At 47.7% G+C, this 71,200-nt stretch overlaps 1 protein-coding gene and 1 long non-coding RNA gene across 2 annotated transcripts; one reads left to right on the top strand and one right to left on the bottom strand.

The window, feature by feature from the left end:
* Window positions 1-19,998: 19,998 nt before the first annotated feature.
* TBX3 (T-box transcription factor 3) lies at window positions 19,999-36,819 on the bottom strand. Its single transcript, XM_082202892.1, has 7 exons — window positions 35,465-36,819; window positions 33,488-33,755; window positions 31,937-32,083; window positions 28,486-28,562; window positions 26,570-26,727; window positions 23,586-24,295; window positions 19,999-21,406 (listed from the first exon to the last, which is right to left on the bottom strand). The coding sequence occupies exons 1-7, from the start codon at window positions 35,857-35,859 to the stop codon at window positions 20,969-20,971; spliced, it is 2,193 nt and encodes a 730-aa protein (XP_082059018.1). The 5' UTR covers window positions 35,860-36,819; the 3' UTR covers window positions 19,999-20,968.
* A 631-nt stretch (window positions 36,820-37,450) lies between these two features.
* Window positions 37,451-59,493, top strand: LOC309520949. The gene is made up of 2 exons (XR_014214483.1): window positions 37,451-38,136; window positions 56,334-59,493. It is a non-coding gene; the product is annotated as an uncharacterized lncRNA (long non-coding RNA).
* The last annotated feature ends 11,707 nt before the right edge of the window (window positions 59,494-71,200 follow it).

Raw genomic sequence — 71,200 nt, 5'->3', positions numbered from 1 at the left:
CACCTTGGTTCCCAAACATTTTAGAAGTTGGACAGACTTCTGGAACAGATTCCGTTCAACTTCTGAGGTACAACTGTATTTTATTATTAGGCTGTCTGTCAATATGCTTTTTATAATGTTTTTATCATGGATGTTCTGTCGTGTGCTTTTAATGCTGTACACCACCACGGAATCTTTGGATAAAGGGTGGTATATCGAATAGAATAGATAGAATAAATAGAATTATAGAATAGAATAAATAATAAATAATTATATAATAGTAAATAATTATATTTATTAGCACATCCCCTTAAAGGGGGGGGGGTAGATTGATTCTGTTCTGTCCAATCCTCCACAAAGATCTATGCTGGCTGTCCATCATCACAGTTGATGGGAGTCACCCAAGCAGAAATTGCTGATATGCCTTCATGTTTTCTGACACTTCTTAGAGTGTTTTCCCCTTTCTAGCTGGAGAAAGAAAGCAAAGCAAAACTTCGAGCAGTCTGGACTCCAGATTTCACATTCAGAAATGTGAGGAATTGGCTCCAGTTCTTATCCCCCTAACTTCAGAGCCACTGTCAATTCCGATCAGAACCCAACAGCCAGCGAATAGCCAGTGGCGAGTCTGATACAGCTCGGGCTAATCTCTTGACTTCCGGACAAATTGTTGGCCATCTCGGCTTTGCGAATCCTCCCGGAGCGCTCTCCAAATGAGCCACTCAAAAGTTTTCTCTGCTTGGCGGAGTCACCTTCCCCTCCCACCGCTATGTAGAGTTCTCTCCCCCCCTCCCCCCAAAAAAGAATTAACAGGCAACGCTGAGGGTTTTAACTCTTTCATCTATCTTGCAGGAGCTTCTAAAGCCCTTTGGAATTACCTCCACACACACAAAAGGGAGAGAAAAGAGGGGAAAGCTACAGAGTGATCTTTCCGAAGGCTGGGAAGGAGGCCTCACACTCTGAAAAGCAATGGACTTTCCTCTTGCGCCTTCGCTCACCAAACAATTCCCAGTTCTTAATGAGAGAGCATGTCCCCGTGCACACAGGACAATGGGACTTGATGGGGAATAATCAGCGGCAGTTGGGGAAAGTAGGACAACTGTTTCCTTTTCTAGCTTGACCAGGCATATTTCTGACTAGGGATAGAGTAGAAAGGCAGTCTGGTTTACCTTTAAAGGTGACCCAAGCTTAATTTGCACTTTCTGAAACAGTACACAAGCTGAAACCCAGCGGTCCTTGGAAATCTGTACTTTTCTGATTTTTGCAAAGGCGTTCTCCAGCCATACGCATACTAGGATAAAGTGTGCATAAAAACACAGATGGTCATGAATATAACCTGCAATACAGTGGTACCTCGGGTTAAGTACTTAATTCGTTCCAAAGGTCCGTACTTAACCTGAAGCTGTTCTTAACCTGAAGCACCACTTTAGCTAATGGGGCCTCCTGCTGCCGCCGTGCCGCCGGAACACAATTTCTGTTCTCATCCTGAAGCAAAGTTCTTAACCCAAGGTACTATTTCTGGGTTAGAGGAGTCTGCAACCTGAAGCGTATGTAACCCGAGGTACCACTGTACTGCATTATATTAGGGGGGGTTGCATTGCAAACATGTCTTTGTTAATACACATTGCATACAAAGATATTTTGTTGCTTGAATTGATCTCCCACTCTTCCTCTTTGCTGAGTTGGAGTAGCATTGGAGACAATTCTAAGATGTATGGCACAGAATCCTTTTCAAGGTTGCAGAGGATGCTGAGGTTCAGCTGTGTGAGAAGACGGTCTCTGGAGGACTGGCCAAGAGGGAATGCAGCCCTTAAGCCAAAAGAAAAAGGAAAACTCCAACCCCTCCCTTTAGGATTATTGTTTCCTAAAATGCCAGTGTGTGCAGAACAGGGATGTCAGAGAACAGAAATCAGCCCAGTGAATTAAATTGTTATTTGTCCACACGGTTGTTCTTCTTGTTGTTTTCAAATCGGCAAACAATATGTAATTAACTGCATTCTTACATTGCTTTGACATTTGCTTTACTTTAGAATGGGTGTAAGTCACACTAAACAGCAGAGTGCATGATAAATGACCTAGTATTTATGGAAACCAAACTGCAGCAGAACGGAAACGGAGCTGATTGTGATGAATACAGGTTGGAAGGGAAATTACTGGCTTCTTGCATCCTTAATGCACACACAGTTGATTTATAATCAATTAATCAACTAAAACTCAGCTATCGAATCAATGCAAGGCAGCACTAGACATCATACGGTCTGGTTTCTCTTTGCTCTCTTCCTGTCTTCTTCTCTTTGTCTCTCATCTTTCTTTCAATTGTGAATGTGCCTTGTCTTTTTTGCATTTTCTATGGAGAAATAAGGGACGCAGGTGGCACTGTGGGTTAAACCACAGAGCCTAGGACTTGCCGATCAGAAGGTTGGCGGTTCAAATCCCTGCGAAGGGGTGAGCTCTTGTTGCTCAGTCCCTGCTCCTGCCAACCTAGCAGTTTGAAAGCATGTCAAAGTGCAAGTAGATAAATAGGTACCACTCTGGCAGGAAGGTAAACGGTGTTTCCATGCACTGTTCTGGTTCACCAGAAGCTGCTTAGTCATGCTGGCCCCATGACCCGGAAGCTGTACACCGGCTCCCTCGGCCAGTAAAGCGAGATGAGTGCCGCAACCCCATAGCTGGTTACGACTGGACCTAATGGTCAGGGGTCCCTTTACCTTTACCTATTGAGAAATAATCATCACAAAAAGATGATTTACACCCTAAAGACCTTCTATTTAGGCCGAACAACAGATCCCCCACTCATTACTAGCATTTTGCTCAGAGTCCACACATCGCCCTTTGCAGTCTGATACAAGGACATCAACTTTCCCAAAGCACACACAGTATGTAATATATTTTGTAGGGGAAATCACATTCCCTTGTTTTATAGCTATGGAGCACACTTCCAAAACTTGAGAGATCAGAGTCTGCTTGTGCTTAGGAGATTGCTGTTCCATTCACATGTTTTTGGACGCTGAAAACAGGTTCTGAGCCAAATATAAGTCTCCTACCACCAACGTTTACATGTGTGATGTGGGGAAGACTCAAGATTTGCCCACACTGGAAGAGTGGCAAACGCAATTGATGGACTACATGGAATTGGCCGAGATGACTGCCAGAATCCGAGATTTGGGAGAAGAAACAATTGAGGAGGACTGCAAAAAATTTAAGGATTATTTGCAAAAATTTTATAAATTATATGAACTATAAAAATTCGCATGATTTGGAATGGTTAGCTCCAGCAACGAGAGTGGATTTTATATGAAATTAGATAATATCAATGAAAGGATTAAATATTTAAATGTTTAAAATGATATTATGTTGGTTTGTAAAGTAATTGGATAATAAGTAATTTAAATTTAAAACGTAATATATGAAAGTACAAAAGAAACACATGAAACAAGGTTATAATTTGCTGATAATTTTTATTGTTGGGAATGCATTGTGTGGGAGATTTGGGGAAGTCCGATAGAAGACTGAAATAAGCTTGGAAATAATTCTTTTTTTCTTCTTTTTTCCCTTTTTTTCTTGCTGTTCTTGTTTCTTTGTATATCTGACTGGTTATCTTTATCTGGAAAAAATGCAATAAAAATTTTATTAAAAAAAAAAATACATGTGTGATGTGGAAAGGGAATCCACAGGTGCCCCTGTGCTTATTTACCGGTAATTTCCATCTGCAGCATTTACACTCCATAACCACCAGATGGCAATAAAAGAACAGTTTACATGCGGCAATAAATCTTAGCCGTGAACTGGCGCCTCTTGCTTAGTTGCCTTCCAGTTCTTCATCTTCGTCCAGATAACGCTGATTTATTTCCTCTTCAAATAGCGCAGAGATATCTGTGAACCTTGCTTTCTGAGGGCTAGGGGGCGACTCTGAGACACACAATCAGATTTATGGGAGGAGAATTCTGGGACAGTGTCCCCCAAGTGTGTCTCAGGGACACTTGCATCCTTGGTCCAGATGGAAAAGGCACTCACTTCGTCGAACCAACTCAGCTCAAAATGTGCTGCCCTCAGACGTGCAATCTAAAAAGGCACATCACAAAAGGAAAAAGGGATGGGGAGGGCAGAGTAAAACAACCAAACTATATATGATCATATGACAAAGGACAACTTACCGAGGTGTGCAAGTAAGGCATTATATTTCAGCCCAGTATACCCGAAGGAGCGTCTCCACCCCCCATCGTTCAGCCCAGACACTGAGGTCCATCTCCGAGGACCTTCTGGTGGTTCCCTCCCTGTGAGAAGTGAGGTTACAGGGAACCAGGCAGAAGGCCTTTTCGGCAGTGGCGCCCGCCCTGTGGAACGCCCTCCCATCAGATGTCAAGGAAAGAAACAACTATCTGACTTTTAGAAGACATCTGAAGGCAACTTTGTTTAGGGAAGTTTTTAATGTTTGATGTTTTAGCGTGTTTTTAATATTCTGTTGGGAGTCGCCCAGAGTGGCTGGGGAAACCCAGCCAGATGGGCTGGTATAAATTATTATTATTATTATTATTATTATTATTATTATTATTATTATTATTATTAATTATTAATAATTATTATTATTATACTTTATAAACTCACCAGCTTATAAAGGTTGAAAACTGAACATCTCCTGCTTTCTTGGCAGGTCCATACAGGCAACCACCTTGCCAAGTGGTTGTACACACACACACACACACAGAGAGAGAGAGAGAGAGAAAGAGAGAGAGAGAGAGAGAGAAGGAAGGAATGATAAGTTGCCCTTTGGTACTGTAAACTGGTTGATTTCATTCACCCGGAAAGCAGGATAAAGACCAAGGGCTTGGAGCCAAAGCTTAATCCCAAAGGAAAACAATTAAGTCTGTTGGGAAAGAAGGAGGAGATAATAGCCCTGTGGAAGAGAGAGCTCAGGACCGGTTGGAGAGCCCTTCAACGGGAAGAATTGGAGGCAAAAGCTTGGAGGCTCTTGAAAACATTGGCAGGAAAACCTTTGAGATGGAAATCATGCGCTAGAACGAAATATATTAAGAGGGGTAAACACAAGCCCAGAAGGAGAGACGAGAGAAAAAGGGTGCTGATGAAGGTCCTAATCCTGCACACACTTATCTGAGAGTAACTCTCACTGGACTCAATGGACTTGCTTGTGTAAATGATGTAGCATCCTTGGGCGGGGGGAGACCTCTGGATAATTATCTCTATGGGGAAATTAAAGTTTACAGGAATAACACAGTAAGCTGCAGATTATTGAAAGAATTAATGATGTTGGGGCTTAAGATAATAATAAAAATGTGTTTTAAAACTGCTAATAAAAAGGAGTAATAAAAATAAACATCAGGAAAGGAGGGGTGGAAAGTCAAGAAAAAGGTAGGTAGGTAGGTAGGTAACAACTGTATATGATTAATAAGAATAAGAATAATACCCTGCCCATCTGACTGGGTTTCCACAGCCACTCTGGGCAGCTTCCAGCAAACTATAAAAGCAGAATAAAATGTCAAACATTAAAAACTTCCCTTCAGATGTCTTCTGAAAAGTTGTGTACAGTGGTACCTCGGGTTACATATGCTTCAGGTTACATACACTTCAGGTTACAGACTCTGCTAACCCAGAAATAGTGCTTCAGGTTAAGAACTTTGCTTCAGGATGAGAACAGAAATCATGCTCCGGCAGCGCAGCGGCAGCGGGAGGCCCCATTAGCTAAAGTGGTGCTTCAGGTTAAGATCAGCTTCACGTTAAGAACAGAACTCCGGAACGAATGAAGTACTTAACCCAAGGTACCACGGTAGTTCTTTTATCTCCTTGACATATGATGGGAGGGTGTTCCACAGGGTGGGTACCACTGCCTAGAAGGCCCTCTGCCTGGCTCCCTGCGACTTCAGTGTTATGAAATATATATCCACATATCTCTCACATAGTTAGGCAAGAGTGGTGGAAGGACCACATGACAGCCTTCTAGGGGCCAGATGCTGATGGACAGAGTCCGAGGCAGAAAATCTAGCAGAGAGACTGATGCAGATTTTAGCAAGCTCAATTCTACCCATGCTCCTCTCTCTCAGGGCAAGCAAGAGTTATTAGAGTTCATGGAATGAAGAAAAAACCACACTCAAGGATAGAGTGAACCAGGAGTGGTGAGGGCTGTGCCTTAGGAAGGGGGTGTGGACTCAGGAACATCCCAAGGGCTGGATGGAGAGGCCTGGTGGGCTGCATTTGTCCTGCAGGCCTGCAGTCACACACACACACCCCACCCACATAGTAAGGAAGTACTCTGGTTCCCGTATCTTATGCTTGCTTACCCATGGAACTTCTGCAATAGAACTTTAGTGTCCGACTCTTCATGACTCCATGGACCAGAACACGCCAGGCACTCCTGTCTCCCACTGCCTCCCGCAGCTTGGTCAAACTCATGTTCGTAGCTTCGAGAACACTGTCCAACCTTCTCGTCCTCTGTCGTCCCCTTCTCCTTGTGCCCTCCATCTTTCCCAACATCAGCATCTTTTCCAGGGAGTCTTCTCTTCTCATGAGGTGGCCGCTCCCAGACAAGATTGTTCTAGAAGGGCCCATGATTTGAATTAGTACAAGTCTGCTTTCTATGTGTCCTGTCACTAAGCCAGCAATGAAAATAATTGTGAATAGCAAAGCGGGAACATCTAGGTCTCCACCTCCACCTGCAAAATCCTAGGCAGAAAGATGTGCCTAGATGCCAGGCAGGCGGGAGTGCGTTCCCCTGGGGGCCAGGGCAAATAATTGAATTGCCACTGTTTGTAATGATGTTGCTTTCTGACCTCGCTGTTTTGTAACACACACACACACACACACACACACACACACAAACAAACCCAAAAAAATCTTATTCCATTAGTCACTAAAATAACATAAATGCTCCTGCGATGGACAAAACAGAGTATTTTTTTTTATTATATTGCAGTGTAATTTATATTGGCCATTGCCTTCATCAGCTGCTCTGATGAACATGAAAGGGTGCTGTTTCTATGGCGGCAATTCTAGAGCTTTGAGGACGGGATGCTCAAAAGGGCTTCATTTGCTGAGGCTCAGCCACACTAGGACTGTCCTCCAGGTTGAGGCTGTGCATTGTCCATGTGTCCAGAAGTTCTCCCTCTTTTGCTAATCCTGCTGGTGGGTCTGACAGGCTGTTGTTCTGAGAATTGAAATGTTTAGCAACGGGTTGCTCCACTTTTTTGGGGGGGTGCAAATGTTCTGTTTTCTAGAAGGTGCACTTAGGTTAGTTGTAGTTTAACGAAACAGCCACTGTGCCTTCTGTTGCCTTGGACATTTTACCTCCCCCCCCCCCGCCAAAAGAAAAGTGAAAGAAGAAGAAGAAGAAGAAGAAGAAGAAGAAGAAGAAGAAGAAGAAGAAGAAGAAGAAGAAGAAGAAGAAGAAGAAGAAAGATAGATAGATAATAGAGTGATTTGAAGTAGATCGGCATGGTTTTCTGACTTCGTTTAAACGATTGCAACAACAAAACGGCCCCATGTGGGTTAGTATCTCGGAAATTAGGAAAACTAGAATGAGGCAGTGGGTTGTGATGCTGCCCTTGTTTGGAAGGACTGTGTATTCAAAACAAATTCAGGATTATTTAATTCTGTCTGTCTGGCAACGAGTTCTGATGAATGGATCGCGGGGTCCAAATAAATACACAAATAAAGTAGATCCCTCCAGCCGTGAAATCCGCCCATCCCTTATGGAAGAGTCTTAACGAGGTTACTCTTTGGGAAATACTCCTTGGATCTTTCGCAGAGTATTTGGGGGCGGTGGGAGGGGACCCTCTCCGGCCTCTTTCTGCGCACCTCCGCTCGGTCTGAATTTTAGCGGCGCTTTAGTTGAGAGCTTGCTTCTACCAAGTCTTAAGAGCTGGACATCGGAGCCGTTTTCAACCATCCGCTTTGACTTCAGAGGCGCAGAGCAAAACTCTCGGAACTAGAAGAAAATTAGCCCTTGTGCAAAACACACAAACAAACCTGCCATTGTTTTATTTTTAAACTTAGCTGTCTTTATTCCTGCACTTTGGGGCGGGGGGGATTATTTTGCGAAAGGGAATAAAAATGGACCCAGCTTGTAGAGAGAGGTTGGAAAGCATTTTCTCGACTCCCACTCCAAACCTATTTGAATTTGGCGGGGATGTGATTAAGAAATGGAAGGGAATCGGTGCGACTCATAGCCGGAGGCAGCAATGCTTCTGAATAGCAGTTGCTGGAAACCCGACAGGAGCGGAGAGTTGCTCTTCCTTGTTTGGGAAGTTGGGGGTGGGGACGGAGGTACCGGGGATTGAACCTAGGACCTTCTGGGTGGAAAGGAGATGTTATATGGTCTGAGCTATATGGTCCTCTACCAGAATAAGGGATTTAGTCAAAGAGATGCGGTTGGCACTCTCCTCTACCGCCCCAGTGGTTCCCTTTGAACGCCCTGGAAAATCATTACGCACACACACAAAATAGACTCACAGAACTGTGGAATTGGAAGGGACCTCCAGGATCATCTAGTCCACACACACCCTTGCAATGCAGGAATCACAACATCATAATTCCCTGCAGATGGCCATCCAACCACAGTTAAAAAGGGGTGGGGGAACCTCCAATCTGTCTCCGATGCTAAACTCATTTCTTTGGAAATATCTGTCTGTTCTCGGATTAGATGTGTTTTAAATCCAAGAGGTAACCCCCAAAACCAGGACAATTCGGATGGAGGGGGCTTTGGTTTGATTATGGACTGCGTTCAATAGGATTTGAACGCAAAGGATTGCAGCCGGACGCTGTGCGCGTTTATTCCGAAGCCGCAGGGGTTTCCTTAGACAGGGCCAGCCCATTGCTCCACCCAGCTTCAGTATTTTTGCCACGGTCAGTGGCTGTCCAGGCTTTTCAGAGAGGAGATTTCCCCAGCCCTTCCTGGATTTGTCGCCCGGGGATCGAACCTGCGATCTTCTGCGCACAAAGCGGATGCTCTGTCGCGGAGCTACGGCGCCCTTGCAGAACCTTACCAAAGAACCGCCCCAAGCAAACGTGTTTTAAGATTGCGGTCTGATCCGAGGCAAGTTTGCTAGGAAACAAGCAAGTCCCGGGGCGGTTTACTAACACTTCCTTCTGGCTTAGCGTGTTGCTAAGGCACACATGTGCACAGTGCAAGCCTCTGAGACGTCTACTCCACAGTAAGCCTCACTGAATTCGGTAGGGCCTACTCCCGCGTAAGTGGTTATAGGACTGCCACCTTAGCCTGCAATCTGCTATAGCGGGGAATGGGCATAGCTGTCAACGTTTCCCTTTTCTTGCGAGGAATCCTATTCGGAATATGGGAATTTCCTTTAAAAAAAGGAAAAACGTTGACAGCTATGGGAATGGGGCGGGGGGGGGACAACTGAATTTATTGAGACTGACTTCTGCGTAAAGAGAGAGGGAATTAGGCTGCGTAAGGTGGAAATAGCGATTTCTGCCTTTATCCCTCAGTGAGGTCCAAAATTCCTACCACCTGCGATCCTACTGATACCTGCCATTCAATAATGCAAAACACAACACAGTCTTCTGAGTAGCGCGTTTAGGACCCTAAGTTTATTCTAGTATCTTAATTTCCGAGTGGAATCGGGCAGACTGGTTGTCGGACCTGCTTTTAAACCACGCTTTTATTTTATTTACGTTATGATGGAAAATCGCTTTTATTTCATTTTTCCGCTCCGGCAATCCAAGTATAAATAATAAATCATCATCATATCATAGCAATAGCAATAGTATTCGAGGAGTGGGTGGTATATGACAGTGGATGGTATTCAACCTGAGTTCAGAGCAGACCCATGGAAATCAGCGCACATTGTCTAAGTAGGTCTACGGTGAGTAAAGCTTAGCTGACTACTGCCCAATAAATTTATTGCAATACTACACTCATTCCCGTCTGAATGAATCAACTCGGGTTCGGAAATAGTTGTGCAAACTCTCGTTTACATTCTGCCTGCTATACCAGAGCAAACCTCTGCAACACGAAGCTAGACTTCCATTCCTTACGTTACAAGCAGATAGATGCTCCTCTCTGGGAAACCCGCGAGCAGGACCTGAGCGCCGCAGCAGCACTCTTCCCCTCGTGCCATTTCCATCAATCTGGCATTCAAAAGCCTTCGTCTGCCCTGGCATTTACCCCAGTCCATTGCACTTCTTCTGTGGCAAGGCACCTCCATCCCATAGACTGCTTCTAAGCATCAACAGAGCGCCTTACGTCCTATGGATACCGAGAGATCGCGACCAAAGCGCGTAAGAGCGCGTATGATAGACGTTTTTGTTGTTTAGTCGTTTAGTCGTGTCCGACTCTTCGTGACCCCATGGACCAGAGCGCGCCAGGCACTCCTGTCTTCCACCGCCTCCCGCAGTTTGGTCAGGCTCATGTTTGTAGCTTCGAGAACACTGTCCAACCATCTTGTCCTCTGTCGCCCCCTTCTCCTTGTGCCCTCCATCTTTCCCAACATCAAGGTCTTTTCCAGGGAATCTTCTCTTCTCATGAGGTGGCCAAAGTATTGAAGCCTCAGCTTCAGGATCTGTCCTTCCAGTGAGCACTCAGGGCTGATTTCCTTAAGAATGGAGAGGTTTGATCTTCTTGCAGTCCATGGGACTCTCAAGAGTCTCCTCCAGCACCATAATTCAAAAGCATCAATTCTTCGGCGATCAGCCTTCTTGATGGTCCAGCTCTCACTTCGATACATAGAAGTTTACGGATATGGAATATTGCCTGGAATGGAGAAAGCGGATAGACATACGTCCCCCCACCCTAACACTAGAACTGGGGTGGCACCCGAAGAAGAATAATGTTGGAAGGTTTAGGACGGGTAAAAGGAAGTCCCACATCGCAGTTAAACTATGGAACTCACTCCCACAAGAGGCCACCAACTTGGAAAGCTTTAAAAGAGGATTAGACAAGTTCACAGAGGCATAGGAGCCAACTCCTGGGGGCCCAAAGGTCTTCACCCTCCCCAATAAAATATTTGAGCGGGCTGCCCCCCCCCCAGTTGATGGCCGTTGCCATTCCAATGGTGTGTGGGACCCGTGTCAAGTGATCGATTCTGCAGGGCGGGGCTTACCTCCCCACCCCAGTATTTTATTCAAGTTGGCACCGCTGCACAGGTATCCAGTAGACGGCTGCCGATGGCTGCTAACAAACACATCCTCGCTGTGTTCTGCCTCCACAGTTGGACCGGACCGCCCAGAAGCACATGCTGGGACGATGCGGATTCTGAGATAAACGTGGTGCTCCTATTCATAGCTGTCAACTTTTCCCTTTTCTTGCGAGCAATCCTATTAGGAATAAGGGGATTTCCCTTAAAAAAAGTGAAACGTTGGCAGCTATGCTCCCATCGTGGGTGAGTTTGATCGGGTGTGTGTGCCTTCCAGATGGTAAGGAGGGCTTCACTTTCGGTTTTACACTTCCGGTGGAGATGCATGGTACGTTGAGTGGGATGATGAGATCATCTTTGGCCGTCATCTGCCGAATGTTACAGCACCGCCGGCCACATGCCACAAAGTTGGATGTGAACACGCCCAGATCCTTGTCTTAAATTGACTGGGCAACGTGCATTGCTGACACATGGAGCTGCCTTTTACTGGGTCAGGCAACTGAGCCAGTGCGGTTGTACTGGTTGTTACAGTGTCGGATTAGGGCCTGGGGGTGCAGAGTTCGAATCCCGACTCTACTACAAAGCTTCTTGATCCAGTCGCACACTTTTCTGCCTAACCTGCTCACAAGGTTGTTGTTGTTGTGGGGATTAAAATAGGTAAGGAGGGGGTGGAATAATGCAAGCCACCTTGAGCTTACAAATGTGGGGTATGTTGTTGTTGTTTAGTCGTTTAGTCGTGTCCGACTCTTCGTGACCCCATGGACCAGAGCACGCCAGGCACTTCTGTCTTCCACTGCCTCCCGCAGTTTGGTCAGACTCATGTTTGTAGCTTCGAGAACACTGTCCAACCATCTCGTCCTCTGTCGTCTCCTTCTCCTTGTGCCCTCCATCTTTCCCAACATCAGGGTCTTTTCCAGGGAGTCTTCTCTTCTCATGAGGTGGGCAAAGTATTGGAGCCTCAGCTTCAGGATCTGTCCTTCCAGTGAGCACTCAGGGCTGATTTCCTTAAGAATGGAGAGGTTTGATCTTCTTGCAGTCCATGGGACTCTCAGGAGTCTCCTCTAGCACCATAATTCAAAAGCATCAATTCTTCGGCGATCAGCCTTCTTTATGTGGGGTATAAATACAGTCAATTAATTTAGCTCAATATTGCCGGCACTGACTGGCAGCAGCTCTCTAGGTTTTCAGGCAGAGGTCTCACCCAGCCCTGCTTGGAGATGCCTTTGGGGGTTGAAGCAAAGACCTTCCGCGTGCAAAGCAGATGCTCTACCCCTGAGCTACAGCCCTTTGCTTAAGAGCAGCGGTAAAATGCTAGTCCTCATGGCTCCAAATAAAGGGCTGAATTAAGTAGGAACATAAGAGGCTGTCATTTATCAGTCAGAACACTGGTCCATCTCGCTCAGTATTGAGACATTCTCGGCAGTAGCTCTTTCGGATTTCAGGCAAGGGTCTCTCGCAGCCCTGCTTGAGAACGCCTGGGATCGATCCTGCAACTCTCTGCTTGCCAAGTAAGTGGCGCGACCCTTCGCCAATTTTTAGGACAACTCCTATATCCAGAAACAGCAAAGTCCAAAAAGAACAGCACCACCACCGAAGAAAAAATGACCCTCAGAAAATCCCTAGCCGCATAAAACTACTAGTTGTGTAATCAGCATAGGATAGTTAAAACAACATTTTGGGGGTTCAAGAGGAGGGAAGGCAAGCAGGTATAGGGGATGGTGTACATTTCACTAGGAAGTTGAGAAGCAGAAACAGCGAGACTCCGGCCTAGAGTGGCAGCAGCCGTGGGGGGCATTAAGGAGCCCTTGCCTGGCGGAATGATCAGCTGTTTTCACCCACCTGGTGCCCCTGTGTAAGTTTTGGACTACAACTCCCATCGGCCCCGGGGCGTCGTAGTCCAGAACCCTCTGAAAGACAGCCGATGGAGAAGACTGGGATAATGCAAACGCTTCCCCGGAACTTGCTGGCTTTATAAGCAGTGCGTTCAAGGGGCTGTAAGGTGATCACGGAAGAGAGAGACCTGTGCTTGCCAACAGAGTGTGCCCCCTTCTCCGAAGGTAGGTCCTCATGTAGCCAGAGTGACACCATTCACGCCCAAGGGGAAGGTTATTTGCCCCCAAAGTTCGCAGAAATACAATAATACTGTAGCGGGTGCGGGAAATCCCGAGAAGAGGACATATAATGAAGACTGAGCAGTGAGCCTAGAATGCTGAAGGACTGGGAGGCTGGCGGAGTGGAGAAGAAAACTAGGGTAGCGTGTGGATTGGAGTAACGTGGAAAGGGCAAGGCAAACAGGCTGACACCATCAACATTTTGCTGCAGATCCCGCTTATCATTTTTGGTAGCCCTACTCCATCGTGACTCCCGTTGGGCCTGACTAACTTAAGTCTATTATCTTCAGTAGGTCTACTCTGAGTAGAATTTAGACGCAACCCGTAAATTATTTCAGTTCCTGCGCTCTCTTCCTTCTTCAAATTAGGTGTGCGTGGAGGGGGGTTGTTCATTTGTTTTAAAATGTTCTATTCGTTTAAATTTTTACAAGTCCGCACAGAAATCAGTGACAAATTCCTTGCCCACTATAAACCACGTTAAGCAAGGTGCGGCTGTCTTATGAGTCAGCTCGGCTAGCAGGACTGAGCTGTCAATTCTGTCTCAAGGGAGGGGGGAAGGAGGAGGTGAGGAAGTCTTGATAAGTTTTAAAGATGAAAACATTTATTATGGTATTTAAAAATAAATATAAAACACGATCCAGAGAACCCACTTCCTTAGATGTTTCTCACCAGTTGGGTCCACAGAATCTTTGTGCCAGAATCAGCTCAGGGTGCCTTTAAGGCGCCACAAGCCTCCTCTTTGAAATTAAGACTGCGATGGAACAAAAGTGAAAGGGGAAAGGCGGTAGCTCAGTGGCAGAGTATTTGCCTTGCACGCAGGCGGCCACAGATTCAATCCCCGGCGTCTCCAGGTAGAGCTGGGAGAAATCCCCTGCCTGAAACCCTGGAGAGGAGCTGCAAATCGGTGTTGACAATGCTGAGCAGATGGACCAATCGTCTGACTCGGTATAAGGCGATTTCCTATGTTCTTGTGAAAGGGGGAGGAGAGACTATCTTTGTCCTTGTTCGTTCCCCGCTTCCGCCGATAGGTGGCGCTCCGTCCCTACAGAACGTCCGGGCCCGGCGCCTCTGTTGCTGCCTTGCCTCGGCTTGCAGAGCCATAAAATCTCTGGAGATATCAGCCGAGGCGCCAGGTGAGCAATAGACAGGATAATCCACAGCGATTGCTCGCTGTTTATCTCCCACAACAAGCGCCACAAGAGTTACTCATTAACGCTGCTCTATATATTGTATACGGACAGAGTTCTGGCCTTAACGTTGCCCATCTTTTTCCTTTCTTTCCAAAAGCATTAAACTCGACCAGCCATCTCCCAGAGAGCCCCGAGGCTGCTTTCACAGAGTTTGCACGAAGTATACGGTATTTGTGTGTTTCTGTGGAAGGAGGAAGTCCTTCGCAAATAAAATATGCAGGCCACAAACGCTGATAGCAATTCCCGCATCTAATTTTCTCTCTTCCGGGGCAGGCTGTGAAACCCTTTGCTCCCCCAAATCACAGACCTCAAATCCCTCCATATTATTTGCACGCGTAAGTGTGTGTGTGTTATAAATCCATGGCCAGCTTTGGGGCTCAGTTTCGTCTGAGGTTTTAGGCCTTCCGCAAAGCCCGAGGCATCGCTAGGAATTCACTGTGCAATTCCATCCCCTCCTGTCTGAGAGATGGCACAGCCTTACGATTTCAGTTTCAGCTCAGCGATGTACTAGGCAGGAGGCTAAATCTTACTGAGGCAGCGAAAACGTGCCTGGGCTGTACCTGTATTTATATACTCACTTACTTCATTCCCCACTTTTTTTCCATGTGGCGTTAAATAACTCTACCCCCTCCCACAACATCTCTGTGAGGTAGATTAGGCTGAAAAGACAATGATTGGCCAAAGGTTCCCCAGTATGGGTCTAGCCAGGATTTATTTTAGGGAGTAGCAGGCTTTATGTTTTGGGGAGGGGGCAGAACCGACACAATTGGACAGTTAAGTGTTTTTATTTATGTACTTGATTGGGGGGCAGCTGCCCCCCTGGCTACGCCCATGGTGCATGCACACGAAAGCTCATACCAATAACTAACTTAGTTGGTCTCTGGAATATTCCTGGAAGGAATATTTTTATTTTGTTTTGTTTCGACAACTGCAGACCAACACGGCTACCTACCTGTAACTAGAACTACGGTCCTCAGTGAGCTTCATGGCTGAGCGGAGATTCGATCACACTGATCCTCAGTCCTAGTCCAAATGACTAGCCACTAGACCAGACTGCTCTGCTTTAGTTCTCAGGGAAGAACTACCCTGTAGTAGAACCCTCCCCCACTTCTCCCTGCCTTATACGAAGAGATTTGACAATAATTATAACGATAATCGGTTGTTTTGTTTTTATACGGGGAAAGCAGACATTAGGTTTCACCTGAACGCTGACGCTGGTTCTGACCCATCAGGAGAGCTTGGTCTGGAAGCCAACCTTTTGATGATGTACCTCGCTGATATACCTTCCAGACCTACCTGCCATGTTAATGTGTTGCCACAAAAATATAGCAAAGCCTGTGCGCACTTACTGCAGAGGAAGGCTACTTAAACACTGACTTCTGAGTAGGATTTTGTTGGAAGGTCTTGTCTTGTGGCCTCTTTTTTTCAATTTCTGTAAATATCTGGTGTCTAAGGTGCCGCAAGACTCGTTTCCTTTTTCTCCTCTAAAAAAAAAGTTGTGTTTCTGAGATTACACACACGCAAATAATCAGGCAGTTTTAAAGATGCAGCGACCTGCAGTCTGACCTCAGAATCAGTGGGCTTTACTTCCGAGTAAATATTCGTAGGTGGCATATGCCATCACGTTGCAACGCGATTGCTTAATTTCAGGGAGAATCGCAGCACCTTCCGTTTTAAAGATCTCGGTTGTTTTCACGTTCTTTGCTTATGCTTTTGCCTTTGAAAAAAGAAAGAAAGAAATTGATTTACAGCGCCATCGTGTACATGTCTGCTCAGAAGTAACCTTCGTGTTTCATGGGAAGTACACTTCCAGGTAAGTATGCAAAGAATAACAGCTTTATTGTGTTACTGTATATGGTAGGATCGCAAATCCCCCTGAAAGCTGGCACGGGTCCATAGGTCCAGCATCAACTTGGAAAACAGAAATTCTGTTGATACCAAAGTGGTATGGAGGCAGCCACCTTCTGCGGGCTTCTGCGAAAGATCTCGTTTTTTGGCGAGCCCCTATTTCACATGCCCCTCACAGAAGTGAGTTTTAGTTCGCAGGGGGCCAAGAATCCCAGGCACGTGCTGTACCCATTTATCGGCAAGAACCGCCTCGATTTGCGGCCGAGTTCTTTCGAGAACGCAGTGGCGTGAGGGTGTTTTGCAACTTTCCCCGTGTTTTTCCCGGGAGGAGGTGGAAGAACTTGCTTTTCGAGGCCAGAGATTTACGACCAGAGACAGTTTGGATGACCACGGCGTGCCTCTCGGAGTTTTCTCGTCCCCTTCCTAAATCAAGGAATTGAAGACTCGCTTAGTCAATAGCAGTCATAGGAACCCAGGAGAGGGGTAGCTACATACCAGCTCGGCTCCTGGCGGTTTCGCAGTCTTCAAATAAATGAAATAGATGTCAAGAGAGCTGATGGACGTGGAGAGAGGGATGGTTGTGCCTTCGCCAAGGGGGGCGACTGGTCTCATGGAATCCATTCTGGTTTGATCTCCGACCCTTCTTCACGCGGAGCAGACGGATCCAAGATTTCGCAAGCTGCCTATATTCCACTAGATCTATCGCCATTTGCCCATCATTTAAAGAACGCCCAGCAATCTGACGCTAGTCCCCCTTTGAACAGAATTTGGGGGTGCTTTAGATACGCACCCTAATGCACTTCTCCCGTGTCTGAGACTGAAGCTCTGCTGCGCGTTTGTGTGTGTGTGTGTGTGTGTGTGTGTGTGTGTGTGTAGAAGGAATAGAATCAGCATCAGAAACGTGTGTGTGTCTACAGCTCCTCTAAAACAGGTTTATTCAAAAGTAACTCTGGCTATTTTGCGTGAGAGGGTGAAGTTGCGTTTTGTTCCATTTATTGAGGTCTTTGTCAATTTCTCGCCAAAGAAGGCTGTAGCTGCGGAGGTTTAGTTTGTTGAGGTTTCTGGATATTAAAAACATTATTAAAAAAAGAGTAACTGGCTGTTCTCAACGGGATTGCTACTACCTCGGAAGCGAGTTGAGGACTGCAGCCTTCAGATGAGAATGAAACTGGATTCGTAAACTGAGTGCGCCTATCCATGCATGTTTACTTGGAAGTAAGCGCGCAGACAAGGCGACCTTACAAACCATACCCCTCACGCATCTGAGAAAGCGGTGTGTTGTCCCCAGTAGCTTTTGCCACAGGAAATCTGGTCTTCAAAGTGCCGCAAGGCTGTTCTGTCGTTTGTTGCTCACTGTATACACCTCTAGACATCTTATGTATGTTTGCTTGATAGCTAATCCCCCCTCTGTTCCGTTGGGGCTGATTCCCAGGTAATTGTGCATTGGGTTACAGCTTTCGACGATCTCCATTCGCCATCTTCTTCAGGGAATTAATCCCAACAGCGAAGGATAGGGGCACAGATCCCCCAGGAGTTAAAAAGAAACAAATATTTGCCTAGCCGAGGCTCTCCCGTCGAGATCCAGTCGCTTACATGCTCCCTCCCTGAAACTCCCGAAGGGACCGAGGATGTGATCAAAAAGCGAGGTGCATAAACTTCGAACTTTATATTATTATTAGTTAGGGACAACGATCAATACCTCTCCACACACACTCCACTCTTCTAAACTCCAGAGCCAAAAAATCAAGTGCTATAAATGATTTGGGGAGGAAACACATCCATTCGGAGACTGGGGGGCTGTGGGGCTGAGAGCGAGAGGGCCGTTAATGCAGATCCTGCTGTATATATTCAACTTTCACCAACCGGGCTGGTGTTTATCTCCAAGTGACACAATTCCGAGAGGGCTGGGGAAAGGATGGGGGAGTGGAGGCGATGTAACAGGATAGAGAGTGGAAGTGAACTTTTATAATATTTACAGCTGGCTCACGTTGAAACGCACGGGCGACGGCGTGGAGAGACTCTCCGGGCTCGTCTTAAAAACAACAATTTATCAAGGCGGGCTGCTGAGGGGCTGGCGAGCTCACAGAGCGGCGGTCTTGAGCGGTCTTATCTGCCCGTCCATTCACAAGCTGACCTTCAAAGGCTTCGCGAGGGTCGCTTAGAACTAAATCAGCGACTGAACCACGACTTCGCTGCTCCCATTGGCGGCTCTTTGGCGTTCTATAAACATTGCCCCAAATCATAAATACAGGCGATTTTGATACCCGGGGAAAAAGTTTGAAGTTTTGTTGATTCCCCGCCCTTCCCTCCTAGACTCCCATTTATTTATTTATTTTGATAAACTTATTTTTCCCCATTTTAACGGTGTTTCTCCCTTTCTCTCACACACCCCAGCTCTTCTCTATTTATTCTACAAGACTTTTAGACCAAACAATTAAACAAAAGGAGGCACTTGGCTTTTCGATCCCAACTATCTTTATTTTCCAACGCGGGGATGAAGAGACTCATATCATCCTCTGCAGTTTCCAAGGTTCAGCCGCACATAAGGGTCTACTCTGAAATAAGGCCCATTGAACTCAATGGGACTTACTCCCGGGCAAGTATGTAAAATAGGATTGCAGCCCTACGATCGGAATATAGGAGTAGGCTGGACGTCAGGTTCTTTTGAAGAAAACTTGCACCTCTCAAGTAAGAGTATTTACAATCTTAACTCGGAAGTAATTCACCTTTCAAATTATTATTAATTTTAAAAGTGTCCTTCAAACTTTTTTTTTTTAAGCGAGAAAGACACTCTCCTCGGGATATATATATATATATATATATATATATATATATATATATATTTGCTTTCGTAGATTTTCGTAGATTTTCGTAGATATATATAATTTCCACAGTAAAGGGGTGGAGGGTGGGAATCCTACAGAGCTTCCATTCTCGGACTTTTGCCATTCTGAGTCAAGAAATGCCCTGAAAGAAATCGCTAAGTTATTTATAAACCAAACCAAAGACTCCCCAGGCATATAACCGGAGGCCTAAGGATTTCAGCAACAACAACAAAATTGATATTCTAGTGATTTTAAGAGGCTTTGCTTCCTTATAGAAGGGAGGGGGGAGTTACTGGGGAGGAAATCCTTAAGAACTTTTCTATATATATTCGTTTGCCTAGCTCTTCGAACCAGACTTTGTAGCCATAGCATGGCAATGCGGACTCCCTCGAAGCAAAGGCAACATTTAGCACGAGAAAAATAAAAACTCGTTTGGAATAGATCTCGTACTGAGGAAGAGAGGGAGGAATCGATCGAGATATTTGCTTTTTAAATTGGGCAAGAATTCCAGTTCTCCCGCTATCTCTTTTTACGAACCCGCTTCAGAAGTGCTTTGTTGATTAATTAACGTACTTATTCAACCATTTCTACTGACGGTGCTTCCAGTTTTAGAAGGAAGCGAGAGCCCAGCAGTCCCACTACTGTACAATCTTTCCTTCCCCTCCCTCTCCCGGTGGATCCAGCCCTAAAATTTATTTTATTTTTGCCGTTTGCATTCTATCCCCGGTAAATAAATAACCAAAATTATGTCCCCGGTGACATAATGAATCCAGATAAAATATGACAAATGTAAACATTATATATATATTTCGCTGAGGGACTCCTGCTATCTTAATACGTTTTAAATTCTCTTCAAGGGATTTTATTTTATTTTAAATGAAAGCAACTGGAGAGAAAAAGAAAACGATAAAAGAAGACAGCGTCAGGCCTTATTTACAGACATATGTACAATATCAATAAATTAATTTTTTTAATTTCGAGTACTCATATGCCACTTATTTACAAGTTATCCATCAATTACATAAATACTTTATCCATAGTGTCCACTTCTTTCTTCCTTTCTTTTTTCTTCCTTATTATGTTTATAAACCTTGTTATTGCATATACAGTAAAGGGGGGGGAGAGCGAGTGGGGAACCGCTTCAAGGAAATTACGGCCCTTTAAAAAAATTCTCATCTTTCCAACTACATTTTAAATTGTTCCTAAGGGAAGAAGTGGAGAATAAACGTGGGGGAGGGTTAAAAAAAAAAAAGTCCCTTGGAACTTAAGCAAGCATTTTTTTTTAATTAAAAAAACTCCAAAATAATGAGGCTTAGAATGGAACATGCAAACAGAGCCTTACAGAGGCTGACAGACGTCACTCGAGTATTAAAGGGACACGCCCCTCTTTTAACAAAGATTGACATGGGCCGTGGTCAGGCTTGAACTGATATGCAAAAAGTCATTTCTCCGTTTGAAGGGGAGCAAGGGGGGGCGGGACACACCGGGGATCACTCCTCGGTGTCTTCTCCTTTCATCTCCGTTTGTTGTGTGTCGACAAGGGTAGAAACAAACAAGGGAGGGAGGCCATGGGGGTCACGTCTCCCCAGCATCCGCTGACCCCACGTGCGCACCACCGCCCCTCCAGTGGACACCACAGCCTGGTTCACAATAGCAGCTTCCAAGAGCGACCTCTCTCTCCCCCCTCTGTCCGGTTAGCGGCCTCCAGGCCCCCCGCTCCCCGCCCGCCCCCCCTGCAACCTCCAGGACAAAACCTTGCCTGGTCAGTCCCACTCAGACGTGGGAGCGGCAGTGGCGAGTTCTAGCAGGAGGCCAGAGAAATGGGGGAGGGAAGGGAAAAGAAGGGTCCCTAGCCCAGAGACTGTGGGGGGATGGAGAAGTTTTTCTGCGAGGGGGCCTTCCTCCTCTCCCCACCTCTAGGGCGACCCACTCCGGGCTCTGTCGCCTTTCGATTCCAAGCCACTCACTAGACGCTGGATGTTCTGCAGCTCGCTGGTGGCTTCCTTGTCGACCTTCGGCGACAGCGAGACGGCCGAGCCGGAGGAGAGGGTGGAAGAGCGGCTGTTCAGCTCGGAGCCGGAGTCCAAGGCTCCTGAGGCCGGGCTGGATGCCAAGGCGCCCGCTTTGCCTTCCGCCCCGCCGACCATGGAGGGCAGGGCTGTGGTGAGAAGGCTGCTGCTGTCCGGTAAGGGCACCGGGATGGAGTAAGGGCTGTAGCGCAGGCGAGGGCGCACCGCGCTGAGGAACGGGTGGCGGTGGACGGAGCTGGTTGCTGCTGTCGAGGCGGCAGCCGCGGCTGCCATGTAGGTGTACGGGTAAGGGAAAAGGCTTCCGAAGGGGGACATAGCCAAGCCCTGCAAGAGAAGCAGCGGCCGGGTCAGTAATTGGCACAGTTAAAGGCATATACACGTTGGCGCAAGAAAACAGGCAAGAAAACACATGCACCCAAACACATAACAAATACCAACCTAGGCGAAGACGGAAAGCGAGGTTCTGTTAGGAACCAAGGGGTGGGTGGGTGTTTGTGTGTCCCCTCCCCCCCCCCCGCCGCCGCCATGCACGTGGGGAAACGCTGTAACCAGCCCCGGAGAGCCTCCGAGACGCGGTTCTCAGCCAAGCGCCGTTTCATTCCCTGGCGCCGGGACCAGCAGTTCGAAGCGCGAGGGCCCGGAGCCAAGCTGGAGCTCCATTTATTTAAAATATCCCTTTTCAATCATCTGTCTTCTCAAGGTGCTGAGCACCCTCAGCTGCCATTCCAACCGCGGGAGTCAACACCTCGAGAGGAAAGAGACGGGGGGGGGTGGAGATAGAAAAGCCTCTGCGCTCTCCCTCCCTCTCTCTCGGACAAAACGCCTTTTGGGAAAGGAAATGTTGACATCGCTTTCAAGCGAGTCAAAAACTCTTTAGCTTGTAAAATGTGGTCGGAGCGAGCTATGGAGGATGGCCTGTCCTATTCAAGAGCTCCAGAGAACCCTTGCATAGGTGGATGTTCTGTCGTCTATTCCCTATACTGTACGCCCTTTCCCTCATCCTGACGAACGCCTGTTGAGCTTCAGTTTAAGTGTGTATGAGAGCGAGCGCGTTTGTGTTGGGGAGAGAGCTAGGGCGTTTGTGTGCACGTGAGAGTGTTGAAATTATATTTAGTCAGTAAACGAAGCACCTCGCTTTCCCTCTGATACCGGCCTTTGCCAGAGCAGAGCTGCACCCAAATCCCCTCTTTCGGTCTTAATATTCACGGGCTGAACTTGCAGCTCTCTCCCTCTGTCCCCTTCCTCACAAGGTTGTTGTGAGGATGGAACAGAATAACCCACCTAGGCTGCCCGGAGTTCCTTAGAGGTTGTTTTAAAAGAGGGAAATAATAATAATAATGCCCTTAAAAAGAAACCCCAGGAACGCGCGCAGGCGCGCAGAATTTGAAAGCCGAAGCTTTAAAAAGTCTGATCTGAAATGGCTCCGGTCTAGATGATTTTAGCGGTGAGTGGGAAGGTGGGAGTGACAGGGCATGCTTGCATACTTTTCTCTCTTCTGCGAATAAAGAATCCATCTGAACTCTTTTAAACATGTCACCGAAGAGTCTATACTAAAACAGACACACACACAATAATCTTCCTCTAGCTCACTCCTTAGGACCACCATCGCAGGAGAAATGAAACACAGGGAGTTGTCTTACGCAGAGCCAGACCCTTAGTCCATCTAGCTCCCTATTGTCTACACTGACTGGCAGCTGCTCTCCAGAACTTCGGGCGGGGTATACTTCCTGGCCCTACCTTCACAAACTAGGAATTGAACCCAGGACTTTCTGCAGACGCTCTGCCACTGAGAAATGCAGGCCTCCTTAGTTAGACCATTGGGGCACCTACATCAAGACTACCTACCCTAATTGGCAGCGGTTTCAAGAGTTCAGGCAGCGCTACCCGGAGATGCAGGAATGGAACCTAAAGTCTTGCGTATGCAAACCCGATGCTCTACCGCCCAGCTACGACCCTTCGCCTGAAATCCATTAGAGGATTGTTGTTGGAACAAGACGGGGGTGCCACCTTGAATAAAATACGGGGGGCATAGGAGTAGCCATGGGCTGAAGGAGGGCAGTTGCCCCCCCCAATCAAGTAAGTAAATAAAAAAATAAATACTTAACTAACTGACCAATTGTGTCGCTGATAATTTGGTTCTGCCGAACATAAAGCCCCCCCCCCTCAAAAAAATAAATCCTGGCTACGCCCGTGGGGGGCAAGTAAGCCCTGCCCTGCATAATAGATCACATGGCGCCGCGCACGGACCCCATTTGAATGACAATGCCTATCAACTTTCGGGAGGCCCCCTCAAATATTTTATTGGGGGGGTAAGACCCCTCGGCCCCTAGGACTCGGCTCCAATGGACAAGATAAAGAATGGGGGCGGGGACGGGGAGAAAGGGGAACTCCCGGGTAATGATCTGCCTCAATAGATTCCCAAATAGCTTCTGCCTTAGTGAGGGGAGAACTCACACCCGGGCGGAAAAGAAAAAAATTCTACACATCCACCGCAATAATTTACCTGCGAGGCCAGGACGTGCTGTTGCAGATGAAAAGGTAAAGCCGCCGCCGCCGCTGCAGCCGCTGCTGACGCTCCGGATAATCCCTGAGCCGCCGCCGTGGCCATCACCGTATTGTCCAGCCCGGTAACTCCTGCCGAGGCCCCGGAGACTGTAGCCAGCAGGGGGCCCATCCCGGCCATGCTGGAGAAGGCGCCGCCCATGGCGAACTGGCTGGGGTGGAGGAGCAGAGGGTGCCCGTTGCTCAGCGGGTTGAAGAACTGCTGCCCCCCGGCCAGCCCATGGGAGAACGCCAGGTTGGACAAGTGGCCCTGGTGGGCGAGGTGGGCAGCGCTGTCCGTCTGGACCGTCAGCGGGGCGAAGGGCTCTTTGGCCAGGCCCCTGCAGTCCTCCCTCGAGGGGCTTTTCACCTCCTCCCCGCCGAGGCCCCGGGTGCTGGAGGAGATGGTGGCCGGGCTGTGCCGAGCTGAGTCTGCGGGAGCCTTGGGGGCGCTCTCCCGGCTGCCTCTGCCGCCTGCCGAGTCCGGGGGGAAGAGGGTCACTTTGGAGGGGCTGCTCTTCTCCCGTGGGTCTCCTCCTCCTCCGGAGCCCGAGGAGCTACTGTTGGTGGCAATGGCAGCCGTGGTGGTGGAGATCTTCCCGGAGGAGTCGTTGGCCTCCGAGGGGTCGTCTTTGCTTTCCGTGTCGCTTTCCCCCTCGCTGGGACACAGATCTGGGGGCCGGAAAGAAGGGAGAGGGTCAGTCGGAGAGCAAATACGATGGAGCCGTTGCTCAGCCAGGCTCCTCTTCTCCTGTCCTGGGAGGTCCAGAACGCACCCCTTGGAGCTGAACCCCTCTCGTTTTGGAGGCACAGCTCAATGCAAATAAAATACTAATTCCAAGCGTGCGCGCGTGTGTACACACACACATACACAAATACATACACACAAGCACACTTACCCTGCCAGCCTTCTGTCTGACCTGGAATATACACCCTCCACCCCTCTAAATCTTATATATATTGGCCTACTATTCCTAAAGACTTTAGCTGAGCTATCGCCAGTTGACTTCAGTTCAGTCCACTATCTTAGGGGGGGTGGCATCTCTGCAGGTAGAAAAGTAGCCTATCACGGTTCTAGCCTTGCCTGTTCCCCTAACCTAAACATTTTTTTATTCGGTGGAATTCCTTCTTCCTTCCCCACCCCTTGGTGAAGCGTTCCATCATGTTTACCGCCTCTGAAGGAAGGACTACTAGACGAATTCAAACAGACTTGTTTGGAGCTGAGCTTCCCAAATGTTAGGTTGATACACGCAAGTAAGCCTATTCCCCCTCCCGTCTGGTATCCAGCTTCACTTTATCTCCTTGTTTCCACAATAAACGTCCAACTGAAGTGGGTGAGGGAGAGAGGAGAGGCTTGGGGGCTGGAGGAGGATCATATTAATTCCCCAGCTTTTATTTCTCCCAGGTTTTTATTCCCCTCTCCTGTGCTCTGTTGGAACATCTCACCTCCTTCCCAACGCAAGGGAAAGTTAAACGTTTAGGGTCTGGCTTCTCTCTAGCCTCAGACACAGGGCCTGCGTACATGAGCTTGAAATCCCCTGCCATTTGTTTTCTGCTTTCACAGGGCAGGCCCCTGAGAGAACCAAAGTTCAAGCAATTTTTTCGGTAACAAATGAGAGGGTTAAAAAGAAAAAAAAGGGTGCATTCCATCTGACAAGAGCATGGCAAAGTCCAGGGCTTTCAAAAGTATGTGTTTTTAAGGCTGCAATCCTATGCACACTTTCTTGAGAAGACCAGCGCACCATCTGGAACATGACTCAGGACACCCGATTGAATTCAATGGGGCTTACTTCCACCAAAGTGGGGATAAGATGGGCTGCCTTAAAGTAACTTGAAGACTTCCATGTACATATGCAAGTGTAGGGTTCCTTGGAAGCCGCTTAACTCCCATTACAGCCCATAGGTTTGTGGAATGAAGGGAGAACAGGAGAGATAATTTGACCCAGGCTGTGCCTTCCTCCTGCCTGTTCTCCTTTAGAGTCAGGAAAACAAAGGGAGCCTTTTCGTAAACTCTTTAAGGGAGCTAGCTATATTAGCATCTTGAACCCAAAGCTTCAGAGAGCCTTGTGGCATTTTAAAGATGCATGTACACTTTATGACATTAGTTTCCCACATTTTCTCCAGGCAGCTCAAGGTGACGCACACGATTCACCCCCTCCCCATTTCATCCCCACAACAACAACTCTGTGAGGTAGGCTAGGCTGAGAGAAAGTGATTGGTCCATGGTCACCCAGCAAGCTTCCTGGCTGGGGGGGGGGGTATAAGAATACCCTGGTATCCCAGATTCCAGTCTAGTGCTCTAGCCACTACAGCACACTGCGTCTGATGAAATGAGTCTGATGAAGCGTTGTCCTCAAAAGCATAGGAAATTTCTTGATTTTTTAAATGGATAATTTTTTTTGTCTGTCTTTTCCCTTGTTGCAAAATCCCAGTAAGGTTTTGAATAGATTGGTTGCAGGAGGTTTCCCCTCCACCTTAATAAGAAATTCCAATATGCACATGAATGGATTGGTTGCAGGGTTCCGCCACTCCCCCCCCCCTTATTCAGAAATTCCAATATGGTTATGAATGGACTGGTTGCAGTTTTGAACTTTTGCCCCGTGGTCTGCCTTTGCTCTGAAGCTTTAGTCAGTGTTGGCTGACTCTGTACAAACCACAGAAGAAATATAGATACAGGGCGGAAAGGAGAAAAGTGTTTCCCCCCCTCCTATTTAAAAATGTCTGGAGCGATTTCAAAATTGGGTTTATTTTATTTTTCGAAACTTTTCCCCCTCTTTCCAACAGAAAGCTGATCTTCAGCCAAACTCCCTTCAAATGCTGCCTCCCCCGACCAACCCCCCCCCGGAAATGTTAATAATCCAGAAATAGAAAGGAGGGGGGAGGGAAAATGGGGGGGTGCACAGGGAGTGGGGGGGAGGGGCAAAGGCAAGTAGGGAGCTACCTCACCTTTGAGATTAGATGTGCCCACAGTGGATACTGCAGGGGAGGTTGACTGGGCAAAGCATTTGAAAGCTGTCTGCTCACTTGAGGACTCGTCTGACGTCCCATTTTCTTTCTTCTGCCTCTCATCATAGACTCGCATGGACTGGAGGGTCAGTTGCTTCCTGGAGAAAAGTTGCTTGGTTTAAAAGTCGCTGGAGAAGGGAGCAAACTCTCAAACACATACCACACGCTCCAGACCATAATAACTCTCTAAATCAAATCAGCTGGCACCGCAACAGACTGTTTACAAAAGAAAAAACCATTCAGGCCAATGGATGAGGAAAGATGTCCAACGGAATCAAACAGGATTTTTTAAAATAAATAAATAAATATGGTTGCGATCCCTGCGGATATATGCTTATCATCGAAGCCAGGCTTGCCCAGCCTACTGGCCTGGCACTAGAGTCGCAAAGGGTTTCTAGGCAAGTCAGCCTGTTTTAAGAAAGGGGTTCTGTGCACCACAGTGTTATTTACTTCGGACGATGCCCCCAAAGGTCAACAGGCCTTTCTGAAGATCAAAGGGCCTTTGGCGTCAGTTCAGTGGAAAGAAGGCGGGTTTCTCAAGGAGTAAGAGAATTTCAAGTTTCAGGTTTGGAGCTGGTGATTCTGGAAGCCAAAGACAATTCTTTTGGAAAGAAGACCATTCCTTTTCCAAGGGGAAGTGTTTAGGTAGAACTTTGAAGAGAAGAACTTGAATGAGTTGCCATCAGAGCATGGCAAGGACAACTTCCATATGATATTAATATTCTTCTTCATGTCTAGATGTAATCTCAGAAATCCAAAAATGTTTAGAGAAACTAAACATCTGATAGGGAACAGCTGATCTCCTCAGAGTTTGGGAAGAGTGAAAAATTGGTGGAGGCAGAGCAAATCTGTGACTAAATGAAGAGTTGAGCTGGGTTGGGTGAGTTTGGGGCAACCATAGTCCAGCAACGATCAGCTGTTCAAAGTTGCTGGACTATTCCTGGGATATCTGACTTTTTAATGGATACTAGGAAGTTATTGTTCAGTTTATTTTTAATTTGAAGAGAGGAATTATGAATAATGCTTGCAGGAGCCAGCTCTCTCCCTGATCCCTAAATGTATGAGTATCTGTAAAATCAAAATTAAATACTGGGCACCTTTCAAGTTGAAATGAAGCAATTGGTTTTAAAATTGAAAGCAGGAATTTTAAATAAGGAGGTCTTAAATGGGGCTTCAAAATACAGGCTGAGTCATTGCAGATTTTAGGGGAATTGTTTTTTTTTTAACTTGACATTTTTTTGCTCCTTACTCAAAACATAGAAATATTTCCCTTTGAAGAGTGCCTTCCAAAACAAATATCCACACCCACTTACCCTGCCCTGAATGTGTATTGTGCAAAGATAGCACACACAGGAAAGCTCCTCTGACTCTAAGAAAGGCTAAGAGATGCTTGTTTTCCTCTTCACTGACGCTACCTGCTGTTAAAACACCCCTTGGAAGGAACTCAAGGCTTACTTCAATTTAAATGCATGCAGGATCAGGTTAGTGCAACGTCTCATTAGAATATGGCTTTGGGTAAACTACTGCCAGCCACTCCCTCTCCACAGCCTCTTGTGTTCCGCATTTCGACAATGGCAAACACGTGTCCTAAGCTGTGTACGTCTCCCTTGGGTGGCAGTGAACACACCTTTGGGCGTTTACAAATATCACTTTCTAAAAAAAGATTCCACTAAGGCTAGGAACCCTCCCTCCCTCCCTCCCTCCCTCCCTCCACCAACACTCATCCCAATGAGAGTTTGTGTGTTTTAAAGATCCTTGAACAGACCCTACAATAGGAGCATTTCAAAACCAGACTGAACCACGCTAATAGCAAGTTGGACAGACACCCCACACTCTACTGCGACAGCCCCCCTTACCTTTTCTCTCGCCTCCCATTCCCTGTGTCTCGAAAGCCTTTGGCAAACGGGTTGTTGTCGATCTTTAACTGAGTTATCTATTTTTACATTAAAAAAGAAAGGAGAAAAAAAAATAAATGAAATGAAATAATGCGTAAGAACGGAATATCAAACGGATCCAGATTTTCAGGGGGGCATGGTTTAATGGTTGGGCCACTGGAAAAGGTGCAGGGAAAAAATCTGGTCCTAAATATTTGACTCTGGAAACCAGGAGAAAACTCAGTAAGTAACCAGCTCTCGGTGTGCAAGGATCAAAGCGAAATGCGTTAGTTCAGTGGGAGAACAACTGTTTTGCATGCAGAAGGTCCCAGGTTCAATCCCCGGGACTCCCGGCTAGAAATCCTGGAGAGCAGCTGCCAGTCAGTGTAGACAACACTGAGGTGGCTGGACCAACGGCCTGACTCTATAAATAAGGCAGCTTTCTGAGGTGGTGAAACCCTGGATGGAGGAAGGGTGTGATCGAAGCACAGAAAATAAAGGTTATGTTCCAGCCTATTGAACCTCTAATTTCATAGTCCAACCCAGGTGGGGTATTTCACCTGTGCATGCCCTTACTCAAAGCAAGGGGAATAATGCAGGGGGGCCTAGACAGCTTTCATCCCAAACTATGCCTCAAAGTTTCTTTCCAAAAGCCCCAAGCAACACCCTTAGCAGAAGACCCACAAACTGAACCATGTGACATTGTTACAGCCAAGAGCCCAGGATCCTAGGGCTGTCCCCCCCCCTACAAGGCAGCATGAAAGACCATTTTCATGCACCTCTGCCAGTCCAATTGCAGCGGCTGGTTGCCTCAGCCTTAGTGTGTGTGTGTGTTGAGGGGGGAACCCTGGCGGAGGAATGAGTGGAACGTGCCGCCCTGGCTATCCATTAAAGTTATGTTTCAGTTTCAACTCTTTACCTGCCATAATTAAACCGCAAAGGAATGGTGGTCACCCGCTTGCTATAATAAAATACTTTATGTAATTACCGTCCACGGGCCACGTGCTTGTGTGTGTGTGTGTGTGTGTGTGTGTGTGTGTGCGTGCGTGCACACAGTGCTGGAGGTTGAGGAGGGGGGCCGAGCCCTGAATAAATACTATGCAAACATATTACAGGCATGTTGCTCCCCCCTCACCTCTGCAAACTCTTAAAAGGATGGGTGGGAGGAAATCAGCAACAACTGCACGTTGTTGCTTTTTCCTTTCCTTTTCAAGATTGCAATGCCCTTTTCTCTCTGCAAGGATCCGGCCCATGTCCAGCGCTTTCGGCTTTCAAAGAAATCACTGGGTGCACAAAGTTCGGCACCTGCTTAATTTTTGAAATCATTGCTGCCACCTCTTTTAAAGCAGGAGATACTGGGCTGTCCCTTTGGGTGGGAAGATGAGCCCAAAGTTTTGATCTCACACTCTCCCCTTTCTAAGTTTAGGCTACAATCCTCTGCACCCTTAGTTTGAAGGGATACCCACTGAGCACAGTGGGACATGCTAAGGATTAAACATGCATAGGATTCCTTCGCCTTATCAATTTTCTACAGAAGTGCAAAGACCTTTTGAGATGGGGGGCGAGAGGGGTTATATACAGCCACAGTGCATGTCATATGTATACAATATTATATGCTATATAATAACATAACATAATATAAAATATTACATATGTGTAATGTGAAACTCACTGTCCCTCCTGTCTCTTTCTTTCTTTCTTTCTTTCTTTCTTTCTTTCTTTCTTTCTTTCTCTCTCTCTCTCTCTCTCTCTCTCTCTCTCTCTCTCTCTCTCTCACACACACACACACACACACACACATATACAGAGAGAGATTCCACACACACCTCCCCTGACTCCTTTGGCCAGGCCCTGAGATCTGTTCCCCTAGCGATTAAAAAACAGGAGCAAAACGCAAGAAAATGACCCATGTCAGGGAGTCAATCCATTACTTTCCAATTGCTCAGAAAGTGCTTAATGAAGGCGACGGGGGCCGCCTAGGTGAGCGCTGGAATGCGGGTTCTCTGACCTCTTGCGAGAGATCGCTCGAGATAACGCCAGGAAAGAGGGGGCCTTTGGCTCCATTACAACACCGCTTTCACACGCCATTGCAGGGCAGTCGGACAAGGGGCTTCTCCCTCGGATAGGGATGAGAAAGGCTTCCGCGGGCCGAGCACGGGGCTAATTCAGTCAAGCGAGATCCGCTCGCCCCAGAGGAGAGCGAGCCTCCTTTGTCTCTCCCTCCCCAACACACCTCGGAGACGGTATCAAACAAAAGTTCTGTTAAGCGGCTAGTCCCTAGCACGTTTGACTTCTTCGTGGGGCCTCCTCAAGCCAAGCCTCGATTTCCCAACAGGAGCAGAAACACGGCATCAGATCCCTCTCCCTCCCACCTCCAAGGCACACGCTTTCGTCCAACACCATATCCTGCCAACTTCCACCGCGATCCTGAGTTCAGGCACGAGCCACATTGATTTCAGGAGAGCTAAACTGTCCAAGGAGCTCCGCCAGGAGAATTAAGCGCGCGCGCACACACACACACTTTCAAAGTACACACTGGGGTTTCCATCTTGCAGCGCTGCCAAAGCTCCATAAACCACCGCACTCGAGTTTGGGAATCCAAATACCAAAAGTACTAATTTCATTTTTATTTTTTTTTCCCCTCGCTGTAAATGAAACTAAGGCTGGCTAGTCGAAGTCTCCCGGGTCCTTCGCCTTGAATTCATTACCATAAATTTAGACTGCGCCAAGCTCCCAGTTAGACCACTTTGGTGGGCAAGGCGGCCTCCCGCAAACAGGAGTCCTGGTGATAATTGAGGATAGGGTATCTTTAACAACTACACCTCTCTCCTCACCCCATCCTCAAATCAGAATGGGCCATGTCCTTCCTATTAAACACTGCTAGGTGCTAAAAGCATATTTCTTTCCCCTGCCCCTTAAAAAAAACCAACCCTACTCCAAAACTATTAATAAAAACACTGCAGTATAAAGTGGGTGGGTGGATAATATGAACCAGACCTACATTTGGGGCCCTAGTTGCCCCTGTTGTTGTTGTATTTTTAAGTAAATTAATGTATGGTCTGATTAGGGTTCTGTTTCCTCGAAAATCACATTTGCACACCGAAAGAGAAAGTCGGATCTCTTTTTAAAGCGCTCTCTCTTTCTCTCACACTACAAACACATCTATTTTCCTCTCCACCACCTCTTACTAGTTTTCTCTGAATACACTGAATACCGAAAATTAGAACAATTTTAATTCCTTCTTTTAACTTTCTTTCTGAAGTGGCCGAAGTGATAGGTTTTTTTGGGGGGGCGCGCTAGGAGACAAGGCCCAATTTTTTAATGCCAAATCAGATCATGATCAGAGGCTCAAGATCACCCATCTCTCTCGCCACCCCCTACCCACCTCTCCACCTCATTCCCTTAAATGCGTTCCACAGCGACTCTTTCTTACCTTATCGTTCTGATACGCAGTCACCGCAATGAATTCTGTCTCGGGGAAAACGTAAGTGCGGAAGGTGCTGTAAGGCAGTTTCAGAATATCATTGGCCCGGACGATGTGGAACCGAGGCTGGTACTTGTGCATGGAGTTCAATATGGTCTGCGTGTGCGGGAGACGGGGGGGGGTCAGAGACAGACAGACAAGCAGGAACATCCAGACTCAGTCAAAACGAAAGGAGGAACATCAGCAAAGCCTGAATTTAGGCCTTCAAATCCTAGCCGCCCTCTTTCTTTCTTTCTTTCTTTCTTTCTTCCCTCCCTTCTTCTGCACATCTAGAACCACCGTTGCTTGGAAATATTTTGCTTTAAAATAATACTACCAATCATAATAATTGTCTTCCAACCCAGTAGGAGAGAGAGCTAAGCCCAGGTCATTAGTTGACTGGCGTGGAGATGTAAAGGAAGCGCGAGGGAGCGGAGTGGTTTTCTGAGCGAGCTCCAAGCGGGCCAAGGGGGGGGGGGGAGAGAGAGAGCGAGCTGAGGCTTTTCAGGAAAATCAGCCAAGGCCAGCCAAGCTGAAACGAGGATCTCCCCGTTTCTTCCTTTTTCCTTCCCAAGAAAACCTCGCCAGAAGGAATGACCTCATTTTCTGCACTTCGCTGGAGGAGCTGCCTTGCCCGAAAGTTCACTTTCCTATCTGTACACAGACAGGGATGTGAATAGAGGAAAGGAAATAATAATAATACTGTAAAGCGACCCGAGCTTAAACATGGGTCTAAGTCGGTTAGGAGAGGGATAAAATCCGGCTGGAACCCCAAGGAAATCTATTTTAATTTGAGTGGTTTGGGGTGGGTTTTTTTGGTGGTGGGGAGGTGTATTTATTTCCTGTCACCCCTTTTCCCTCTTCTCTCCTCCACCTCCCTATTTTTTATCTGCACCCTGTGCCCCCCCCCCCCAATTCTGCAACTGGCTGGCTCTTAAATCAGTTTTGCCCTAGAAAAGTTATAAAACAAACCCCAGATTTGCTGGAGTTAAGCTGCTTTCTTTCCTACTCTCCCTCCCTGCGATTTAACTAGAGTTCGGATCCTGCCCATTTAGAGCTGAATCGGAGCAAGAGTGCAGGATTTATTTATTTTTGCCCCGGAAGTTTCCTAATTAGATTTATAACATTGGAAAGGGAACGATTACCCTCATCCTGCGATGCCTCCCCGCTTTCCCTCCCTGAAACACATGCACACAGAAACCAATTATGATATTATTATAAGCAGATCGACCAAAGTGCCCAAATATGAAGTCATTTCTCGCCCCCCTCCCTTCTTTTAGAAATCTGGAAGGGATCGAAATCAAACGTCAGTCTCTTTGGGCCTCTGCAAAGCTTTTTTAGCGAATAGGTTTCAAACCCACCAATCCCTGCAGCGTGACCGAGGGTTGATCTAAGCTGATCTCTCCACCTTGCAAATATATGTTTTGCTTTGTTTTAAACGCGTGGTGTTTGTAAGCGGGGGCGGCGTTTAAAGAACCAGGAGGTTAAGTTACAGGGGGGAATAAATTAAAAATCACTCACAAATCCGTGTTTGTCCGAAATGTTATTAGTCAGTTTAAGTTTGTGGAAAGTCACGACTTTAGACATCCACTGTTCTCCGGTCGCCGGGCTATCTGGATGGATATACATTCTCTTTGGCATTTCAGGGTCGGCTTTCCCGGCCACCATCCACCGGGAATTGTGGAATTTATATCTACAATCGTCAGCCGCCACTATGTCCATCAACAAAATATATTTGGCCTTCTTATCCAGGCCAGTACACCTCACTTTAAAGGGTGGAAACATTCTCCTAGAGACAGAGACAGACAGAGCACAAAACAAAGAAGGCGAAGATTTTACTTATAGTAAAATATATAAATACTGTATATATTTTTTTAAAAGAGAGAATCGTCTTAGACTATCACTCAGCCGCATATTCTTGTGCAAAAGTATCCCCACCCACCCCCAACCTTAGCAAGGAACTATACTCTCAGATTCTCTCGACTGGTTGCTATTGTGCAAAATAAAAATGATAAAAGGAATCCTTTGTGAATATTCCATTTTAATTCTTTTTTTAAAAAAATTAATAAATCGCAAAATAATCTCCTTTGGTTTGGGCATGGAGGGAGACGCAGATCCGTAGTATTTAGCGTGCAACAATAGTCCAAGGCCACCGATATTGGAGAGCTTGGAAGATGGTTGCCACCCCTTCCCCAAATCCTTAAGTTGATTTCCAGATTGCAAAGGCGTGTGATTTTGTTGTAGCGAGCTGTTGAAGTCTGCAAAGCCTCCTTACAAAGTAGCTGCCCAAATAAGAAAGCAAACAGTAGATAAGCCTTCTTGGGGGGGAAACTTTGGTCACAGATCCAAAGTCTCCTTACTTTTTTTCAGCCGTCTTGGAGACTTGATTATTTTTTTAAAAGAAGTTTAAAATGAACCTGGCATCGTAAATGTGAACCTGAGGAATCTGCATCAGGGTTATATTTTCACTTTCTGCGTTGGAATGAAATAATGGCAATTGTTTCTGTAGAAATTACTATTCGTAATTTGTGAGCGGACGTTTAGGGAAAATACATAATCTGCCATATAGTTTTAAGTACAGCTTACAAACTTTTTACGGGGTAAGGAAGCCCTTCATTCCAAACGCTCTGTTTTATTATCAAGTCCAGTGCTGGAATATTTTCACTTGCTCCACAAATTTCGGGCCCTACACCTGGATTTCTCTAGCAGTTGAAATCCTGAGTTCAAAATATCCACATTTACAGAACAGCAATGTTATTTTCGGGGGTGAGGGTTCAAATGTGCTTTTAAAATTCCAGTCGAAGAGTTCCACCTCCGTATAGATTTGCTTGGAAGTAACTAGGCTGGATCTGCTTCGAGCGTGGAAAGACTTAACTGCTAAAGAAAGTCTGAGCAGGATAAAGCCTGCTTTTACGTCTGGGTATGTTTTTGCCTGGAAGTAAGCCCCATTCATTCCAACGGGTCTGGCTGCCTAGCAAAAAGTGCAGGAAATTACAGACATAACAAAGCCACGAAGGGAGCTATTGCATTTTTTATTTAAAAATTCCCGGTGCAAAATTCTGCCCAGTTTTATATGATTGCGGATATCCCACGAACACTGCGGTCAGTTCTCTCTTTGGTGTGCATAAATAAAGTGTTGCGCGGGTGCACGATTCCTGGATGCAGATATCTGTCTGTCTGTGTATCTATCATCTATCTATGCATCTATCTATCGCTAGATTCATTGCATAGATTGTGCACACACAGTATTCCCATTGTCCTTCAGGGGTTGGGTGAAGGCTTTTGCAAGCACACACGGTCAGCTGTCGCTTTCTGGATATTTTCCTAATTCCATATTAAGCTTTTTATTTTCTTGTTTGCAAGTGGAAACGATTGGTTTGCTTGGAAATCAGCTTGAGAGAAATGGGTTGGCGGGTGTATGCGGAGGTGGGGGAGGCGAGACGGAGAAGAATCCCCCCCCCAATCGTTTCCCATAGCCCAGGAGCAAATCTCCCTTACCTTCCTGACTTGGTGATTACCATCTCGGTGCCCCGCTTGTGGAACTGATCCCAGAGTTCCTTGGCTTCCAGGTGGACTTTGGGGTCGTCCTCCACCTCTTCCTCCGGCTCCAAGGTTTTCAAAGGCCTCAGGTGAGCCGCGGCTTGGTGTCCCAAAGACGAGAAAGGCATCCCGGATTCCGTCGCCCCGACTAACTGATCCATGATGGGCTTGGCCAGAGCCCCCGGCAGAGAGAGGGCGGCAGCCCCGTTGGGGGGCAACGCCAGAGCCGGGAAGAAAGGCGGCTGGTGACCCAAGACGGCGCTCATGGCGAAGTCCGGCGCCCGGTGAGGTAGGAAGGGGTGGTAAGCCATGCTGGTCCCAGGAATCACGGGCTCTCTCATGGAGAGATTCATCCAACAGCTTGCCTCGCTCCCAGCGGCCTGCCCGGACGCAGTCCTGGATCCTGGAGCGCGCGGCCCTTACGAGCTCATCGTCGGGCCACGATTCCCAGAAGAAGGAGAGAAGGAGGGAAAGGGAGGAAGAGGAGGAGGAGAGAGAGAGAGGAAGGCGAGAGGGCCGTCCGAAGAGGAGGCGAGCGACCAGGGCGGGGGGTGCCGGAGAGTGACATAGGCGAGTCACCAGAGAGTCCCAGCGCCCGAGTCGAAAGCAGGAGGCATCTTGTCACCCGGAACCCGCCAGGGTGTCTTTGCGCCTGGCTGGGAAGCTCCTTCTCCTCCTCCTCTTCCTCCTCCTCCTCAGCGATCGCTTTTTCACAAGGATTGAATTATAATGTTAAGAATGGTCGGTTTCGAAAGAGGAAGGGGTGGCGGTGGAGAAAGCAGCAGCAGCAAGGACTTCGGCCAGATTTCGCCGCTGCTTCTGGGGAAGTGCAGGGAAAAGGAACGCCTCGAAACAGAAGAAGTCACCTTCTTTCTCTGGTGGGTCTCTTGCAAACGTTGAGATCGGAAGGTTTTTTTCCCCTTCCGCTCTTTCTTATGCTTCCCCCCTCCTTATATTCAACGCCCCGCAGAAAGCTTCTGGAAAGGTGAAGTGGGTTTGTGTGCGTGTGTGCGCGTGAATGAGAGGGAGAGTAGAAGAGAAATTGTGGATCGTGGGGGGAAGCCTCTTGTTTCTAATCAGGCTCCGCGTAGCGCTAAAAGTTGGAGAGAGAGAGAGAGAGAGAGAGAGAGAGAGAGAGAGAGAGAATGCAGCTTCCGTTTTCCCCTCCCCCCACGCGGCTCGCCGTTGCCAAAGTTTGGATTCCAGAAATAAAAAAAAAATCGCCGCCGCCCGTCTCCGTCGTTCCTCCTCGGATCTCTCCTCCCTTCCTTCCCCCTGTCCTCTTTCAATTATTTTTTTTAAAATATTTTTTTTAAGCCTTAACTATAGCGATTTGCAAAACTGGGGAGCCTTGATCTCTCTTCTACGCCCTCTCAACCTCTGCAAGTTCCTGCAAGGAAGAGAGAGACAGAGAGAAAGGAGAGAGAAAGACAGAGAGAGACGGGTATGTATGTATGTGTGTGTGAGAGAGAGAGAGAGAGAGGAGGGGGGTGTTGAGAGCGAGTGGGAGAGCGAGCGAGTGCGAGAGAAGGAGCCGCGGAGGGAGAGAGCGAGCGAAAGCGGCGCTGGGCTCCAAGAATCCCCGGTGTGAGTGCGTGTGTGTCTGAGCCAGCGCGCTCGGCTGCGCCGGGATGGAATGGCTGTGTTGTGCGGCGTTGCAGGGCAGCTGCCGCATACTTGATTGGCTCTTTGACGCTTTCGGACCAATTGTGTGGCTCCATAGGCGTGGTTTTGACAGGTCGAGCGGAGGGGGACCGAGGCGAGTTATAAAAAGAAGGTGTCGGAAATTGTAACGCTGCAGCAAAGCATCCCCACCGCTCCGTGCCGTGCGAATATGTCAACATGATCAGAGGCGGGCGGGCGGGCGGGAAGGGGGGGTGGGGAGCGAGCGAGGGAGGGAGGGAGGGACGGAGGGAAGGAAGGAGGAGAGAGAGAGAGAGAGAGAGCTGAGAGCAGCCATTGGGAGAAAGCGAGCGAGAGACAGGGAAAGGCGAGAGTGTGTGTACGCGTCTGGCCTCTAGGGGGCTTCGGAGAGGCGAGTTGGCCCACAGCGCCGCAGCCAGAAAACCAAGAGGGGTGGGGGTGGGGAAATCTCTCTCTCTCTCTCTCTCTCTCTCTCTCTCTCTCTCTCTCTCTCTCTGGCTTGACCAAGCTTTGGGACATTTTCAATTTGGACTTATCATCAACTTTTCTCGGCGAGGCTTTCCATTTCATCGCCTCCTTTCCCTTCCACTGGGGAAGATCCGCGCCTAGGCTGGGTTTGAGATCTAGGAGGTTCAAGTGGGTGTGGGAGAAGGAGGAGGGGAAGGCTGGGCTGATTCTCTCTCAGCGCACCCCCCCCGTCCCACTCACGCGTGCCTAAGCTCAACCACCGTCTCCCGCCCCCCTATTACCACCACCAACCTCCACAAACGTTCCGATCTCCTTTTCCCCCCACTGCCTACAAGGGTTTGAGTGGTTTGGATGCCCGCTTGCCCTCACGGGTCCCTAACCCCCACCCCACGCCCGGGTACACGTGCTGGCGCGCGACCGAGCTCCTCTCCGCTCGCCCCCGCCCCCCGCCGGATGGGATTGTCGAAGCAGGAACATACACGCGTGCACACATACACACGTGTTACTCGCTGCCCACCGTGAGTATTTTGGCTTGCTTCTTTTAAATTTTGCCTCTTGTTTCCAGTTGAAACCCAAGGCGGGTGTCCCTTTAAGATGGGATGGGGCGCGAGCACCGAGGATGAGCTTCTTTTAAAAAGGGGGGGGGGTGGAGAGAGAGAGACGCTTTGAACGCGTTCATCCTGTCGGAGCCGTAGTCAGGTTTTCTCTAAAACACGCAGAAGGACGGGTCGTGTCTACGCGCCTCTGTTGCGCTACAGGCGAGCGATAGAAAGCGGCGTTCGTAGCTTAGATAGCGATCGAGGCTTTCAGGACGCCTCGGCTGACATTTGCTATAATCCACACCCGCAGTTACGGTTTTGGTCACTTTTGAAAAGAAAAGAATAGAGGAACAGACTTGATAGATGGGCTTCTGGATTCGAGGGGTCTCTCTGCCTCTCGCCTCCAGGACTACGCTTCACCCGCAGAACTGTCTATCTCTCCCTGATCTTGTCGCCTTTTGGTCCTGGGGGAAGAAATTGCTGAGGGGCGCTCCCTGGGTGAAGGGTTGAGTAGCTTCGGACTATCTCCCTCCGGGATCGCATTTACGACTAGCTTGGGGCCTGCCCGTCTCGTTCCTTCGCCTCACCCAATACAGTATATTTATTTTCCTTTGGTTTCATTTATTTATTTATTTATTTCAATAGTCTCTGGAATCAGAAGTGCCACCTTCTCTCCTCTCTCCACTCCCCCCCCCCCCGCATTTGTTTGATAAGCGCATCCGAAAAGCAAACTGTGAAATCCCACTGTCTGAAACGGCCAGACTTTGTGTGTTTAAGAGGAGGAAGGACGTGGGGTGGAGGAAGGAAAGAGAGGCGGACAGAGGGTTGGAAGACGAGAAAGGGTTTTGTCCAATGTGCATCGTCGCCGTCGTCAGTTTGTATCCAAGTAACGTTTACTCAAAGTAAACCCATTGGATTGAACAGGGCTAAATTATCCATGCCCCTTTGTGGGTCTACTCTGAGGAAGACTAACATAGATTCAACCTAACAACAACAACAACAACAACAACAACAACAATAATTTTCGACTTCCTCCAAGAGCGGTTGAGCGACATACTGGCGCGGAATGAGTTACTTTTCATCCCGGCTCTGTTCCCCTCTATGTATATGTGTGTGCTGGGTGGGTGTGTGTGGCAGTTTATTCTTATTTCACTTACTGCATTTGTATCCCCCCGCTGTCCTCCAGAGAGCTCCAGATCATACCTGGTTCTTCTCCCTTTCCTCATTTAATCCCCACAACAACCCCGTGAGTTAGGTTAGGCTGAGAGAGGAAGTGACTAGCCCACGGTCACGGTCCAGTGGGGATTTGAACCCTTGTCTCTCAGGTCCACCACTCTAACCACTACATCACTTCTGGCTCTCCCTGAAAGTTAGGGGGCGCTCGGATTTTTGAATGGTGGGTGGATGAGCTTTGGGCTGAAAGGAGGGATTGGGGGCTCCGACCGGAAGCACAAAGGACAGTGGTCCCCCTGTGTGTTTTTTGTGGGGGAGGGACCCAGACCCAGCCGCTCCTCTTGGAGATCTCTACCCCACCGCCTACTTCCTCTAGTTTTCTGTGGTTCTTTCTCTCTCTGTGTCTCTGCCGGGCTATCTTTGGGAGCCGGTCGGACGAGCCTGAATGTTGGCAGATCACAGGAAGGCGTGTTTGGTTAGGGGGAAAGGCGGAAGGGACACGGGCGAGAGGCTTTGGGCGCGCGTGCTGCCAGGGGCGCCGTGCGGATGCGCTTCGGCTTCCTCGGGTTGGGGTGCTAAAAGTTAAACGCCAGCCTATGGGGCTCGGGGGGCTCGGGAGATGGCGTTTTAGTTGTAGAGGGGCGTTTGTGCAGTGTGTGACGTCCGGGGCAGACGTCGGAAGCACAGCCAATGCACATTTAAAGGACGTGAACCGTCCCGATCATGGGAACTGTAGTTTGCCAATGGTGTCAAGAAGTGTCGCTCTGCGAGAGAGAAACTACAGTTCCCAGGATCCTTTGGGGGAAGTCGTGTGCTTTAAAATGTGCGTTCGGTGCACCTTAAATGCCCGGCGTGGATCTGCCTTATATGTTCACTAGTGCACGTTGGAGAGGTGCAAAAAAAATCGATGAGAATATAGGCGGTTGATCAGTGGGATAGAGACAGAGAGCCGTTGTGTGATTGTGGACACTCCTTCTTTAGAGGTTTTTAAGCAGAGGTGGGATGGCCGTCTGTCATGGATTCTTTAACTGTGATACCTGCATTGCAGGGGGTTGGACTAGATGACCCCGCAGGTTCCCTTCCAACTCTACAATTTCTAGGATTCATAAGCTAGGACCACCAGCTAGGATCTGGGGGGGGGGGGGTTCCATCGGAGTTCAAACCTCCAGGGGCCACGAAGCTTAGCTGCGTGTGTCGGGGGCCAGTCGCTTTCTCTCAAGTAACCTATTGCGCAGGGTTGTTTTGAGGATGAAAGTGAGAAGCGAGGGAGATCCACGTGCGCCGCCTTGAGCTCCTTGGAGAGTAAAGGCGGGGTGCAAATGTGACGAATAAACACAACTGACGAGAAAGGGGGAATGGGAAGCGGGAGGAAGAACAAGGAAACGAAGGAAGAAAAAGACGAGGGGTCCCAAAGCTAAAAATCTATGGACATGAGAAAAGGGCGATTGTTGGAACACCTGCTTTGCTGAGGAAGATGCCAGGTTCAAACTCCGCACCTCCAGGTACAGCCGGGAGAGACCCCTGCGTGAAAACCTGGAGGGCCGCTGCCGGTCAGTGTAGACAATACTGAGCTAAATGGACCAAAGGCTCTAACTCCGTATAAGGAAGCCTCCCATGATAGGGGAAGCGCCGTACTGGTGGTAGAGCATCTGCTCTGCGTCCAGAAGTCCCCAGGTTCCACCCCCCTGGTAGAGACCCCTGCCTGAAATCCTGAAGGGGGCCTCTGCCAGTGCAGACAACACTGAAGCAGATGGACCTGTCGCAGTATAAGGCGCTTTTCTAAGAGTGGGGGAGGTACAGATAGACGTGATCACCCGTGGGGAGGCTTTCGTGGATGCGCCCAAAATTTAATAGAGGACTGGGTTGTAAAATACTTTTGGATTAGCGATTGGTTATATATTATTTACCTTTACCTGACTATGTTTTCCTGCTTGTAGATGGGTAGGAATAGCTCCTCTTCGCAGATGGAGGAGAAAGTGGCAGCAGAACCGGCTGAGTTAAGGGGAAAGTACACGCGTTTGTGGGTCATTGTCGGTGCCGGCGTATGAATGACAGCCTGTGCTTATGAAACAAACACACACACACACATATATTAGGCATATTTGTTGTGTGGGAAAGGTGATCTAAGAATTACGCCCAGGGAATGGTGATGGTTAAAAAGGGTCAATGGAATTTGTGGATCGGAGCGACCTGATCTTTATATAACCCCCTCCCGCTCACAATTCCTGGGAGAGGGAAGAAAGATAAAAGAGATTGTGTTGTTTTTGGGAGACAAGGAAGCCGTTTGGGGAGGGAGGAAGGAGAGGCCGGCTTTGGCCGTCGCGATCTTGTAAGCAAGATAGGAGCGGAACATCTAACGCGATTAGCTCCTCCAACATGGCTTTTTTGTGTTTCTCAAGGAGCACATGTCTAAGAGCCCTTGGCGCCAGTTGGGGGTGAAATCCTCGCAGCGTCCAGTACCACTTTGCATTCCCCCAGAATATCTCCCCTTCCCTCTGGGGCCGGGTCCCCGTGGAAGGAGCACAGGAAAGCGGGTGGCGTATGGGGGGAGAGAGAGAAAGTATACTTTGCAGGGGAAGAGTCACGGGAGCTGGACAGAAGGATTTGGCCAGACACGCGTTTTCACGATCCTCAAAAGATGGGGAGGCTCGCAGCGAGTGTTTCGGAACTCCATGCAGTCCTGCCCTATAGGGACGTGTTTACTGAGAGGTAAGCCCCGCTGACTTCAGTGGGGCTAACTTTCCAGGGGAATTGTGTCCGGGGATGCAATTTTAGTCTCAGTTGCCTGCAGCTCGTTGTGGAGAAAGATGTGCAGGGGGAGAGGCGGGCAGGAAGGGAAGGGCTGGAGTGAGCGTGAGAGAGGCTTCCTCACGGCTTCTGTTAGAAACTGGTCCAAAACTTTGTTCTTCTCCACCTTCTGGATAGAGTCCCACAAAGGAGTGGGTGGGTGAATAGCAGTGCGTACAATCCTCCCTCCCTCCCAGCTCCTGATGGGCTCTGAGCTGGTTGAGGCCTTCTGAGAAAACAGGGAAAACTCAGGATTCTCCCTCCCGTTCCCTTCCCGTGAAACCAGAAGGAAGGTTCTGGGAGACTTCGCGGTTCTCCTTAGCTCACAGGACAAGGTTCCAACAGACGTCTGGGCATCCGAAGTCCCCTCCTTCCCTCTCTCTTAACATTTACAACTGAGGAGCTTTTAGTCCCATCCCATCCCATCCTAGGAAAGTTCTTAAAGGATGAGCAAATCAGCATACATGCCATGCATTTAAGCCACATACACACATGGACAGAATCCTGGGAACTATAGTTTGTTCAGGGTGCCAGGGTGGTGTAAACTACAGTTCCCACGATTCTTAGGTGGAGGGTATGTGCTTTATCTGCATGGTGTGTACCAGGGTGTTTTCCATACTCTCTCTCCCTTCCATACAGCCTACTTTCTCAGCAAATTATAATACACTTCAGTATTTGCTTCTAAGCTGAGCAATCGTACATGCAAAAGAATATTTGGAATCCTGATGTCCCTCACATTCCTTATTGTCACGGGTACTTTAATTGTGATTCCTGTATTACAGGGGGTTGGACTAGATGGCCCTTGGGGTCCCTACCATCTCTATGAAGCCAGTCATTCTGTATGAAAACTCTCCCTACTTTCCAAATATTTTGTAAAGGAGTTGTGAGAATAATGATAACAATAGGAATCTCTCTCTCTCAGCAGTTCCTGTCAGGTTTGATCCTCACAGCAATCCTGTGAGACAGGTTAGGCAGAGTCCATAAGTGTCTGATCCAAGGCAGATGACAAGGGTGCTGAAGATGGCTGAGGACAGATTCCAAACAGGTCAACCTCCTCTCCTAAAGTTGTTCACTCAGAAATAAGTCCCACGTGGTTCTTTGGGCCCCAGGAAACGTGTTCTGGGTTGCAACCCTTCCCAAAGTGAATAGGAAGTCAATCTCAATAGAATAATAGAGTTGCAGAGTTGGAAAGGGATCCCATGGGTCATCTAGTCCAACCCCCTGCAGTGCAGGAATTTCAGCTGAAGCGTCCATGACAGATGGCCATCCAATCTCTGCTTTAAAACCTCCAATAGTGGGATTCCTTTCTGATTCAAAGTGCTTGAGGGTTATAGCGCTATGCCCCCTTAACTGGAAGCAAACTTCCAGAGCGGGTAAGCCCAGTTAGATCTGTCCTGCAAAAGCAAGCAAACAAAACAAAAAGGAAGTTTATTGTATCACCTTAAGCAGGAAGTCCTTCTGGAATAACTTTTTATTACCTAAAAGGAGTTCACTTCATCAGAAAGTTGGGGCATCACAAATGCTGTTGGCCACTAATCCTAATCCGATTTCCTTGAGGGAAAAACTGCACTGAATTCAATGGGACTTACTTCTGAGTAAAATGTACGAGGTGCCACAACGGCCTCCCTCGGAAAGCAACACTATCTAAGCTGAATGGACTTACTTTAATGAAAAGAAACATGCATATGATTTGCTGAAGGGGGTGTGTGCGATTGTTGGCTCCACATTGGAATTACCAGAAGGGTGATCATGTCTGATTTCCTCCTGCTTCCAGTTTTGGAATGATGATTGGGGGTGGGGTGGGGGTGACTGGAATAAAACTCTTGAGGCATAGGCCAACAGGTTCCTACCCTCTAATTTCCTCCGCACGCCCACACCGCGACGTTACCCTTTGCGGCCCTCTAGAATGTTTACGGATTACGCCGCCTGCGAAATCGCCCGCGCTCCCCTCCTAATGGTGTGCAAACTTCCGCCGATTCCGAGTGACCTCCCAGACTAAGCCCCCTGGAGACTCGTATTCTGGAGGGAGGCCGCACTAATCTGAGGATCAAAAGCGGGAAGGTGCGAACGCTCTTTGTGTCTCCTCGGCAGTCTCATTCCAACCCCCCCCCCCAACCGCTGCCCCGCCTGCGTGTGATAAATCTACACTGGCGCCGACTGCGCGCTGGATGATTAATTTGCAAGCAAACCTAACCAGCCCGCCGACTCAAGTCACCCTATGGCCAGCCCAGCCATCTTAGTTAAATATTGGCCAAAAGAGCTCGGTGGTGCACGTTTTAGCCCCGCTTTTTCTCCCCCTTGGACTGCAAGGAAAGTCTCGAGGACGAACTAAATCAACACAAGTAAAAGAGGAGAAAGAGACAAGAATGAAGGGGCGGCGGGGAAGGCATCGGATGGCGGAGGGAAGAGGATAACGCGGAATTTCTTCTCTGAAGTCTCTGACCAACCATCTTAGGCTCCATCTCGCCTCATCGAGGGGAGACTAAAGCCTTTGCTCTGGGTTTCTAACCAAAGCGGCTGAGGGATGAGGGAGGGAGGCAGATACAGCTCAGCCTTTAAACTCAAGGGCGAGGGTGTGGGAGAGGGGAGGACGCCTGAGCCATCGATAAGGAGGCATCTGCCTGGCGTCGATCCAGCTGTCTACACTCATTGCTATCGAACCTATGTTGATTTTCCTAACCAGAGCTGGAAGTAGCGTTCCTGTTCTGTGTTCTCTACACCTTATTGGGGGACAGCGGTAGGGTTAAGGTGCTGCTGACCGCCACCCCCCCCGCGCGCTTCTTTGAAGGAAGATCTGCCCTTCATGGACCACCTCCTCAGGAGCAGGGCAAGGTCAAGCGCTTCCTAAGAGGTGTCCTGTCAGAGTTTGTGGCACATCCAGGGGTTCGGAGATATCCCTTTCTCCAAACTCTAAGGATAGGGCTGGCGGGTGTTCTCGCCCATTGGGTACCTGTCGCAGTCAAGAGATAAGGAACGCTTTCGACGAAGCTGTCGGACTACAGATCCCAACATTCCCGACTGCTCTCCTGGCCATAGGTGCCCACTCCTTGGGGCCCTGGGTGGGGCCCACAAAATTCCCCATGAAGGGACCGGGCACCCACAAATTTGGGTGCCAGGGCCATGCACGCTGCAGGGCACCCACGGTCGCGAGGCCAAGCCAGCACTCCTGCTCCTGGCTGCCTGGGAATGATGGTAGTCGGAAATCCCCGATGTCTGGAGGGACCACGAATTCCCCCCTGTCTCTGGTCTACAGGCTTCCAAATTATTACATTCATTTTCCTCCAAGGAGCTCAAGGTGGCCCGCGCAGTTCTCTCCCCTTCCTCATTTTATCCTCACAACAACCCTGCGAAGTAGGTTAGACTGAGAGAGCTGGACTGGCCCAAGGTCACCCTGGCTGAGCGAGGATTCGAAGTCTGGTCTCCAAGGTCCTAGACCGACACTCTAATCACCAGCCACGGAGATACAGGAGCTTCAGCCTTGGCTCACTGTGCCAGGAGTTCAAAGAGACCCACATCACCCACCCACCCCCGCCTCTCTTTATCAGTTCAGTAACGGTGTTAAGTAGGTTTTGCCAAAAGGAGGGGAGGGAGAGATTTGGCCAACGTCACCCAGTGAGCTCTAGAACAGACTTGCAAGTCTCTTTGGTCCAAATCTAACGCGCTAACTTCGATAAATTCCAGGGCAGGTTGCAATTAAGCAAGCTTCGCGGTTTGTTTGCTTTTAAAAGATACGACTATTATCTAGGATATTTTTTGAAATATTCTCCCCAAATGGCAAATTATGAATGGACAAACATCTGATTGCCACCCAGGACACTACACCGTTTCATTCTTCGGTTTTCGTTTGTCAACGCAGGATTAAACCGAGGCTGCTGTACACACTATGCCCTGAAAGTGTATCCTAAGTGCATCCTCTCCCCCAAAGAATTTTGGGCACTGCAGAGTTTCAGTTCCCAGCAAGACCTTACAAATTAGCCCTGAATTGAGGTGAGGGGAATGTGCTTTAATGGTCGTAGTGTGTACGCAGCCTCGGGTTGGTCGTGTTCCAGCTCTTGAAAAATTATAGCTAACCATACTGTACTTATTTATACCTGCGCCTTTCCTCGAAGGAGCTCAAGGTTGCGCCTTGTTTACCCCTCCCAATTTTAATCTCACAACAACTTTGTGAAGTAGGTTAGGCTAGCCCAAGGTCACCGGGTGAGCTTCAAAGCTGAAACTGGCATTCGGGTCTCCTCAGTCCTAAACCCTGAACCTCTAATTCAACAGTAGCCAAGGCGATGCCTTTTAGATATTGCTGAATCATCACTCCTATCCCCTCTGACCATTGGTCCTGCTGGCTGGGGCTGATGAGTATTGGAGTCAAACTACGGCTGGATGGCACCGTTGGCTAGCCCTGCTCTAACTACTTCACCTCACTTCCTTTCCTCTCAACGCGGATCTCCGTCTCCTCCCTCGCCTAGTGGCGTCCGCTCTATCTCTGATCCGCGAATATTTGGGCCGCTAGAAAAGCGTCGCCTTCTTTTATTTTGCCCAGGAGGAAGGTCTTTCTCATTATTCTCCTATTGCATTGAAACCACGTAGGGGGAGATTCAGCTACCGGCTTCCAGATTTAAAACTACTTAGGCAACAACGCTATTTAAAAACGGGAATACTTCAAAAAATCGCTTCGTAGGGAGTGATCTTAGGAGTATCATTCCCTCTCTTAAAAATAGAAGACCCGCTGAATACCTTCCTCTCTCAACAAGGGTTTTAAAGTGGGGCTCTTTCCCCTGCCTGTATCAGTCCTGGAGCTATTTTTAACCGTTTTTGAAATATATGCGGAATCGCTTTTAAATGTATGTAGTGTGTGCGGGCGTGTATGTGGAATTGTGTAAGTGATATTTGCATTTATATATTCACCTTTCCTGCAAGGACCTCAAGGCGGCCTACGCAGGTCCCGCAACCTTCATTTTATCCTTGCAGCAACTCTGTGAGATAGATTAGGCTGAGAGTCTGCAACCGGCCCAAGGTCACCACCCTGTGATCTTCACGGCAGGGTGTGTGTGTGTGCGAGAGAGAGAGAGAGAGAATTCGAACTCTGGAGAATTCCAGCTCCTAGCGCACCACTCTAACCACTACACCACCCTGTCACTCGCCCCCCGGGGTGACTTTCAGGGGAAAGCGAGATCTGAGGCTTGTCTCAAATGCTAGTAGCCGCTCAGAGCTACACCCATGGGAATTAAGGGACGCGACTTAAGTTGGGTCCAATTTACTTTATTACGACCGTTAAAGGCGCGCGGCTTTTCCATAGGGAGCCTAATACGGAGTCAGACCTTGTTGTCTAGGCGGCTAGTTTGGAGCTTTCTAGAGCCTTCCCCAACCACCGCCAGGAAAGAAAAGAAGAAGAAAAAACGTGCAGCAGGCGGTGTTTATCATCAATGCACTGGCCGCGGTGGGTAGAGGGTGAAATTGACGTCGGCGTCCCTTTCGCCCTAAATATGCGGCGAGCCGCGCGTGAGGTCCGGCAATCAGGCAATTACACGCTCCTTCCCGACTTAAACTTTCACCCCCGTTTGGAGGGCTGCGACAGAAGTCGGCTGCGGGGCTGGGAGAGGAGGCGTTCCTAAGTGCCCTCCCGCGTTGACATATAAGCGGCATCCTCCGCCTTTTGTGGAAGCTCTGAAAAACTTTTTCAGCTGCTCATTAAGGAAGGTGTTGTTTTTTTTTTGGCGGGGGCGGGGGTGTGGAGAGTTAGTTAATCACCTCTTGGGACTGCATAAACTCCTTACACGTCGCGGGCAAGGCGAGAGGCCAGGAGCGCAAACGCATTGTTTTTCTCTCGCTCCCCCCGCCCCCTTTCGCGCTGCCACCAGCTTTGAAAGGAAGGTAGAAAGGTCTCCAGCACCCTCGGGCCTCGGGGCCTCGGGCCTTGTTGTGGGTCTCGCGTTTTGCAAGGGGCAGAATGGGTCGCTTGACTTCTGGGCAGGCAGAGGTCAGGTTCGCCTCCCCAGCTGACCGTGGTTAGGAAAACAGCCACTGCAGAGGCCGAACGTCTAAGGCTGAGAGCCTGCACGTCGCTTTAAACGTTTTGGGCAGCTAAAATAAAGTGGTCTCCATTAATGGTCACTTGCTGTTGATTTTAAATAGGAGTACTACTTTTTAAAAAATGTCATCTTTATTTGGGTTGTACAGTGGTACCTCAGGTTAAGTACTCAATTCCTTCCGGAGGTCCGTACTTAACCTGAAACTGTTCTTAACCTGAAGCACCACTTTAGCTAATGGGGCCTCTTGCTGCTCCTGCGCAGGAGCCTGATTTCTGTTCTCATCCTGAAGCAAAGTTCTTAACCTGAAGCACTATTTCTGGGTTTGCGGAGTCTTTAACCTGATGCATATGTAACCTGAAGTGTATGTAACCTGAGGTACCACTGTAATGTGGGTTAAACCACAGAGCCTAGGACTTGCAGATCAGAAGGTTTGAATCCCCGCGACGGGGTGAGCTCTCGGTGCTCTGTCCCAGCTCCTGTCAACCTAGCCGTTCGAAAGCACGTCAAAGTGCAAGTAGATAAATAGGTACTGCTCGGGCGGGAAGGTAAACGGCGTTTCCGTGGGCTGCTCTGGTTTCACCAGAAACGGCTTAGTCATGCTGGCCACATGACCCGGAAGCTGTAAGCTGGCTCCCTTGGCCAGTAAAGCGAGATGAGCGCCGTAACCCCAGACTGGACCTAATGGTCAGGGGTCCCTTTACCTTTATCTTTAAGGTGCTTTGAGTTGCTTGGAGAAAGAGGAAATAACTAAGGAAGTCAATAAACAAGCAGGCAAGCAAACAAATAATATTTCCCTCCAAGGAGCTGGAGGTGGCATACATGGTTTTCCCCTTCCCCTTTTATCCTTACAACAACCTCTGAGGTAGATTAGTCTGATAGACAGTGACTGGCTCAAGAGCACCCGATGTGGGGATTTGAACCCTGGTTTCCCAAGTCATAGTCTAACACTCTGACCATTTCACCACACAGGTTCTCCTTCAGCTCCATTCAAAAACTTCCTCACATCACCTTGCAGGTGCTAAGCATGCAGGCAACTCCACCAATTAGCTAAAAACTAACCCTGTTTACTAACTAGTGGCAAATATTTCTTTAACCTGGGGAGAGCCCCTATCGCTTCCTAGGAAGATTTGCAGAGGGACTAGCCACCTTAGTTTCCTGCAGCAAAAGCATAGACTCTTGCCACACCTTAGAGACCAACTAGTTTATTATGGCATAAGCTTTTAAAGACTCGACTTTTGTTAGATGCATGGAGTACGATTTTAGCTGTAAATGAGAAGATTGCAAGGTGGGAGTCAAATGGCAATGAAATGGAAAAAAATACAGTCGGTGATAAGTGTTTAAATATATGTTAAACAGGCACACCTTTTACAGTAGCAGACTGCTGATAACTTGGCTCAGTGTTGCTGAGAAGATTGTATTAACACATGCAGTTGGGCTGGGAGCTATTCCCAAGAAATAGTCATAGATACCACAGATATCCTGGCACTGGCCAGCTAATGAAGACACACAATGTGATAAAAATCCTATGTCTTGATTCAGTGTTCAGAATTCCTTGATAAATTCTGATTCAGCGGTAGCCTTCCTAGGAAGAATTAATTAATCCAAAGAGTTTAATTTTAGAATCAAGGCTTCCCTCCTTTCCATTCCCATTGCCACCCTTGTAGAAGGTTTGACATTGGAAATACCATGCAATGAAATGTCTCTGGGGCATGTGGAGAGAGCATTTATCTCCCACTGGAGGGTCCAGGGTGGAGATGAGAGCTAGTGTGCTAGTTGCTAAGGAATTGAGATACACCCCCCACCATGATATTTTTTTCTCTCACTCCCTTCCCACATCTGCAATTTGTGGATAATAAAACTAATAAGACAGTGTTGCTGCAAGAATTACCAAGATAATGTGGAGTGCTCTGAATGCTCCAGAGCACTATGTAAATAGTATCTGATATAACTGCCGCAGACGGCCGAATTTCTCCCGGATATGCATACTAAGTGTTCAGCAGCCACAGCTGATGGGTTGGCCACACATTTGAGCTCAAGGGGCTGGTGGGGGCAGGCCAGAAGTGGAGATCACATTTTAGTAGTCTCCTAAGGTCTCACACAGTAAAAGACACATGAACTGTGTATGTCTGAAATAGGCTGGGCCTTCTCCAAGTCACATTTTTTATGGACCCTGCTGGTGACAACAGGTGTTGTTCCTTGGCCTTGGGACAGGCAGTAAGAGGAGCTATTTGGAGGTGAGTCCTGGCACAGAACAGATGCAGCCAGCCAGAAAGGCCTCTTCCCTCTATTACACCCCACCTCCTCCTGCAAGGAGCTCTGAGTAGCATATATGACAGCCCCACCAGGCATTCAATCTGCGCTACAGCCCCTTGAGGTAGAAAAGTTAGGTTAAGTAAGACTGCCAGCAGGGACGCGGGTGGTGCTGTGGGTTAAACTACAGAGCCTAGGACTTGCCGATCAGAAGGTTGGCAGTTCAAATCCCCATGATGGGGTGAGCTCCCGTTGTTTGGTCCCAGCTCCTGCCAACCTAGCAGTTTGAAAGCACCTCAAAGTGCAAGTAGATAAATAGGTACCGTTCCAGCGGGAAGGTAAACGGCGTTTCCGTGTGCTGCTCGGTTCACCAGAAGCAGCCTAGTCATGCTGGCCACATGACCCGGAAGCTGTACACCAGCTCCCTTGGCCAATAAAGCGAGATGAGTGCCGCAACCCCAGAGTCAGCCATGACTGAACCGAATGGAAGTTGTGACCCAGGTGTCTTACTAACCCTATCTGCATACAAAAAAATGTGCATTGAACTGTTTAATTTCTCAGCATTGGCTTATGTGTAGTGCATATTTACCAGGCACGGAATACAAGAGATCTTGGGGGATACTTACTAAACATGATTTTATTTATCAGATGGTTGTAAGAATCACTGCAATAATGATGATGGCGAAACTTACCGGAAGAATAAGGAATCAAGATAACAAACTTTTAATAAAAAGAATGGAAGTGGTTTATTGAATATTTACAGATAAATTGTAAACAGATAAAAACATTAGCAGGATTATTGTAATAACCTGCAGTTTTATAAGAGTATATATTTACAGTAGATAATTAAACGAGCAATTTAAATGAACTTGGATATGCAAAAGATATTAAAAAATAAATTTAAGGAACCGCAGAAAGAGGGGGAAGGAAGTCTGATTCTGAAATGTTAAATTGATGGTAAAACTAATGAAATGTATAAATTTGAAAAGTATAAATAAAAAACTAAAAAATCACTGCAATAATGATTTGTATCCAACCTAAGTCATACTCAGAGTAAACCCATTGGAACTAATGGGCCTAAATTAGTTAGGCTCATTCATGTTAATAGGTCTGTTCTGAGTAGGTCTGATATTGGATTCAGCACAATGTATAGATCTAGTGTTAGTCATATGCAGAGTAGATCCGCTGACATTAATGAACACAATCAATTTAGGCCAATTAACGCCAGTGGGTCTACTCTGAGTAAAGATCAGTCTGAATTTATATCCTGCCCTTTCCCCAATGATCTCCTCGATGATCTCAAGGTGACATAAATGGTCCCCCCCACAACATCTCATTAAATTTCCACAACAACTATGTGAGGTAGGTTAGGCTGAGAGTCAGTGACTTGCCCAAGGTCAACCAGTGAGCTTCATGGGCAAGGATGGGGAAGTGAAACTTGGTCTCTCAGGTCCTAGTCTGAACTCTAACCACTATGCCACACTGGCTCTCACTCTACCAACTATTGATGGAGTGCATGCAGCTGATAAGAAGATAATCATTATTGGGTAAAATAAACTAATGGGGAACTGCCACCCAATCCTTTTCCAAGAAAATGTGTCCTGTTTCTCCACTCTGCTGGACTCTGTAATGAATTCAGAATGGAACTGAAGGTGTCCACATGTTTAAGTGGGTCCAATTTAAGAAGATCTTGTTGCATTCAAATGACTGGGCATAAGTGGGGGCTTCTCCCTAGCAATACATGCCACACTGAGTGAATGCAGGCCAAAGATACTAAGAGTTCCCCTATGTGGTTCCTGTTCGCTACAATGGGATCTGTAGAGCACAACTTTCCAAAGGGTGTTGTCCATGGATTCCCGTTTCCCATCTTAATTGTGTCAAGTGAATTATCTCTTTGATGGACCTTCTAAACATCTGGGTTTTTAACATCACTTTGTTCTCACCGCTCCATTTTCTATAGAGGTCTGCTTCTATGCTTCTATAAAATCATGTTTGTCTGTGCTTAAAGTAGGGAAGGGAACATAAGGATGTAAGAAGAGCCTGGGGAATCCAACCAGTGGCCCAACTAGTCTAGCATCCTGTTATTACAGTGGCCAACAACTGGGAAACCCCCAAGCAGGACCTGAGTGAAACAGCACTCTTCCCACCTGTGATTTCCAGCAAACACTACACAGAGGCCATGGAGTACCATGGAGGTGGAATGTAGCCACCATAGCTAGTAGCTGTTGATACCTTATCCTGCATGACTTTGTCTTATCCTCTTTAAAAAAGCCCTGCTAGATCTGGACAAAGACCAGCCTAGTCCAGCATCCTTTTCTCACAGTGGCCAACAAGATGCCTGTGGGAATCCCCAAGCAGGACTCAAACACAAGAGCCCTCTCCCCTCCTGTGGTTTCCAGCAACTGGTATTCAGAAGTACACTGCCTCCCACAGTGGAAATAGAACATAGCCATCAGGTCTGGTAGCTCCTGGCCCTGCAGATTCATAGAACTGTAGAGTTGGAAAGGACCCTGAGGATCATCCAGTACAACCCCCTGCAATACATGTATATGCAGCTGTCCCAAACAGGGATCGAACCTGCAACTTTGACATCATCTGCATGGTGCTCTAACCAACTAAGCTATGTCCTGTGTCAAGTTGTTGAACTCCTAGCTTCTCATCAGCCCCATCATAGCCAAGGATGAGCAATGGAAGAGTTCTGATGGAGGACCAATGAATTGTATAGAATTCTAGTCCTATTCAGAGCAGACCCATTGAAGTTAATAGGCATGACTGATTTAGGTTCAGAGCCAGTGTTGTGCAGTGGTTAGAGAGTTGGACCAGGACCTGGAAGACCAGGGTTCAAACTGTCAGGTGGCTACAAAGCTCCGTGGGTGACCTTGAGCCAGTCACTACCTCTCAGCCTACCTTGTTTAGGGGATTGAGCCAGTCACTACCTCTCTAACCTACCTTGTTTAGGGGATTAAATTGGGGGGTGGGGAGAGAACCATGTATGCTACCTTGAGCTCACTGAAGAGAAAGGTGGAATATAAATGCAACCAACACAACTAATTTCAATGGGTCTACTCTGAGTTGGGTAAAACCCACAGGTTCCCTCTCCTAAAGGACTAGATACACCCATAGGCAAGACAAGAGCTCAAGGAAGGGCTATCAGCTACTTAGCTGCGAGAGCTAAATAGAGTCTTCATGTTTAGGGAGCCCTTGTCTTTGAATACACAGACGCTGCGGATGGACAAAGGCGAAAAGCTGGTTGTGAGCTAGGAGGAGGAATCTGTCTGGCCGCTTTTGGAAACAGGATACTGGGCTCGATGGATCTTGGATGTGCTCCAGCAGGGCTTTGGGCGATATTAATCTGTTCATATGTTTTGGGGTTGCAGGAGCCAGAAACTCACGTAGGTTACTTCCTCCGTTTGTTCCTTCCAGACGCTCCTTTGGTTACTCGTTTGTTTCTGTCCCAAGAAGACATCACACGCGTGTGTGTGTGTGAAAAAGCTATCCAGCTTTCCTGTAACTTACTCTTACATATCCTTTGACACAGTCTCTGAATTATTGATCGGGACAATTTAGTGCAAGAGTCAGAATATTGTGTGTGTGTGAGAGGGAGCAGCGCGTCGATTTTCGAAGTTGCCTAGCTGGGGGATGCATTATTTTTAGCCTATAGACCTTGCAATGGCGCCAGCCGCTTTCGAAAACCTCATAAACCATCGGACTCTACGCATATAATCTATCTGGATCTCTCTTTCTCCTCTCTCTAATTCCCTTTCCCACCCTCCCCGCTCCCCTAAACACAGCCTGTGCCAATAAAAACATCTGGATTAGCATACATTCCCAGTTCTTCCTTGTAATCATTCCCCTTACATTGATTATTAGATATTGCATTGGACAACTTCATAACCGTTTTTGAACTATGCTAAATGGCTTTCTGCCCGGGCAGTCTAGCTAATGTTGACTGCTACTTAATTTTTATGCTTACGGCTATTTTCGAGGTGTGCCCCCACCTCCTCCGCATACTCCAGTCACTTCATTTTGATATTTTTATTGGTGAAGGATCTAGCCAACGTTAAGCAATTTAAAGCCACGTTAATGTCAACGCGAGAGATTCAAGCCGCGCGCTTGGCTCTCTCTGGTTGAAATCGAGCAGACGAGCGCCTTCAATCTTTTAAGCACAAACTTACTTACTTGGGACTCAGCTGCTGCGCTGAAGTCCTTGCCATAGGATTGCGCTGTAAAATCCTAAACTTTTGGCTAAATCGGGCTCCTCCCCCCCTCTGTGTTTCGATCGCTTTCGGAATAAGGGATCCTGGCAACGGGCGCGCGTGCAGAAAGGTAAAAGGACTCAATCCACCCATCTAATTTTGTGAGAGTGGCTGGATTATTATAAACTTTTTATCGCGATTCTAAACACATAAAAAACAACCACGCCAAAACAAAACAAAACAAAAAACAACGCCAAACCTAAAGTCTAGTGAAATTAGAAACTAAGTGAGATTGACTGCCGAGTCTGCTCATGCCAGTGAATGCGATCTCATTGCACTGAAATTAATGACCACATTCCCATTCATAAAACCCAACCGGAATAAATCTAATGGAGTGGGGAATTTCTCATCCGCTACCCGTCCGCCCCCCCCCCCGCACCTTTTTAAAGCAAGTTATAAAATCTTAATAGAAATCTTAATCGGGAGTTTGGGGAAGTTTTCTTTAAAAATAAGAAGTAGTAGTAGTAATAGTAATCCTCAAACGGAGATCAAACCAGGATTTCTTACACGCCAGGGCTCGTTTGGAGGGAAGGCGCGTTCCCTTCTCATATCTTTTAGACCCCATATAATTTACGATTGCTCAGGAATAACCCCATTTACGTCCGAGTCACAGCACAGAACCCTGCACATGTATGCACAGAAATATGTGCTGTTGAGTTCCAGGGGGACTTATTCCCATGTAAGCGTGTGACGAACTGCAGACTCAGTAACTAGGGGAATAGGAATTAGTCAGGTACATCATAGACAACTACAGGAGCGCCAACTTGGCCCCGCGGAGTCGCGATTGTGGGCGCCCGGGGCCGTGGGTGCCATGCAACGTGCATGGCTCTGGCATCGAAACTTGTGGGTGCCCGGCCCATTCATGGGGAGTTTTGTGGGTGCTCGGGCACCAAGAGCCCCAGGGAGTTGGCACCTATGGGTATCGATGCGTTTAGCCTTTTATCCACTTTCCCCTGATCTTTCCACTTGTATTTCTTTCTTTAATATTGACATTGAGTTGCTAAGTCCTACTCCCACTCAAATTAGTAGACTAAAGTTTGTCTTGGATCAACAGAAATGTTTGCAGAATCAAAACAAGGATTAAAAAGGGGGTGAAAGAGAAGTCAATGATTATGTCCCTAAAGCAATACTCAGAGCAGTCCCATTCAAATAAATGGACTAATGTTAGACTGGACTCTAAGTTAAGGTCCAGTGATTTCGAGTGGGTTTTCTTTGAGCAAGACTTAATTGGATATAACCAAATACTTATATTCTCCTGCTACGGGAAGAATCCCAATGGTGGGTGAGTGGATAAGGGCCATCTCAGGTTGACAGCAGGAAACTGTAGCCTCAGAAGTTCTGAGACCATTTAGCATACCAACAATTCATTATATCAGAAGGCCAGTGATACGTCAGTTTACTATTTGGCCGGTGATCTGGTGATCCGATTCAAACCCATCCTATCCATCTGTCTGTTTACCACAGTGTACCATATCTGATAGGCTGTGCGTGTTTTAAAGAATTGGCTCTATTGATGTTTTGCCTTCATGGTTGTTGTTTATTTATTTCTTTGTTGCTGCTTTGTGTTTTACTGTTAATCACCTTGCGCACCTTTTGGTGGAAAGGCGGGAGACAAACTAAACAAATCTATATTTTCTCTCTCTCTTTCCCCCTTCCCCTTTCTCTATAAATGATGGTGCTCTTGAAGGACACGATTTTGTGCAATTTGATCTCAGGAACGGGACCTCTGTGTTGCTTTGCGGGTGAATTTTGCCCTCCTCTCTGACACCGGGACCTCTGCCTAGAAGAAGCTCAGCATAGCAGGTCCGCAAACAAAGACACGAATCAAGAAGATGGACCTCCCATCCTAAACATTTGATCCCACCTTACATGCCAACTCAACTTACTTTCCATTTAAGGGCTGAGATATCCCAGAAGCAAGAGGCTGCTTTGTCCCGGCCTCCGGTGTCTACAGACTCAGTTTCCTGTAGACCCGGTACAACCAGGTCGACCAGATTTTGTGCTGCAGACAGAGAGCGCGAGAGAGAAGGCGAATGTAACTTATCACCTGTCACCATCGTGGCACACACAGTTCCTCCTAAGCCTAGTCACGGTCCCACAGACTCTCCCCCGCCCTCCGCCGAAGAGGACAAGTCGAAGGGTCTGAAATGCTATTTTCTTGCCGTGTCTCCCACCCAGCTGTATCCCCATCGCAGGCACTGAAGAAGGACATGGCAACCAGGAGCCAGGACCAGTTGAGGAGGTCGACCTCCTCCTTCTCTTCTCGCTTCACCTGGAGGAGCCGAACAAAGGGGGCATTTGATCCTGTGATCAGATGAGCTGTCAACCGCTGCTGGTGTTTTGAAGCACGGCCAGTTAGGCAGCCGCTGCTAAGCAATGGACTGATACCTCAGAACTTTGGAGGTGGGGAGGGGGAAGGAGATATAATCTGAAGTTGGGCTGGGGGGGGGGAGAGGAACAGGAGACATTTGTAGCTGGAGGACAGCGAAAACCCGACGGCGCGGGGGAGGTGTTGGTGGGAGGAAAGGGGCTGCTGTCCATAGAGGCAGGAGTAGGGGGAAATTGACAGGCAGGCGCAGGATGGAGCCCGCCGGATCGGCTGAACTAACGCCCATCTTGTAGCCGAAGACACGTTTTCTTAATTTGAGCACGGTATCTATTACCATATTGGGTTTCAATTAAAGAGACAATTAAAAAAAAAAAGCTTGAGCTGGGAGGGACGAAAGAAAGAGAGAACGGAAAGAGAGAGAGAAAGAAAAGAAGGAATAAAGATGGATGTCAGTTCCCCAACGCCGCTTAATCCAAGTTCTTTCTTTTGCCAAAGACACATTAAATTAATGTGTCGCGGGGGCTGAGGAGACATCTCCCTAATTGTGGAGAGTAGGAAAGCCATCCGGGAGCCAAACGCGCCGGCTGGCTCGTTTCGAGGCCCTGTGATCAGCGATTGATGGAGCGCAGCCTGGCCAAGCCTTGTCAATTACAGTTTAGGCTTATACATGATGTAGTCAATTTCATCCAGGTTGGAGGGACGTCATTTCCAAAAGCCCAGAAGTCTTCTGCGCCCTCCTCCTCGTATTCCCCCCCCCAACACCCTCTCTTTTCGGCTCAGCGCTTTCCCTTTCTTCTCGCCGGGGTTCAACCGTGTCTATTGCCTCGGATTTAACTCCCCACAAGTACAGATGGGGATGGCCAGGCACAGAAAAAGTGCTGTCCGCCATCGCCTCCTATACAATTATCCTCCAGCAGCGTTTTACTTAGAAAACCCCCTCCCCCATCCACAAATCCAGTAAGCAGGTCATTTGCCTCTGCTCAGTTTAGAAGTTAGGGAGCTCTTATGAACCTCAAGAGTAGTTAATTTCTCATGCCTTTAAAAAAATAGGCAGTTTCTTATTCTTCCTAAAATGGGTGCGTTTTCAAAGCTTTTCATTCACAATCTTCTCTCGCTACAGAAGGAAGGTCTGGCACGGGTCTGGGGGCGGGAGAGATAAAATTCGGAATCTGGAGCCGTCTTTAACTAAGCAATGCACTACCAGAGGCATAGGCTCAAAAAGACTGTCTTTTCTCCCAAGTATTTTTATATCTGTCGATTAAAATCGCAGAGCCCCAAATGAATACTCGTGACTCGCAACACACACACACTTGACACGATGAACGTGCATTTTATTAATTAAGGGGTTTCATCTCCAGCTCTTGGGCTTCTTTTTGGTCCACGTAGTGCCGTCCCCCCCCCCCATATTTTTTTATTTGAAACCTATTTTGTTAGTTCATCTGTCTCTCTTCTGCCTGCACGGGTGGGGAAATAATATATTAAAATACGGTGTTTAAAATCGAATTACATGCCAGGGGGTTGGGGTGCGGGGAGGGAAGGAAGGGTTTCATAAACCACATGTGCGGAAACAAAGCCAGATTACATTTTGTGAGGGAAGGCAGCTAAAACGATGAAAGAGAGAGAGAGAGAGAGAGAGAGAGAGAGAGAGAGAGAGAAAGAAAGAAAGAAAGAAAGAAAGAAAGAAAGAAAGAAAGAAAGAAAGAAAGAAAGCACGAATGAGTCGTGCAGCGGCCGATCCTGCGCTTATTAATCGTACTATATTCAAAGGAGTTTAGTTCTCAAATGTAACAGAGCTAAACTTCCAGAATTAGATGGTGAGGACAGTCTTCATCTCCGGAGTGGAGGTCTCTTTTCTCCCGATATATTCTCCGCTGCTGATGGCTGAGATCGTTAGGCCTTAAAGAGGCTCGGGAGCCTGCGCCTTTGAACGCTCAAGAGCTTAATTCGGAGTCGGGACGTCCAATCTGGAGCTGTTTAAAACAGCAGTTTTCTGGACATGTCATCGGCAGGAGCGAAAAGCAGGAATAAAAATTTACTCCGGTCTTCCCTCCACCTCCCCCTCTTCTGGAGGCTGAGAGGGGAGATAATTCCTGGGATGGCAGCGAGCTTGTCCTCACTCAAGAGTTTGTTAAGGCGCTGCGCCTCGGCGCTGCGGAGCCCTGGCTGTCCCCAGGGCGAAGCGAACAGGCAGGCAGGCAGGCGGGCAGAATTCGAAGCGACGCCAACGGCCTCTGACTTTACAGCCCCCTGTCCTGACCATCTTCGGAGCTGCAGGAACACGTAGCCCCATCTTCGGCACGTATATACGCCTCGGAAGTAAGTTCCGCAGAATTCAGTGGCACTTTGCTTTCAAGGCAAATGAGCAGAGAAAGTAGTTCTAGAGTATGTCTCCCTTCTTTTCTGACGAAAGGACACGAATATTTTCTCAGTTTCTCATTTATATTTCCCCCTTTCTCCCCCTCTTTTTTCTTTTTTCTTTACATCCAAGGCGTTCTCAATAAAACCCTATCAAACGCACCGACGATATACAGTGTGATGTGCCCATTAATTAAGTCAGTGGGGCAACGCTCCAATATTTGTGGGTGTGCGTGTATGTAAGGTATACTTTATATATTGCGGCCAGCTCAGATGTCTTTGTATCAAGGAGCACAACAAAGCTGCCTGGAAATTCCAGTGGGAAACTGAATTGTGGCACCCAAACAACAACTACCCCCACCCCACCCCTGGGGGCAGTGGATTATGCAAGACACGTTCCTTTGATTTGACTCTATTTATTTTCCTGGGACTCCCCCCACCCTTACACTGTATTTCTACAGTCTCTTTACTCTGGACACCGGAATCAAAATCCCGAAGCACAAGACATTATATATTTTTCCGTAGAAGAAAGAAGGAAACACCCCCCTCCCAGCTTTAATTCTAAGTCTAGAATTTTGCAGAAATGGCGATAATTGGTCGTCCTAGAATGCATACACGCTATGCATGTAAAGCACACCCAGCTACCCCAAGAATGATACCCTGAGAAGCGTAGATTGTTAAGGCTATTGCTACTTGTAGCTCTGCGAGGGTTAAACTACAGTTCCCAGGTTCTTGGAGTGGGTGGGGATTTGCTTTAAATGTACAGCGCGCCAAATTTCTTTAGGACGTGCAGTCGAAGCGCTTTCCTGGAAAGCGATCTATTATACACAGGTCGGTACACACGTGAAAGCAGGTCGATTTTTAGACCGGAGAGCTCGGCAGGTCCCCTCAACTTACAGAAGTCTCCGTGAAAAATACCCTTGATTTCAAAACGAACGTGGGAAATAGTTTCTTCGAAGGAACTCAGGGTTAGAAAAGTCTGTCTCCCTCTCTCCGCAACTCCTGCGTTCCCACTGAGGCTAAGCAACTGCTCCCCACCCCCCACGAAATGCAGGTTGTTTTATTTTATTTTAAATTTACTTCTTTCTTAAGAAGGGAGGGGGGGAGCGAGTGCTGTGCTGGTGCAAATGGGCAGCGACGCCTCTCTTATTATTTCCACCATCCTCACAGCGTTGCTATTATTTTCTTTCTGAAATGGGACTTCGTTTATCCCAGAAAGTCAGAGGTGGAAAGCATAAAGCCGGCCGCCCTGCGGAGTTGAAAGGGACCTCTTGTAATTCGATTTGCCCAACGCCTCTTAATTTCACGACGTCTAGAAGAGGGAATCGGGGAGACGTGGGCTTGCGCCTTGGCCCCGCGTTCCTTCGGCTCGCTGGTTCCCCAACCCCGGGGAAAAACACTGCCGAGGACCCACTTTAATGGGAAGACTCCATTCACCCCACTCTACCCCCACCGATCCACTCTGTGCCCCCAGCCCCCCTCCGGACCCTGAGCACGTCGCAAGCCATTAGGCTGCCTGCGGTAATTACCGTCCGGGTAAGGTTCACTGCAACAGGCAGACGGCGATTCATGCCTTCGGATTTTTATTTTTTATCCCCCCCCCCATTTTTGCAGGAGGGGTGTTGGGAACATTTATTAAACCCAGATGATCCTCGGGGTTTGGGGGCCATAAGGAAACGATTTACAATTAAGCCAATTGGAACCGAAATGCAGTCTTTTCCAAAATTTTCTTGCAGGTGTAAATAATTTTTCCTTCAAGGGACGGGACCGTTCAGGTGCCCCTTTGCTTTAAATGTCCCTCCTCTTTCTCCCTCATTTGGCCCAGCTGATCTAAAGAGAGAGGCAACCCCACCTTTGGGACGTGCGTTTCTCGACGGGACGTCTCTGATAGAATTTTCACACACCTGCAGAAGACCCATCTAGTCCTCTCACACATTAGGTCCTAGTCCTCCCCAGCACGATCTTAAAACACGCGATTTTCGACAGAGGGACCCGTGGGTTTCAGTGGAGCTTATTTTCAAGTAAGTGTACTTAGTTATTATTACTTAGGTATTATTATTGATGCTATTACTTCATCAGTGTGCATGGTACTTTATAAGTCCCCGCATGACTTGGGTGCTTAACTGGTATCCACTAGGATACCATTACAGTATTGTGGGTCAAATTTTATGGCACTCCCTTCTAGCTAAGGTCAAATGGCCCCTTCCCTGTTGAACTCCCAGCTACTGAATACTTAATAATAATAATAATAATAATAATAATAATAATAATAATAATAATTCAAACAGGCATTTTAATAGAATTTTGATTTTACAGGGTTCATTTTAAAACTCTCTTTTGTTTCACTGGGGACAACTCAGACTCTTGTACATGGCTTAGAAAAGACAGTCATTAAGTAGTATACAAATGTGCCAAAATAAATAAACAAATAAAGTCCAATAAGATAGGTCTGTGCAGGAAGAGGGCTAACCAATTAAATGTTGCACACACGGAGAGAACAGAGGAAAAGAAGGGAAACTGAGGCAGGGGGATGAGCAGGGAAAGAATATGGATTTATCTGAAATACAGAATTATTTGAATCACACAGCCATGAGTTTGGTTGCAGTAGGTTATAGTGATTTAAGAAGGTTGAACAAAGGAAGGGGTGGGTGGGTTATCACTCAGATTCCAGAAAGCACTTTAGCAATCTCCCCCTTCCCCTTACACACACCATGTTAAAAGTTGGGCCTGCCATGTTGCTTTCCAACTAATATGGAATGAGAGTAAATAAAAAAGCAGCCAAAGACCAGACTCCTATGTGCCTTTACTTTGGAGTAAGCCACAAAGACACATGGAGTCACCATGCATAGGGGATCAGACACTGAGGAAGGAATGCTTAAATTCCTAGGCTCAAGTTGCCTGAGTTCTGAGGAACTTAGGAAGGAAGCCAAACATCTTTACTAGTTGGCTTTGGTACCAAGAACCATAAACTTCAAAGTAACTTTTAATATATTACAGTTCTTTCCCATGCACCACCAGGTCGATCTCGATGTAATGCTCACCACAGCCCTGTGAGGTAGGCTCTGGAGAGAGAAAGAGAGAGAGAGCTTGTTTGACTAGTACAAGGTCACCCAGGGAACATCCATCAGGCCTGAGCTGGGATTCAGACGTGCTGAACCAGGATCAACAATCTGATCACTTTCACCTAGCTGTAAGCTAGCCAAGGATGCTGCCCCACTCAGACCACGCCTACTTGTGACCATCATTTAAATAAAGCATCTCCATCTTCGGACACCTCAAAGTATATTTTATCTGCTGTTGTCACACTAGAGCTGGTTGGGAGTTCTGGCTTAGCCTTGTTGTTCCTTTTGAAAGCCTGCCATGATTTTACTCTGTAATTCTCCATTTCATATTACTGGGTTCAGATTATATGTTGGAGGCGATCTGCAGGTGGAGAGAATTGCTGTTGCTCTTGGGTCCTGTTTGTTGGTTCACCATGGGGTAATTTGTTGGCTGCTGTCCTGGTCCAGCAGGGCTCTTTTATATTCTTCAAAGGGTGTTGGTGAAATAGCCTGAAAATAATAACCAAGCCGCAGACTGAATAATGGAGATGAAGGGAATTCTCCTCATCTAGACTCATGGTGGACCTTAGCTGGTGCTGGGGGTGGAGCAGGAAAGTGGATGCAATTTGACACAGGTCTCATTGAAATCAAGATGAGACACATCATTTGAACCCCAGATGCTTCAACAACCAGATTGTAGACTGGGAGGGAGGCCTAGCAAGAGGAGTCTTTAGGGTAATCCAGGAATGGTCAGGGATGGGATCCTTTTCATGCTAAAAGGAGATTGGAGGTTCTGAGACAGGTTAGCTACCCCTAATGTTGCCATCTGATTACACTGTATGCACTTACACAGGACCAAAGCCTAAGTGAACACAGTGGGGCTTACTTCTGAGTAAATATACATAGGCCTGTGCTGTAAAACATCCCATCTTTTTCTCAAAAGCTTCCCAAAAGAGATTTTGGGGGTTGGTTTCAGGAGTATCCTTCTTTCCTTCCTTGTCTCTCAACTTTATTTTTTGCCACAAAAAGAATATATATATGGTACACAACACATACGTTCTTTAAATTACAGGAAACAAAAGAATGAAGAAATGGAAGAATATTCTCATAGAAATTGATGTTAACTCTGTGATGTAAGTCAGGAGGGTGAGCAGAGTTTCAGCTCTGAAGGGGATCTTGCTGAGGTTAAGTGCTTTGTCCTTGCCCCAACAATTCCAGTGGGAAGAAGATAAGCAATGCCTGTGATTAATTCCCTTCCCTCCCTCTCTTTTTGAAAGGATGAGCTTTAAAAGGGCTTAATTTGTTTCCTATAATGCCCTTAAATTCTCCCTGCAAATCTAATAAACAAACAGCTCTTGGGTTACACACTAAACCACTTCCCATTTTTCTGGGTGGTTTGTCAGGGCTCAGAGGTTCACTTACCATTAACTCTGAGGTGGAGAAAAGATAAATTTCCCATGCTGGTCAGGTTAGTCAACCACCGCTTTGATAGTGTCTGATGTGGCTGGAGTATGGCCCTCCAGACCTCCCTATCTGGCCCTTGGAATTCTTAGGTTGCTTAGGCCACACCCCTCAGTAACCCAGCTTCCTATCTAGACCAACTGGAATGCACCCTTGAACTTCCAATTACTGAAGAAATACAAAATTGACACTGGTCACCCCGCCCACCTTTGCCTCTGGCCCCGCCCACCACTGGATGCAGCCTTCGGATGGTTGCCCAGAAGAAGCAAATGTGGCCCATTGGCTGAAAAAGGTCATCTACAGGCCTCAGTTAGGGAGGGTAACAGAGGAAAGAGCCTGCTTTGGGAGAGACAGGCTGAGCTGATGGTCTCTTGGGCTCTTTTCAGGTCTTTGATTCTCTGACATGGATTGTTGTATTCATACGTGCAGAAGGCTGGGGCCCCATTGAGAGAGAGCCGGCCAGTCTGTGCTTTAGGACATCTGTGATTCTTCTATAGGAGCATAGACATCTCTAGGTCTAAAAATTCACAGGAGTAAATGATCTTCAAATATACTGCTTTCTCTTCTTTAAATATCAGAGCTGGCCTTCCTACAGTATTGTGAACTTTATCCCCACACTCAGTCAAATCCCTTCCCTATCACTAGAACCTGAAAGGGACTTTAATCCACTGCACTGAAATCAACCGGAGCTTTCCCACGGAAATCAGGGGTTATGTGTCGCTACCCTCCGGACCCCCTGTTCCATTAGCCCAGATCTGCGCCTTTTCCTGCGCGATCCTAAGCGCGTTTACACGGAACTAAATCCCGCGGAGGGCAGGGTGGCTGGGCTGGGAAGGCTTTCTCTAGAAGATCCTGGGCCTTTGGCTGTTTCAGAGTTCGAGGGACGTGGAGCCGGATGCTCACATCTGCTGAGAAGGCTCTTGTGTGTGCGTGCTTGACTCCCCACCCCCTTTTTAAGCTCATTACATGAAGAAGCATCGTCGTTCCGGATTGCACCGTCCTGGGCGGTTATCTCTGCCAGAGCCTGACATGTACAAACACTCAAACAAGCCTCTGAAGGCTACAAAGCCTCGGAAAATCCGGAGGAGCCACATAAAAGCGAAGCTAAGTAGGAAGTGGTGTAAAAGGCCTTGTCGTGGAGTTGGCCTGCCCTCCCAGATGTTCTGCATAAAAATAAGAAAAATAAAAATAAAAAATCCCTCTTTAATGAGGGTGGAAGCCAGCGGTGAACGCTGCGTGAACCGGGGAAGGCGGGTCGGTGGGGCACAGATGTTGCAGCGCGCAGGCGCAATGTCAGCAACAGTGCAAGGGGGGCTTCCCTGGCTCTGCCCATCTCACCTGCTCTTGCAGAACCTTCGCCCGGCTTCTAGAATCCCCTGGGGGATTCTTACTCCGCCACTGGCCGCTGGAGGGCGCCCCAGCGGCCCACAAGACGCGCACGTACACGGCACGCTGCACCTAGCAAACTTTCCTTCCAACACCCAGAAATATTTTATTAGTATGAATCCAGGAGAACAAAAAAACCTGCCATTCCTAGAGGAACAGCAAACACCTTTGAGAGAAGAACTGAAGTCGGGTTTGTCAGGGTGTTTTATTGGAGGCCTTTAGCAATGGCTGTGGTGGGGTGCGGTGCGGTAAGAGGAGGGAAGGCGCAGCCGATCTCTCCAAAGACTTGCCCAAACTTTTGGGGGTAAACCAAATGTCTCCAAATCAGATTGAAAATGGGTTGGGGGCGGAGGACATGGCCCCTCAGAGCCCAAAGAAATCAAGAGGGGTGGGTGGGGAGGAGTCAGCCATAGCCTTTAATCCCTGCGTGCGTGTGGGTGGGGGTTGTTTCAGAGTTAAGTTTAATTCGCAAAAAGCGCATTAAACTTGACTCTGTGCCGACATCGATGTTTCAGTGTGACGTCCTTATAGATCTAGTATGAATCAGGCTGCAATCCTATGCACCCACACAGCGGAACACCAGGAGAGCTCTGTTGGATCAAGCCAATGGCCCATCTCATCCAGCAATCTGTTCTCACGGGGACCGAGCAGATTCCCCGACGGGAAACCCTCAAGCAAGGGCGACAGCAAGAGCACTGTCTCCTCCTGCGACTGGTATTCAGAAAGATTGCTGCCTCTGGTCTGGAGGAAGAGCACAGCCTCCGTCGTGGCTAGTAGCTATCGATAGCCTTTCCCCACATGAGCTTGTCCAATCCTTTTTTAAAGCTGGTGTCCATCACTATGCTGTGGAGGAGAGAATCCCATGGTTTAACTACGCGTTGTGTGAAATAGTACTTTCACACACACCTGGAAGGAGGCAGTTAGCATCACAGTAATTACATTGAACTCAGTCAGATTTATTTCGTGGTAAACTTGCGTATTCGACTTAGCCACCTTCCTCCTCCTCCTCCTCCTCTACTACTACTACTAAAATGCTTATTGGGCAGCAGAAGATGGTGTAGGAAGCACTCAACAAACCATATTGGTTTCAACGACGTTGGATGTCCTTAGCTCTCTCCAATGGAATTTGATTTCATGTACCGTTGGGAGGAAGCGGGGTACGTCCCCATTGTGGCTCAACTCATTTCCCAGCTATAACTTGTAAACTGGTCTGTGAACAGATCTCATCAGCTCCAGAGGCTGATCAGAAATGGAAAAATATTTTCCCTTTGCTATTCCCACATATCACCAGTCCTTCCCTTAGTTCCCACACCTTCCTAGTCAGTGCAGAAGTCGTGTATGGGTTGTGACCCTATTGAAATGAATGGCCTCGGCTAACTTTGCCCCATTTGTTAACAATTTCAATGGGTCTGCCCTGAATAAAAGTTGGATACAATGCTATGCAAGTACACATACACATAGCAGGTTGCCTGGTTGGAGCAGCAGTAGCAGTAGCAGCAGCAACACATTCCGGAAGAGTGGCCTCTGTTCCTTGGCTGCAGGACAAAAATCCTGTGACACTGGAAAGGCTACAGCCCTAAGGAGAGGGCCCTAGCTCAATGGTAGAGCATCTCCTTTGCATGCAGAAGGTCACAGGTTCAATCCCTGGCTTTTCCAGGTTGGGCTGAGAGAGACTCCATGCCTGAAACCGTGCAAAGCCACTGCCAAGCACTGTAGAGTGAGCTAAATGGACCAATGGTCTGACTCAGCATAATGCAGCTCCCTGATTTGCTATGTTCTAGTTTCCTAACTATGGTGAATAGGATCTGGTCTAAGTTAACTGAACTTTGCTCCCATTGAAATCCATTGAAATCAGTGTGACAAGTAGTTAGTTATGATTTAACATGGCCCCATTGAGATCAATTGCAATTTCTTTCCCAGACTGAAACCTCATTTGGGGGAGGGAGGAGCAGGACTCTGGTAAGCAGGATATACAAAAGGATCTGCTTTGTAAACACCAGGCAATTCACTGTTGGATTCAGATGTGGTTTGGAGGGCAAATCAGAGAACCGGGGTAGAATACAAATACAGATTGGGTTACATCAATATACTTGAATTGTTCTCTTTGTACAATCCAATATTTATTGATGATGATGATTGATACTGGGTTGTACCCCATGTTAGACAGTTAGTGTAGACCCACTGCAATTAATCACAATTATTAATTTGGGCCTATTAATTCTGAAAGGTCTACTCTGAGCAGAATTTAGTTAGATACATCTCATCTACTCCCCTAAAGAACTCAAGGAGATATGATTCTGTCTCCTGGTTTCTGATCCTTCCAACAACCCTGTGAGGGAGGCTTGGGTGAGAGACTGACTGACTACAGAGGTCGCCCTGTGAGCTTCTTGGCCGGGACAAGAGGATTCAAACCAGTCCATAGACTAACACTTTAATCAGTACCATTGGCTCTTGGTCTCAGGATAGGTACCATTCGCCAGGTCTTATGCCTGAAACGTATCACAATTGCAATTTACAAATGCTTAGGCATGCAGAATTGTCATTGTAAACAGACTTGCTTCTCAGCCAGCAGACTGAGGGATTAGCTAATGCATGCATATCGTAACACTGCAGATGGGAGTTGTAATTCCAGCTGGGGGAATGTGGATCTATGGGAACGCACCTCCCACCTGAGTCTCCCCCCCCCCACTTAAGATAGAGGTGGGGGACCTGTGGCTCTCCGGATTTTGGTGGAACACAACTCTGGACATCTCTGAGCCATTGGCCACTGTGGCTCAAGCATATTTTCACCAGCCCTGTGCTTGTGTAAGTTAAAGTGTTGAAGTCGCTCCCACAGGAGGCAGGGATGGCTACCAAACTGAATGGCTTTAAAATAAAGTAAAGGTAAAGGGACCCCTGACCATTTGGTCCAGTCGTGGCTGACTCTGGGGTTGCGGCGCTCATCTCGCTTTATTGGCCGAGGGAGCCGGCGTACAGCTTCCGGGTCATGTGGCCAGCATGACAAAGCTGCTTCTGGCAAACCAGAGTAGCGCACGGAAATGCCGTTTACCCCGTCACGGGGGACTCTGCAAATTCATGGAGGAGAGGGCTATAAAGATGGACGACTATGCTGTATCTCCACAGTTTGAGGCTGAATACCAGCTGCTGGAAACCACAGGAAGGGAGAGGGCTCTTGGGCTGGGGTCCTGATTGCAGGTTTCCCATAGATATCTGCTTGGCTACTGTGAGAACAAGATGGAGGACTCGATGGGCTTGATCCAGCAGCAGGCTCTTCATATAGATTTGGGGGTGGAAAGAGAGGGAGAAGGAGAGAGAGAATTTCACTCAGGGTATGTTTCTCTTGTAAGACAGAACCTTATGGGACAGTAGCAGCCGCCTAGCCAACGATCCTGCGTTTCTGGCGAACTCCCCCTTACGTGGGGATCGCACCTTGTCTGTATCAGTATTAATACATTTTCAGCAGTTCCCTGCTTTCTCTCTTTACCCCCCCCCCCGCTTCCAGCGTAGGAAATGCAACGAAGGGACACCAGGAATAAGCATCTGCCCCTTTTGTTTGATGCTCATTTAGCCAAATTGACCGACCGGATCTGAATCCACTATCGAGCTGGCTGGCGTTTACAGAACAGATTCAATGTCAATGCAATTTTCTCATCTCCTGGCTACGAGAGAGCCCCCGCTTTCCCCTCCACCAATTAGATTTCAATTTAGGAAACAGATACAACTGAAAAAGCTTTAGACATCTTTAAAAGCTTTCTTTCTTTCTTTCTTTCTTTCTTTCTTTCTTTCTTTCTTTCTTTCTTTCTTTCTTTCTCCCTCTCTCTCCCTTTCTCAAGAAATATATAACTTCTCCTCCTCAGCTTTCTCCCTCCGTCTCTCTCTCTCTCTCTCTCTCTCTCTCTCTCTCTCTCTCTCCTTTCAGGGCAAAACTCTTTCTTCTCCAAGTTCATTTTACTTGATCGATGGGAGAGGTCATTTGGTCCATAATTAGGTCAATAAAATCGATGTTTATTCCTCTGATGGGCCTGAAAGCTAATAAATTCTTCCTCCTGGATTTGCTGGCCAGGGTGGTTTAAAAAGACCCTAAACCTTTCTTTCCCCAAACCTCCTCCCCCTCTCCGCCGCCCTCCAAACACAACTCCGGCTTTTGAAGTAATGCAAAAGGGGGGAAAAGGGGAAAAAAGGGGGGGCCGTCCTGGACTGCTTAGCGGCAATTTCTCCCAGCTCTACAAGGCGCTATTTGTATTTCGGTACTTTGTCTAGCCAAGAAATTTTAAACCCAAACTGGAGGGCTACCCCCCCTCAAAGAGTCAACTGCCCCAAAACCAACAATTTGCAACGATTTCAAGAACCTGAGATCTCTCTTGGCTTTTTAGATAAAATCCCCCCTTGCGCTCTCTGATCTCATTCTAAGCTTCTTCCTTCTAAAAAAATAAAAAAATTAGAAAAATGCATTTTTAGGAGACTTTAATTGGGGGGTGGGAGGGAAGGGAATGGGGGCTTGCAGAGATAAAATAAAATCGTATTAACTCTGAGGAAGAGAGGTTCTTATGGAGGCTTTGGAGGGAGGGGGCGTCTGCAGATTTTTTCAGGCAGGCGAAGGAAAACACACACACACACACACACACACACACACACACACACACACACACACAGTTCCTAATAAGATCAATATGGGGGGGGGGGAAAGAATCTTAACAAAGGTTTCGAGTGGGCTAAAGACCTTTGACATGCATTGCAGATTAATTGGGCCTCGTGAAAAGGAGGGAGGTTAATTAGTCGCGAAATGAATCAAACTAAACATTTCGGTTGGATTGTCTCCGGCGCTGGGTTTGTTAGGGGGCGATCGGGGGGATCAGCTTTTGTGCGGGACAAATTGGAGGCGAGTAGCGTGGTGCGGCCCCGACACGGTGGGTTTTGTGAACTGGCGACAGCTCTGGTCCCTGGGGAAAAAAAGAGAAAAAGAGACACACACAGAGAGAAAGAGGCAGGGGAAGAAAAATAAATAAACCTCATTATCTCATGTCTGATCGCATCCTTGGGTGAAAGCGCTTAATGGAGAGTGACGCACACAATCTCTCTCGTAGACACACAAGGCTCTTCTGATAACTGCCCCCAACCTTTGTCCAGCCCTTTGCAAAACCAAATGTTTACTTACGAGTAAGCCCCACTGCCTGCATTCCAACTTGATCCCAGGTAAATGCAACGGAGCAGTTAGATAAACCGCTTTTAATATTGTGTTTTAAATGTTGTGACCCGCCCTGGGACCTAAGAGTGAAAGGCGGACTAACAGCAGCAGCAGCAGCAGCAGCAGCAATCCAGACTCTGCAGTCTGAACCTGTGTTTGGTTCCGCCGGATCTGTGCTTAGAATCCACTGCACCTGGGCTTCGGATCCAGCTCGGGATGCGACAAATCTATGGCACTTGATGCCATGGAATACCTTTTGCGTGGAAGCGTGTACTGCTTCACTTCCTTCAAAATGTGGTAAGACAGCCTTGCTGCATTTTCATCCCTTTGCATTTTGCTGAATGGGACCCTGGATTTATGCCCTAAAGTCATCATGCCCGGACAGCACCGCTGGCTAAACGTGGAAAGTAACTCCATTTACTGGATGCGTCGTAGCGGTAGAGCTTTGCACATAGGAAGTCCCGCGTTCGATCCCTGGCTCTCCAGGTACCGCTGCGAGAGACCCCTGTCTGAACCACGGATAGCCGCTGCCAGCCAGTGCTGGGAATACTGAGCTAGGCGGACCAATGGTCTCATTCGGTGCAAGGCAGCTTCATTTGTTTGTGTTCTATCACAGCATGCATCCATCAACTCACCAACTGTCTAATCTCATGGGGGAAGTCAGTGCATATGAATTTTTTTGGGGGGGGGTAGAGGGAAGGATTTGAGGTTTATACGATTATGAACGGTGTGGAGAACGTGGACGGAATGTTTTCTCTTTCCCTCCCTCTACAGAATTTAGCGCGGTGTGGTTGGCC

Source organism: Podarcis vaucheri, assembly GCF_965113315.1.
Source record: "Podarcis vaucheri genome assembly, chromosome: 16".
Taxonomy (NCBI): Eukaryota; Metazoa; Chordata; class Lepidosauria; order Squamata; family Lacertidae; genus Podarcis; species Podarcis vaucheri.
This window is presented reverse-complemented; position numbering and strand designations above follow the sequence as displayed.

Excerpts from the sequence above, each read along its gene's own strand:
- TBX3 (XM_082202892.1), bottom strand. The coding sequence starts at position 35,859 with ATGAATCTCTCCATGAGAGAGCCCGTGATTCCTGGGACCAGCATGGCT. Across the intron at positions 28,563-31,936 it reads CTGCGTATCAGAACGATAAG|ATAACTCAGTTAAAGATCGA; the intron begins GTAAGAAAGAGT and ends ATGTAAAAATAG. Across the intron at positions 24,296-26,569 it reads GGGCACATCTAATCTCAAAG|ATCTGTGTCCCAGCGAGGGG; the intron begins GTGAGGTAGCTC and ends TCCGGCCCCCAG.